The following is a 72,089-nucleotide window of genomic DNA, read 5'->3' on the forward strand; positions in this document are numbered from 1 at the left end:
AGTGTACAGGGATATAATAACAGATTACTTCGCTGGTCGTTAGATCTTCAAGCTTATGATTTCGAAGTACAACACATTAAAGGGGTAGATAATGGACCCGTAGATACCTTATCACGTCTGTTTCCTGGAGAAGAACAACATATCTTGTCCATCAATGAATTTAAGATCTTACAGAATGAAATAGCTACCATTTCAATAGAAGATTTACGAGAACATCAAATGAAGTATCATGAATATAAACAAATCATGGAACATTTATCTTCATGCGGTGAGGGATGTAATTGTCCCAAACAATGGAATTCCCGATTTAAATTATCTAATGGAATTTTACTTATTAAAGATTTTAAATTCAAATCTAGGAACAAAATTTGCATTCCACCTACGTTAACAGCACGCATATTAAAGGCCTACCATGACGATTTCGGACATTTTGGGTATGTAAAGGTATGTGCCTTGGTTAATAAATCCTTTTACTGGAAGGGAATGAGAGCTCAAATCAAAAATTATATCAATGACTGCATTGAGTGCATGCGGATTAAACATAATTACCAAGCTATACAAAAACCAATGCTCTCAATAACGCCTGAGAGACCACATTCATTTCTGTCGATCGATTTATATGGACCTTTACCAAGAGCAGCTACTGGAGAAACTTATTTGTTAACAACCATGGATATCTTTTCACGATATGTAGTAGCCTATCCCTTGCGTAGAGCAACTTCCGCTGCTATCGTAAATAAAATTCTGAATGTATATATTCCACATTGTGGCCCTATCGAACATATATTATGCGATAACGGTTCACAATTCAAAAGTGATGTGTTCCTCAAAGCCATGAAGAAGGCTAACATTAAAATTCATTTTGTAACTCCGTACCATCCTAGTAGTTCTGTGGTAGAAAATGTACATCGCAATTTTGGTATGTTGTTTCGACACTTTTGTAAAGATAAACATGCCGAATGGATTAAGCATGTCAACCAAATTACGTACCTTTTGAATCATTCTATATCAGACACTTTAGGTGTGTGCCCTGCTAATGTGCATAATGGTTCTGATTTGATTTTCCCTGTGGAACAACATTTTGATGTCAAATTAGAAGATTCGACAATTATAGATTCTTCCAGTTTAGTGAATATGGTAAAAATTCGAAGACATAACAAATTTTTGAAACATAATTCACAAGTAGAGTCCTTGCAAGAAGGAAAATATCGGATCAAGGTCAATGACTTAGTTTTTGTTAAACAACATCCACAAAGTAATATGTTGTTAAAGAAGATTTATAAATTTTGCGAAATTTTCTCAGGTCCTTATTTATGTTTTAAGGAAATAAATCCTAAAGTTTTCGAATTGTTGAACGCTAAAACGGGTACGTCAATTGGACTTCGTAATATAGATGAGTTAAAGGTTTGGAAACCCACTCAGTATACAAAGGAAAAATGGATGCATCTAGTGAAAGAGTTAGTTGCGCCTGACATTCTTGCTCAAATAAATAGGAATGAAGAAGACTGAAAAAAAATATATATATATAATACCAAAAGGGTATCTTCTGTTTATGTAAAAATAGACTTATTTTCTTCCTTTTTGGTTATTCAAACGTAGGTTATGTTTAAATTTTGATTTTTGTTCACTTTAATTTTCTTTGATTTTCATTAACTAACGATAAGTTTTCAATGATTTGAATTCTTTCTTATTAACGTGAAGGATTATAATTTAATTCATGATTGATGAAGCATAAGATTTGTTATAAATGTATCTATATATATATATATATATATATATATATATATATATGAGAAATGTAATGAAGATATATACGAGGTGTGATCAAAATATAAAGAACATATGTAAGTTAAGAACACTATTGTAAACGGACCAGTGGTTCTTGAAGATAAAAGCCAAGCTCACTCATGACTTTTATATTCAGTCCATTTGTCGGGCGACATTTTTATATAACAAAATACTTGGATAGAGTAATAATTACCTGTACCGTGAGCAGAAAGTGCTCATACATGTGCACTATACTTAATAGAATGTTAATTTAATAATAACAAAAGAAGAATGTTTTTAAGATATGTAAAATTATTATTATGGGATAGTGGTTGCTATGTAAATGTTTATGGATACCTAGTCAGCAAGTTTGTGTGCTTGACAGTTTGAAGGAAAATATATTATAAAATATATCAACTAATAAACCATTTTAGCAACGTTCATCGACGTTATTATTCTGATAGAAAAGGTGAGAATGATAGTATATAATTATTGTAGATAATTTCTACGTGCAAACAAATACTACCACTTAAGATTTGTATATCTTACTTAGACGAACCAGGTTGACGACTACCCTTGGTGAGTCGTTATACATTTTAAATGAAGAACCTCATGGAAGAAATCTAAAACGTTCTAGAATTGAAGACGACGCAAAACTCATCTTTATTCAACAGTGCACTAGTGAATTTTATTCCGTATGTTCGCCGGAATTGTCGTGCGCGTGTACATATCGTCCCGAAATCTTTTACAAGGGCCAGTTTATTGTCGAGTGAAATGCTAATCATAATGTGCAAATATTAGCATTGTTTTAAATCATATGTATTTCATCTAACGAAAGTGAATATTAATACAGTGTTAATTTACAATTCTTGTTATTTTTCCTAGAAGCGTAAATAATGATAACAAGATGTGTTTGATAAGTTATGCTTTTCAATTAGTGGTGGAAATGTGTACAAGTTGAAACGTATGTCACCAGGTAAGGTACTTCTAAGCAGTGGAGGGTAAACATTACTTTCGTCTGTCACTATTCATCTGGCACAACGCCCGAATCCTAGGACCGTGGGGGGTGAAGACACTTGTTTTGTTGTCAGTTCCTTATTGGATCTATCAGTCTTTTATAAATGAATGATGTTTTGAGGAAGACTCCAAAACAGATCCAAGGTTCGAATCCCAATATTATCATTAGTTGGTCTCGAACTGGAACAAACGAGTATCGAACCTCAATACCCTTATAAGGCAAAAATGTCAGAAGTAGTGTAAAGTGATAACTTTTCCACATATCTCAAACCGTCTCAATTAATTGTATCTAATTTTCTCCTTGTAATCATAGAATATCGGATTTGATTCCCGATTGGGACATTTTTTTTAGAGTGAAAACGGTTCGGATGTTTCTTTAAGCAGTAGTTCCCGTTATTGATAACGTTGCTTTTACGTAAGGACGTTAAGCCTAAACAAACCAAATAAAACCAAGTTATCTGCTTCCCTAAATGACTGTTGTTTCATAAAGAAGCCAGAAGTACTTTGGTTTAGATGTAGTGATAGAAGTTGCGAAACCTTATTGGCTACATCCACATCTTATCAATTGGACTTTTCAGTTTTAATTTTAAAGTTCCAGCCTTTTTTAAGAAATAAACGTCGCTTTTAGCGAACTGGCTATTATACAGTGACAATAAAATAAATTTTAACACCATGTGCGTTTATTTCCTCGGGGTTTTCCCATTTCCTTACATTTCTTTCATTTCACCATTTCACTTATTATTATCATCAGTCTCCTTTAGCCTAGGGCATAACCCTAGGAAAATTAGTATGCAAAATATCTGCTTATGAAAAATCACACCGGCACGATTAAAGCGGGAGCTTTTCGATGTAAAAAATATATATATACCGCTCAGCTCTGTACTGAAACTGGACAATCCCGATTCACAGAATACTATCCGTATTAGAATAAAGTGAAGTGGGCGAAGCCCAAATTCTGTTGTTCCCTAGTAAAAAATCAGATTGTAATTATGCTAAGGTACTGATTGCACCAAACCAAACAAGGTGCTTTTTACGAAAACTTGTATTTTAAGCGCATGACTTATCTTCATTACCGTCATTTTTATCGACGTCTACTTTCGGAACAGCCTTTTATGTTGTGAAAGGGCTCATCAACCTCTTGTTGCATAAGGATGTTAAGGCTACACAAACTTAGTTATATGTAACCTAAATAAATAAAGAAATCAATTTGAACAAAAAGTAACAATGTGAAAACAATATGGTTTAATCAACTTCTTTTCTTTCGACAAAACATGGTTTCTGCCAACCTTGGCAATAACAAGGATTTATGAACAGTAAACACAATACGTTGTAGCTTTCCATTACTTTTAAATCCAAGACCGCCTTCCATCACTCACTGGCGGGTTTAGGACAAAAGCTCACTAGACCTTTTGTCTAAGCTGACTAAACATATAAATAAAAGAAACACAAGACTGGGATAGTCATCCTGATTTTTCGATTATATTTGCGAATTACCACTTTTACGTAAATAACACGGTGCAGATTAAGAATAAGGTAACCTTTTCCATCCAATATTACTCTTCACAGATATTGTTTTTCTCTTTTCCTCCTCTTTTCAGAATACAACCCTCGCTCAGCTTTTACAATTTGAGTTACTGCAATACTTTTATCTTTTCTTATATTACAAATCGTTGTCATAAAAAAATCTAAACCAGTATACGAGGGTTGAGGCAAAAGTCATGGCAACTATTTTTTTTCTTGAAGATACCAGTCCGGTTGGAAAATCTGACATATACATACGAAAGGACAAGGTGTTACCTACATGTGTGGACAATGAATACCACTGAAATATCGTAACACACTAATTTATTACGGTAGTATACAGGGCTATATGGCCTTCACGGTGCAAAAGAATGACAACACAGTACGCATACAGTTGACATGACAAACCTGAGCATAGAGACCCTCAAAGTAGTCCCCTGCTACTTGCACCACGCGCTACCAATGATGTGGGAGGCGTTGAATACCATCCGCCTCAGCATTTGCCACACCATGTGTGAATCGGGTCACCTGTTCGCGCACAGCATTAGCAATGTCTTCGCGTGTTGTAAACCGCCTACCACATAGTGATTCCTTAATCTTTCGAATGAGATCAAAGTCACGGGACGATATGTCAGGAGAGTGCGGTGGGTGGATGACGACACGTGCCATGTCGGTCCGCACACTGACAGATCGTTCCAAACGTTGTTCATCACTGATTGATACACGTCCTTGCTGAAACTTTCCTACCCACTGTGGTACTGTCCGGTATGGTAGGGCATTATTACCAAGCGCTTCCACTAATTCACTGTGACATTCCATCGCATTTCACCCTCGGAGAACGGCTATTTTGATGTAAGCGCGATGCTCAACACGGGTTACTTCCATCTCGCACGACACTCACCAACTGACTGATTTCACAGGCCTCGCTGTGCTACTACCAGCTATCACAGAGCTATCTGTTGTTCTGCATACACACTATGCCTGCAGAACTTCCACACGACACATAGAAGTTTGTGATCCGCTCACATATCTGCAAGGAAAAAAATGGTTGCCATGACTTTTGCCCCAACCCTCGTATTTTAATATATTAGCATTAAATTAGGTTTGCGTATTTTGCGAATAAAATACAATAAAGTTGGTGAAGAGTGCAGTTGCCTAACTGGGATGGCATTTAGTATTTCCCCCAACTCGATCAATGACTCCGGAACTGGTACTGCAGCTCAGTGAACCATTATGCTAATGAAAGAAAAAAAACTTTCATTAGCTCGCTCAGCTATATTTCGTAACGCAACTAAATCACTTTTCTTTTTAAATCAAAATCACTACCGTCAAAGACTGGAGGAGAAACAAAAAGCAACCCTCTAATTGAATTTCATTAAGACTTTAGTTCTTCGCATAAAACCTTTCGTCACTGGTGCCTGATAGTTCGTATCACGCTTCACAGTCTCGATATTTGGAAACTCTAACCTTTCAACCTCCGTTGCGTTTTGAAGGGGTTCGGCTATTATTTGTAGTTTTAATTCGCCAATCGAAAAATACGGATGACTATCCCAAATCGTTTGTCTCTTTCATTTGCATTATTTATGAGCTGACACGAGAGCTGTAGCGGGTTTTGCACAGGACCCCTACTGACAAACATAGTCAACTACAACAGCACACGCATGGGTACTAGTGCAATTCTGTTCAGAATATTATGCTCCACATATTTAACTCTTCCAATAGAATGCTCCTCTTTGACTTTAATTAGTTTAAACTCGCTCCCTCAATTTTGCAGATTTCTAATGCGGACAATTGTTAAAACAATAGACAGTACAAAAGTTCTAATTTAGTCCTTCTGATTAACAGTCGGCTGCCTTGATTAACTACCAGCAAAATCCCAGTACCTACTACTGATTTTTAAGTTTTAAGGAATAATCAAACTTTTGATGATTTCAGGTTTGTAATCGTTTTAGCATCAAAAGAATATTTTGTTTTTAATAAATTTGATTAGGCTTGATTTTTTATATACAAGTAATTTTTAGATATTTCAACATTTTTTTAAAGGGCCTTCCAAATTGTAAAAACTGATTTTACCAATTTCATGAAATACAGACATAATACCGATTTTCCTCAAAATACAGTAATTTTCAGATATTTCAACATTTTTTAAAGGGCCTCCCAAATTGTAAAAACTGATTTTACTCACCAATTTCATGAAATACAGACCTAATACCGATTTTCCTCAAAATACAAACTTTTATTGGCTTTACTGACTAGTTTGCAGTCTGTACTTGAAGCATTGCATATAATATTTTTATTTATTTATTTAATTTTCCGCCGTAAGAGATTAGCGTTCATGGCTTTCTCAAGAAATACAGTTAGTATTACAATTAATAATAATAATAATTACAAGAGAAACGCTATAAGTAATAATACAATTATTAAAAACATTATATATAATCATGCAATATATATAATAATAATACAAAATATATACGTAACAATAAAACTAAAAGTGTATTTTTAGAGGAAATATAAATTGTACCATATTTTATATATTTGAAAATTCAAATAAATCGTAATATTTACATTACAAAGAAAGATCACACTGAAGGTATTCATCTAAACCATAGAAAAGTTGTTTAAGTAACAGTAACTTGAGGTGTCTTTTAAACTGCAAGCCTGGCATTCGTTTGACACGATCTGGTAATTTATTATAGTTTTATTCCTATGTGGTGTAACGAATTTTGAGTTCTTGTTAGACGGAAATTTTGTATATGAATATGATTGGTTGTTCTTGTGTTGTATTTGTGTAGGTCCGAATTGAGTTGAAAGTTTCTTTTATTCATATGAATGAATGATGTTGCTTCGAGAATGTATATACATGGCAATGGTAATATTTTAAGTTTCTGGAACAGTGGTCTACATGGTGTATGAAACGGAACTGATAACATTATTCGTAACATTTTCTGCTGCATTGTGAATACTTTCTTCGCATAAAAGGTATTACCCCAGAAAATGATTCCATACGATAGAATTGACTGGATCAAACCGAAATAAATTGTTTTCAATGTTTGTGTAGTGAGAATCTTACTAACTTTACGTATAAGATATATTTTCGAACTTAGTTTTCTCAACAAATATTTCACGTGATCATTCCATGTTAACTTAGAGTCTAATTTTAACCCTAAAAATTTACAAGTGTCAGATATCTGCATGAGTTCCCCGTCTATACGTATTTGATGCATATTTAGAAAGTTCAGTTTTCCTTCATTGAAACTCATTATTTTTGTTTTCGCTGTATTTAAGTTGGTTTGCTTTTATCCATTCTGCAATTTTATCTGTCGTGTTCTTAAATATGAATTCCTCGGAGCAAATGTTATTTGGAATTGCAACTAAAATGTTTGTATCATCCGCAAAAAGAAGGTTTTCTTTGGAACTATATAATCGGGAAAATCGTTAATATATATAAGGAAAAGTATAGGACCTAATATTGATCCTTGTGGAACTCCGTGCCTAATGAGTCTTACCTCTGACTTGGTTGGACCTATTTCTACATATTGCATGCGGTTAGTCAAATAGGATTGGAACCATAAATTAGCATGACCTCTAATACCATAACTACGCAATTTATTCAATAAAATTTTGTGATTAACAAGGTCAAAGGCTTTTGTGAGATCCAGAAAAATTCCATATATTTTAGTTCTCTCTCTCGCTTTATATATATCACTTAGAAAAGCAACTACAGCATTGCTAATTGATTTGCACTTCCTAAACCCGAATTGGCTCTTGGTGAAGATATTATTCTTTTCTAAAAAGGGCACCAATCTGTTATACATAACTTTTACTAAAGTTTTGGAGAAAACAGATAGAATAGAGATAGGACGATAATTTCCTAGTAGTTGATTCTTTTTTGTGTACAGGTCTTATATTTGCAACTTTAAGATCTTCTGGAAATGTTCCCGTTTCAAGTGAGGAATTGCATATATCAGTCAACGGTATAAGAAAATATTCGGCACACATTTTAAGCAAATAATAAGGAATATCGTCGGGCCCAGAAGATCTTTTCGTCTTCTTTTTTTAATAATCGATCTTATTTCTAACTCTGTGGTAGGCACTAAGTATATATATACAGAATTACTAGATAATTTTACGTTGTATGTCTTTTCAGACTCAGAATTTGAGTGTCTTCGCAACGTTGGCAAAAAAATCATTAAGTAGGTTTGCAATATGGTGTTTATTTGTTATTTCTTGGCCACGGTGTATTATTTTTCTAATTCCTATTTCTTGCCGTTTTGATGCGGTTGATGTTCGTTTACTACTTGCCATAGTGCATTGTGCTTGTTATCAGATTTAGATATTCTATTTGATGTGTGCATTTTCTTTGCTTTTTTTATTACTCCTTTAAGAATACTTCTATATTTATTAAAATATTCTTTTAGTTTCCTATTATTCGTCCTTTTCACAACTGTATGTAGTTGTTTCTTTCTCATGCAAGAATTAATTATGCCTCGTGTTATCCAGTTGCATCTAGTTTTTTGAGAATATACCTTTATCTTCTTAAGTGGAAATGTTATTTCGAAATAGTGCCTAACGGTATAAATGAACTGTCTGTATTTATTGTTTACGTCATTTTCTAGTAATGTGTCCGTCCAGTCTTCCTTGCTAAGAAGATATTGAAAGTACTTAACGTTCGTTTCATGAAAGTTTCTTGCCCACTAACATTCTTTTCTATCAATTTTCCGATCTTGGGGTTGAAGTGTTAAGTTTATTTGAACTGCATTATGGTCGGAGAATGATGTGTTAAGATTATATGCTTTAAAGGATGTAGTTTCATTATCTATTATAATTTGATCTATACAAGATTCTGAGTTTTCTGTAATGCGGGTTGGGGTGTTTATAGTGTGTTGTAGGCCGAAGGATTGCAAAGTGTTTGATAATAATGTTAGATGATTTGATGGTGTCAGGAAATCAATGTTTAGGTCGCCACATAATACGATTGGTTTACTTTCTTTCTTAACTAGAGTTAACAGTTGTTCTAATTTTTAAATAAAACGGGGAAAAGAGCAGTCAGGTGTTCTATACATGACTATTATAATGAACCTATATCCTGATTTTTCGATTTCTATTACCGCATGCTCAAATGTCTGTTCTTCATTTAGATACATACTGTTGTTTTTTACTTTATACTTTAATATTTTTCTCACAAACATTAAAGCACCACCGCATCTATGAAGGTCCGGCAAAATCCACCAACACATATATAATTTGGTAAGACTGAATACTCTATTTCACCTTCTCTCAACCAGTGTTTGGTAATACAAATTACATCTGGGTTCGTCAGCTCACTGTCGTTTCTAATTAGTATGTCTAGTTCATCTATTTTATTTTTAATGGATTGTATATTCTGATGTAGTACCTTTAGTTCAACTGTATTACATTGGTTTGATTAATAACATACTGACCTAGAAGAGGTATCTATGTCGATGAGTGGATCATTTGTAATCTCTTTGATGCTTCGATTTTCGTCTAACTTAAATGCATGTTCCCCATTAACTACTATAGAAGTGATATTATAGTCTCGTCACATAAAAATCATTATTTCGGAGTTTTTCGGGTAATCGCCTTCATCGATTGGTCACACGCATACTACTACTCGGGACGCCTACCGTTGAATGTGTATGTTTTTTTTTTTTTTTTTTTTTTTTTGTGGTGTCATGCATTGAGAAATTGGGAGAATTTCGGCGTTTCTTTTGTTGTTTTCTGAAACGTTTTCATTGCCTTCTACGTTACCATTAAAGAAAGCAGCCATGGATTGCGATGTAGATGTATCTGTACTCCTTTTTTTAAAGTTACATGCTTGGTTGGGTACTGCCTTTCCATTATTAAGATTTACTAGTGTTACTGATGTACGCCCCAAATTGTGTACTACTAGTAATATTTGGCTATCCTCACTGTGCATTTCAAGCAATCCATTCCCCATAGCTAAACTAAAATTTACGTTGGAGAACTGAAATGTGTTCAAAGCTCTAGAGGCATCTTTTACAACTGTGCATTTAGACGTTACCTTTGTATTATTAGTAACCGGTTTGCAGTCTAAAGATTTTGTTTGCCCGTTTCTGTACTGTACTATACTATATGATTTTGCACTGGACTTATTACTTATTAATTGATTTACCTTGTATACAATGAAAAGCTTACCTCTGTGGTTTAAATGTAGACCATGCTATATTATTATTATACGTAACGTATTGCAAAAGAGAACTTAAATTGAAAACATCATTAATAGAAAAGAGTAAGTTAGTGAACATTTCATAATTTTTCCAGTATGTGGATCAAATTTCCAATATATTTCGAGTATCAAAATTAAATTCTAGTATATCCAGTATCAATAGACACTTGTTTCCTTGCCTTTAGTTAGAATAGCTGGCCAAGGCAGATACTGTTCCCATGCTAGACATACCCAAATCCCGCCTGGCACGCAGACACGCTTCCCCTACATTACCCAGGACTAGTCGCAGCAATGGCAAAAACGCTAGCAATTGCTCAACTCTGTCCCACTTCAAGAACATCTAATTAACGAGCGGCTGGCTCTGCCAACATATGGCAATACAAACTCCATCTCTTTTCCTCACGAATTTTACACAAATGCATACGTATCTCTCATACATTTCCAACAAAGCACTTCATTATGCTTTGAAGGGCTAACTTTTATCTAAACTCTTCCGTTCTTGATAAAACAATATGCAAAATTTACAGGAGAAACGAGATAAGAAATGGTAATTTTAAGTTGTTATGTGATCCTTCAGTGCAGAGTTGGCAAAAACCATGGTTTTTATTGAAAAAAAAACAAAAAAAATTGTTGTTTAAACCCGACTTTTTTGTTTTAAACCAGGGTTTTTTGGTTTAAACCAGGTTTTTTGCTTTAAAGTCATTAACACTTTAGATAAGAATGCCATTAAAGTCGCTTTAAAATCGAAGACGTTAACAACTGGAGTGAAATGATGTTCACTATTATTAATAAGTCTTCTTTGGACACATACAACATTAATAAGATTTTTGCGTGAAGTTCGTCTGATCAGTTTAACCCTTGTGGAAGGGAGGAGTTGACTGATCGCTTCTTTTCTTTAATTTGACAAAGTTTTCGTCAATGAGCATGAAAATATATATTGGGAAATATAAATATATGCGGTCAAAACGGACCTGCGCTACCATGTATCGGCCAGCAAGATGCAGCCAAATCGCAGATGGTCCAGAAATCCCTAGTGTTGGAATAGACATGGAACATGTTTGTTCCGCTGGATCTACACTTGTAGCTGATGAGGATGTTGCCGCTCATTATCGATGTCGCTTAAACTTGTTACCTTTAACTCCATTACATATATGAAGACTCAAGAAGGGGTATATATGTAGTCATTATTTTCAGATAAACATTTACTTGAGAAATCGTCATAAGAATCTTCCTCAGCGTCAGCCACTTTTTCACTATGCTACAATCCCTGTCACGGCAAGGCAGAAGCGCAGCTCGTAGAGGAGATGCACCAATTTGCCGTAATATATGCCCCAAAATTACGAACTTAAACGTCTTCCAAAACACATTCCGTTACAAAGGGGAGGTATGTCATTTGAAGGACTTAATGTTTCCTTTAATATTATTGTAAACCTCTTTTGTAGGCAATTTATCGTGAACTTAACGTTTTTTTCAGAACTTGACTTACAATCTTGTTAGTGTGTCAAATCTTTTTATATATCCTACGTATAGTTACATGACTTGCCAAAGCTGATTCCAAAATAAATAATATTCAACACCATTTTCATGTTTGGTTATTGAACTGCTTTAATATTGCCATTCGCTAAATGTGAACTGCCTGTAAATGTTTTTCTACTCTCCGTACATGTGGGTATTGTCCTGTGTGAATTAACGTGATTTCTACGTGTTAACCTTAAGTAAATGCGTCTACGCTCTTTGCATTCTGTGGTTTTTTACTTTGTTATTGAAATGTCTTCTAAATTTGAGTGTAGACTATTCTTTTCCACATTTGTTCACGTATGACGTTTTCTTTCTGTGGGTCAAAACGTATGAACGTTGAATAAATACCTTTCCAGTGTCTTGACACGTGTGAGATTTTGCTCCTGTGTGGATTAACATGTGTATAACCAAATCTGAACGTCGAGTAAATGACTTACCACACTCTTGGCATGTGTGATGCTTTTCTCCTGTGTGGATTAACATGTGTCTAGCCAAATGTGTACGTTTAGTGAATGCCTTACCACACTCTTCGCACGTGTGATGTTTTTCTCCTGTGTGCATTTTCATGTGTGTGGCCAAATTTGAAAGCTGATTAAATGACTTACCACACTCTTCGCAAGTGTGAGGTTCTTCTCCTGTGTGGATTAACATGTGTCTAATTAAATTTGAACGTCGATTAAATCCCTTACCACACTGTTGGCACGTGCAAAGTCTTACTCCTGTGTGGATTGACATATGTCTAGCCAAATATGAACGTTGTTAAAATGACTTACCACACTCTTCGCAAGTGTGATTTTTTTCTCCTGTGTGGATTAACATGTGTGTAACCAAATGTGAACGTCGTTTGAATCCCAGACCACAATCTTGGCATGTGTGATTCTTTTCTCCTGTGTGGATTAACATGTGTGTAAACAAACCTGAACGCTGAGTAAATGCCTTACCACACTCTTCGCACGTGTGATGTTTTTCTCCTGTGTGCATTTTCATGTGTGGCCAAATTTGAACGTTGTTTAAATGACTTACCACACTCTTCGCAAGTGTTCTTTTTTTCTCCTGTGTGGATTAACATGTGTCTAACCAAACTTGAACGTCGATTAAATGACTTACCACACTCTTGGCATATGTGAGCTTTTTCTCCTGTGTGGGTTAACATGTGTGTAACCAAACTTGAACGATGTTTAAATCTACAACCACACTCTTGGCATGTGTGATATATTTCTCCTGTATGGATTAACATGTGATTAGACAACCTTGAACTTGCAGTGAATTCCTTTCCACATACTCCGCACATATGGGATTTCTCACCTTGATGCAGTAACTTACCGCTTGACAAAGTCTTTCTTTGACTAAAGCGTTTATCACTGATTTTGTACGTATGACGCTTTTCACTTTCCTCTGTCAGCATATGTCTTGACAAACGTGATCGATGAAATCCTTTGCCAAACTGCATCGAAGTATGGGATTCCACATCTGAATGAGAAATGGCTTTCTTTAATATAATAAACGTATTCTCTTCTCCATGGGAATCAAATACGTTATGGAGCCTGTAACATATTCAACAAACAACGAAATGTGACTGGACATAATGATTAAGTAGCAACAAAAAAAGTATCATCATTGGGTATATTTCATGATAAAATTACGCTCAATTTGTTTTATTACATGAAATATTGTAGAAATATGAAATGTAGTACCAGTGAGAAGTCTCCATATCTTTCTGCTTTCAAAATAAGAGGCTGTAGTTTTTTCTCTATATATCAAATTGAACAATCATTTGTATCGTGGCGGTCATAGGTCATTGACCATGTAATGGTGACTGCTTTGAAACAAATGGAGAGTATGAGAAGTAAATGTCATATCTGTAGCTTCGTGTGGAGAAAAAACAAATTTTTGATCCAAGGGTTTAAGAACAACTCAACTTATTAATAAAAACTCTACCGAAGATTATTCACTTATATTATCATAAAAGGAACACGCAAGTCGTTTTGAAAAAAACAAAAAAGTAACATATAACTTTCCAAGCTGAGGCAGAGAAACTTAACGTAACCAGACTAAAGATGAATCGTTTACAGCGTAGTGATGGTGGTTCAGTGGTCTAGACGTTTGACCAGTAATCTGGAGGTTCTTGCACCGAATACACGTGGAGCAACTTTTTTTCTCTACTTTAGGAATTTAGATTGCGATTGATCGGCAGACAGACTTTTATTACATTCAAATATTTGAATATTCGTTTGTTTCAGTACTTGAATTATCAAATTTTCAGGAATAATACTAGTAATGATAATAATTATGTTGTGAGATATTTAAACAATAAAAACTTACTATCGCACAGATCATACGATTATAAGTAGGAACGTGATATTAGGCAAATATATATATATATATATATATATATATATATATATATATATATATATCGGTTTTGCGTAATGTTGCCAATTAAAAGGGGAACATCTCATCTCGATTCTAAAACAAACCGAACAAAATCAGGATGAGGCTTAACATTTTAATTCGAGATGGAACAAGGCTAACTCACAATATCGTCACGCTTTAAAGATGACAATCGAGACGAGACGAAAAGTATCGTATACATTGCTCGTCTCATCTCGATTCTCAAAAGAGTATATGCCACTCTTTAGGTAACAATTGCCCTGTAGACTGAATTTTATGTATTATTTTCTTACTTTGTATTTCAGAGCTCACTGAATTATGGTATGTGAATATATATATATATATATATATATATATATATATATATATATATATATATTAGCAAAGCTTATATAATTACATCTGCAAACTCCACATGTTAGTTTATTATAACCCTTAGAGTTCAATGATATTCAGTTGTTTTTATTACAGTTATTTTCCTGAAAACGTACAATACAATATTCTTTACAGGAAATTTTAGCAGAAAGCTTTCGATTGAATTTGAGTAGCTGCAGAAATGTCTCAGGACGGTACGGAACCCCTTCTCCGAAACCTACGTTTAAGTAAGTTTTGCCAAATTCTAGGTCAACTTAAAACTTTTAGTACCAATATTATTATTATTATTATTATTATTATTATTATTATTACTGAAGTGTTGTAAATTTAATGGTTCAACCTGTTTCACCCAATTCCCGTTTGTGAGTATTGTACTGAACAAACACAGTGTGTATAGATTTTCTCCGTGTTCCGCTTCCTTCCACTTTCATTATTCCAATATTTCTTTCTTTTTATCATCATCGGCACCTTCTGTAGCTTAGCCGGCATAATCATTACTTAAAATAAATTTACTTACGGCTCTTGTAAATTCAGAATCCCTACATTATACACGAAATTTGTCTCGAAACTTCCCGTTATAACATTTAACTAATTGTAGGAACGTATGGAGAGGGTATGTCCTGATGGTACTGACACTTCTCTCCAATCCCGACTATTTTGTAACTACTGGCTAACGTTACGGGCGTTTTTATAGGCTTTAATACGATGTGTCCCCGTACGAAAATTCTTATCTACATTATAATTTATTGTATTTATATTATCCACCAATTCGTCCATCATAATTCACTTGCTTTAATCATACTCTTCCGTAACCTAACAGGCATAATCACTGCATATTAAAGGATTTCATTTTCAAGCTGTTAACCCAAACCAACCCGAATCGAAAAAGTTGAATCTTCTATTGGTCATTAACGTTTTGTGATGAAAAAATATATAGAAGAAGTCACGGCGAATCGTAATTGCATTCAAAAATGAAACTGCAGACTAGTAATACCTTTACATAAAATGTAACCATTACATATCTTTGGAACTTTTTCAAAATCTGTACGGATATTCCGGAAAGTGCACAGTTGGAGTTTTTCGTTGAATCGGTGGGTCACTTGGTCGTGGGTCAACAGCATATAACCCACTGCGACCCACCGCGACCACCGTGACACACTACGACAAACCACTCACCATGAGCCATTGCAATCATGACCCAGAAGTATAATTCTACTTCACAGGAAACTACAGATATGAAAGATTTAATTCTCATAAGCTGCATTTGTTTCAAACAGTGGCCATTACCTGGTCCAAGACTTAAGTCCGTCACGATATATACGATATCAGAGTTAACCTGGTACATACAAAAGTACTTATTTTGTGCTATGTGGAATAAATATTTCATTATTATAAGTGAAAACACAGACCCGTTGTCAGTAACATTAATTATATATCATTACTTTTGTGTCAGAAAATTTAAAAATAGGAAAAATTGTTGCAATTCGAGCTACAAAAAACTGTCACTATGATTACAAAGAAACAAAGGGGCGATATAACAACTTTAAAATTTTGCAAAAGATATGTGATTTCCTTATGTATACCAATTTCAAGTTGCGATTTTATATAGTCTGATACCTCGAGATAGTAAAATTTTGCGTATATTGATATGTAGCTACGTAGTTACATCTGATCATTCTTATTAAATAAATACTTTCGAGAAGCATAATGTTTTCAATTTCTTGTAATTTTAATCTACTTACTTGAAATACATGATATAACGATTCCAGAATTCCACGTTAAAGTAATGTGGACAACCATCAAAACCTTCGTTACTCTTTGATTATTACTAGTGCTTTTATGTTTGTGCTCTAAACATAGAATTTAAATTTATCATAACCCGGTGTAATGTCTTTCGCAGAAATCGAAATATATATACTGGGTTTGGAATCCTGCTATTACACGGTTTTTGCAAACAATACCCCTAGAGAGTTATTAGCATCGTGAAACACTTTAGTCATTATTGTTTTTTACGTTAAAAGTAAATAGGGCGTGCGAAGATAAATGCTGCACTATGAATACCGAAATATTGAAAAAATATGTTATGTATCACATTATAAAATACAGGCAGCTGAACTATTTGAAATAAATAATTGAATATGCAGAGCGTCTACAATTAAATGGCATTTTATTACGTTACGTTAATTCAAATGGGGATTAAATTTGTACGTCAACACTCATAATATAAGTGGTCTCTCCTGTTAGAGAAAGGACAGTTGGCACAATAGCTTTTTCACTTTTAAAAAAGTGTCACGTGCAGCAGTGTTTTCGGAATTACAGCATTCAAGAGTGAGAAGAGGAACAATCTGTTATTATACCTTAGTACAAAAAATTTGACATCAACCTAATCTGATATTAACTACAGATATGGCTGAATCGATTGAAATTAAATTTTTCATGTCTGCAAAGAGCCAGACATGTATGATGTATCTCATTTAGAAAACTGGTTATCCTTTTACGTTACTGTCTCCAGAATGAAGATCCCACGAGTAAGAGAAAATCTATAAATGCTACACTAAAAGCAGAGTATCTGATGAGTGGATTATGCTTGGGAGGTGAAAACTGTCATGAAAAGTCTTTACTCTATAGCAGTGAGCAAGTTATTTACGACTTAGGAGATGAAAACGGACAATTTTGCGCAGATTTCATAATACACAAATTTACCATATGATATAAAATGAATATGCAATTACAAAACTTCATCACGCATTGTCTGATGCACTCAAGTGATTACAATGTTGATAGCATAAAAAATGTAGAAAAACTACGTTTTCAAGGGGATATTGTGACATTAAGCTGTAAACTTCAAATCAACTTATAGACTTCTTTAGATGCTTTAACAAGAGTAAGGTCAAAAACCGCAAAAAGGCTTGTAGTATACGACTTACAAAAATTTACTGCGAAAAAAGTATTTTCATTGTTTCTCTTTCAAACAACGCGTTTATCATTTCCGGGTGTTCTTCTTTAACGTAGTACATCTACCTACTTCTTGGGAAAAATATCGAAGAATCACTACTTCTCCCTCGATAATTCACATTAGTATTTCCTGTTTCATTCCCGCGTTACTACAATACAATACTCAAGGAAGAACACTTACGGACATTGTTCACTAAGTATATCTACGTACCTATAACGGCATCATGCATAAATATACCTTCTTTAAACACACACTTGGAGGAAAAGAATTACGTAATACTATATGACTAATGTTTTAACGAACATTGAACATTCATAAACACTTACAATGTAAAAACTACAAAATAATAATAATAATTAACATTTGAAATACATTTTCAAGAAAATCTTTTCCCAACTTTGCCATCGCATTTCGAAGAAAGTATACATTTTATTTATAATATTCCAGTCAAAATATGTTTTCTTCGCATAAATGCGTCTTGAAACTAGTACACATCTCATTAAAGTACGAGTTAGGATCAAGTTTCTGCACAAATCCTGAACCAGGGACAATAAGCAAAAGCTTGGTCCCGGTTGTATTTACTGTACTATCCGTAAAATTTCAAAGTAGAAGTTACGCACTGGTTTTCTGCACACTTTGTTACAGAGGTAGCACCCTTGTGATCAGGTGTTTGTTTCGCTGGTTACAATAAAGTACAACATACTGAACATACGTTCACGAAATTGTGAACGAAGGCCGAAATAGTAACTTAATTGCAGAAAACGTGAACTTCATTTGAAGTTTTCATAATAATTTTCAATGTGTAATTTTAGCAGCAATAGCTTAAAAGGTAAAATATATATTTCACTTTAAATTTTAGTATACATTCAAGAATATACTCGTTCACCCAGTGATTAACCAAACCCAAAGTCCCACACCACATAAATTTAACTTCTCGACTGGCTATTATCCTACACTAAACTATACCAACTTGGATCATTATAGCTCACTCTTAGAATATCGTATCCTATAATATTATCTTTTAGTTTTTCACACACCAAAGTGTCACAAAAGTTTTACAGTTCACAGACATAGCGACGCAAGCGACGTGACCCGCCTATCGTAGATATATCAATTTCATTATTTGTGTAAAAATGTGATGTCTTCTTATTGTAAATGTAAACTAAATATATAGCACATAAAATTTCTTTTCGTTCATCTCACGCGAAGTAAGTTATTCAAAATTTAACGTCTTTTTCCTGGTTTTTAATAACAATCTGTCACCCTTTCAGCCCTGACCTATACAATTGTGCAGGTAGGTAGAATCACCAATATACACAATACCGGCCGAACATTATGTTTACACTAAGGTAACTATAATGAACAAGTTCAAAAAGTCACATAATTCGTAAAATATCTGCGTTTATGAACAAATGATGCGGTGTTAGCGGAATGTGTGAATAACCAACGTAAATGTCGGAACGGTAAAATCTTGTGGTGGTTAAAACATACATCATTCGCTAGAAAACGAACAAATAACAGCATTGCCTAGTACTAAAAAAATATTTCAAATCAGGATAAAGGTTAAAATTCATGGCAGTAAAAAAGATCTGGCAGCAAAAATTCATGGCAGTCATGGCGGAACATTTTTTATTAACCATTCACATAACTTTTGCCAAATATCTGTTACATAGCTACAACTTTTTTATGCATGGCTAAAAGTATCGACCTGGTGGGGTTTATTAAACACTTTATACAATACCCAAATAACAAGTGAATATCGCTTCACAGTCGACTTTCAACCTATGCCAATTCAATATTCAAACATGAATTAGTACATCTGTAACAATTTGTTCCCATATATTAACAAGATCGAAGAAGGAATCTGTTCCTTGGACGCTGGATCTATCTCAAATATCTATTACTAGTTATCCGTTACTCTTTCACTTCTATAAAGATAAATGTTGAAAAAACTTGTTAATTTGAGCACTTCTAATTTGAATAGAAAGTTAAGGAAAAAGACAGAACATATTATTCGGACGCGGACCCGATCGCAGAAGAGCTGCTCGACAGCTTATACAGTTTTTCTCTATGAAAATCAGATAACAGGATTACTAATCACTTACAAAACAACAGCTGCTACATACCTGTTACCATTATCGTTTTATAGCGATAAATGTTGAAACCGGAGACGGATAATTTTAACCACGTCCAGTTTGAATTGAATTTCAACGGAAAAAATAAACATACTATTTGAATGCAGAATCGATTAGAAGAAACTGCAACGTGATAGATTTTTAGCACTCTTCCTCTAAGAAAATAAGTAATGAAATTGGATATGATAGTGAATTTAAATTATATCCATATTTGATATGTATACAGTTAAAAAAAATTAGCCGTGATATTACGCCACATCCGACGCCAGTTTTGAAATGGCTGTTCTACAATAGTGTTAAAATGTGTTCGGGTCTAAATAAAACGATTATAGTTTTAACACTGATACTTTCTATATTTTATCAGAATAATAATCCATAGGTCATTTTTGAAGAGAAAAGCTGATTTCAGTGTGTTTACGTGCACAAAACTGATGCCACCGCACTAACAGTGAGTAGAAGGTTTGGCTGCATAGCACACACTGGCAGTAACTTTCGGAATAAAAAAAAATAATGCATTGCTGTGTCAAAAAAAAATGTGCTTTGGCATCGTTCTATATTTTCTGCTAATATATCCTTACTTGTTAAATTATTATTAACTTCTTAACTTATTAAATAAATATTAACAAATGTGAACATATAGAAATCCATTTTGAAGGAAAGGTAGGAAACTATAAGTATATATAACGAAACCTGGTTTAAATTACCTAATCCATGAACACATGGTCGAAGATAATATATGTGAAGTGCAAGAAAAGAAATATTAATAATATATGTGAACATATAGAGACATATTTAGAATGAAAATGTTTCAACTTCCGAGACTTGAACCCACGACCATTTATTCCAGACAGCAACGCGTTAACCATCTGACCACCGAATCAACCTACGAAGTTTTGGTTTGTCCGTTTTATTTACTGTGCAAAAATCAAAAATTAAATCAAGATGTAAATTGTTTCGTACAAAAATTTAGTACTATACATAGCATAAGATCATAAAGACAAAGTTTCGGCTATCACGACATGAGGCTCATTCTTTGGAATTTAAAAGAAATAGGACAATGTTAAGTTTAAACTTTATTAACCAAGCCTCGTATTTGGAGGAGCAATCTTGAAACATTTTTCATCAGTTTGGTATTTGGTCCACTTGTGTTAGTAAGACCATCTCCGGTCTTATGGCCACATATGCTCAAGAAACAGGGACACTGATCACGTGAGTGCTGCATTTCTGGTGACAGTTTCCTTATATCTGAATTTCGGGACGATTATCCTGCACCTACGCACTGTCATAACTAAAAGACAATAGGACGAAAATTTCGGTCCCGATGCTAGGAGTGAAAATCGAGATTTTCCTCGCTGACCATATACAAGCTTTGGTTTGATAAAATAACCTTCAATGTTTTGCACGACGCCTAGTCGTCGCTCGGAAAGGCACCCACGAAGGCGAGTGGGGTGCATTGTTCTAAAGTAAACACACGTTATACTCTTATGAGTTCTCCACTTGTACGGATTCAGCTTCGCAAGCTAAACCGCCGTTTGCATACACGAGAGCCATTTTTTTAGTTTATCATCAGCGATTGTACGATATTTGCATACACCTTCGTGTAAAATATTTTTTCCAATATTGTGCAGAAACCAGCAGTGAAATGACTAGTAGAAATGTGTTAGCATCTTAACATTCGTTTGTAAGTTCAATTTTGTGTAACAAACTCTGGCTCCAAATCATTGAAAAGGACGGAATAATTGTGCCGGCTTGGACGAACGCTTATTACTATGAGCAGAGGACTCCGGAGGGCACTTGGGATTATCCGACGTGGAACGTCTGAGATCATAATAACTGCAACGCCCCTGAAGGAGTTGACCGGTCGAAGATTATTGTGAGTAAGTGAAATCTTAATTTATCAATTGTGCGACACAGCCACCTTTATTAAAAGAAAAAAAATCAGATTAAGGTGGAAATAAAGATGTCGAAACGGCCGTAAACATATACAGTAAAAGCTACTTGTTCATTTGTAACCTTTTGATGTTCTTTTAATTTGTATGAATTACATTTAGTATTATTAGATTTTCTATACAGTTTAACCAGGTTTTGTGATTTGTACTGCAAGATAATTTTAGTTTTTTAATATCTAAGCTTAATTTCATCACTTGCTCACTTTTCCATTTTTACGATATCTACGCTTTGTCTACCGTTCTGCCCAGCCTCGGTTTATGACAAAACGTAGGTACGGAAGAAATCTTGATTTGCCGTAGCAAAGCAGGGATAAACGGGAAAAAATAGTGACAGGGAGAGAGAGGGATGTGTAAACTTTTGGGAAAAAGGTGAAAATCAATATGAACGTTACGACTATATTTACAAGATTCCAACAACGACAAAAAACACGATTTCACGGCCACAGGTCTCCGTTTTCCTGGTATTCCTATTGCATTTCCCGCTATCAGCATGGTGATACAATCGAAGTGCGGAATAAGATGGCCAAGCATGCTTTTTCTTTTTTTTCGTATTATTTTCATGATCTGTTGTCCTTCACTAGCGTCCCTTAGTCTTTGTTTATTTTTTTCCGTTCATGTTATACGCAACATTGTGAGCCAATACCAAATTTGAAGTGCTTCTATCTACGATATTTTAGGATTTCTCAATGCAAATCTTCGACTAATCCTACATATATGTAGACGCAACAGAAAGTTCTGAAGATTGTGGATTAACTTTTGCCTGACCTTGACCTACAAATCCAAGGTTTTTGCTGGAGCCACACGTTTAGTCATAGACATCTAAAAACCGTAAATAAAATTAAAAATTGAAATGGAACCGGCGGCAATTATATGGCAGTGTGCAGTTATTTGGCTGTTTTGAACATACGCCTTAGATTGTGCCCCTACTTGGATAGCGTGTCAGACTCATTCTAAATTCTCCGTCTGATTCGCCTATAGTTTGTTTTTCAATGAACTAAGCATTGCAAATTATGTTGGCCATTGATACCAAAAGCGATTTATTCCATAAGGGAAAAGAAAAACCCAAACAGAAAGATGGGGCAGGAGGGAAATCCAGACTGTTCATGCTTAAGTTAAAATTTTGTTGTTCTCTCCATCTTTCTCTGTCTCAGCATGATTCACATTATTATATTCATTTTGTTTGCATTAATTTTCATCCCTTAGAACTCAACGTGAATGTAATTTATCCTATCTATCTACTACTTCCCAAAGTGATGCCGAAATATGCATTCTTTCTTGCTCCAATTGGAGAAATATCCTGGCGTGTCATGTTCGGTGTCCAGTTATAAGACATACACTGAAACAATTCACCTGGATGAAGGAGCTACTATTTCTTAGAACGCCAGCCTTCTTAATGTTAGTGGTTAGCTGACTAGGACAAGTAATAAAAAATTGGATTAAAAAGAAATAAGTGAACATTTAAGAAATCATTGTAAAAATTCCGATTAGTAATGTAGCTAAACGCGGTATTAAAAAAAATGCATAACATGGTGAAAATTGACCATAAAAGGAAAAATTGCAATAATACATTCCAAAAATTAGGAAAGGGGAAAGAGAATCACATAAAGAAACGATGGAAATTGTTACAGGTCATGGTTTCTGTAATGTTTATACTAGAAAATTAAATATCAAATATGATTAAACATGTTACTGAATGGTAGACCAATCGTCGGAAAACCTATCGGCCATGGGTTTACGCTCCCTACAAGTAAGGGCTTTTGTGTCAAATATAGCGAAATGCCACATGATCGTTATTCTGCTTTCATCCCTCAGATATAAAACAATCAATCTATGTGACTACTCTATCTTTGAATAATACTATATTCAACTTTTCAATTTGGAATTTATGCTAAAATTTGTACATGTTTAAATATTTGATTCTGTAGCTATATTTTGCACATTTCAAGTTGGTAGCATTGTTGTCCTGAATCTGTATGCCTGAATCAGAAATATTCGATTGAAATTTTCTATGCAAACGTAAAAGTTATAAAAGTGTCTTCTGCAAAATTTGATCACTCACTACGGTACCTGTGATTCGATCAGGTGTGTTTCCAAACCTAGTAACTAATTGTGAAATAGCTATTATTTCGCTGCGGTTTTCTTCTTTTTCTTTTTTTTTGGGGGGGGAAAGAAGAAAGTAAGATGAATATTGTGTAGAAGCTGTACCGCATCATGTATGAATAGTGTATAGAAGTTATACCGTATAAAAGATGTAAAGAGTAGATACCAACCTTATCTCTCAGGATTTGTGTGCTTTTAAGATTCCTGAAGGCCTCGGTTTCATGGTAAATTTAAGGACCAAACATAATAGAGTGACGTCACATCCTTCTCGTTGCCATGGTGATCGCCATTTTATTTTCTAAACAATAAGTAGCCTAAATATCTAAAGAATCTATGTGCAAAACGAAAACAGTGATGAAATGTTTCGGAACTGCAAACATTAGAGTGCAACAAATACTTATGTTTCTTTTTAAATATTTCGAATGATTGAAACTGAAAAAAAAGTGTAGAAAAAAATCATTTAGAAAACAAATATGTCAAATAAAGTTACGTGCATGACAAGCATTAAAATCTTGGAAACCTGCGAGTTTACATGTCTTGTGAAATTTGTTCTTTCGTAACGTATATTTTGAGAATTTCTATATTTTCAGGTTAAATTAAACCTTAAAGTGTACTCACCCTGTTCATAATCAGGTATTGACTAAAATAATTCCGGAAAATTTTTGATTCAATAATATGAGTATGATATAATATTGCAAATTTGAACAGGATTATTGCTTAACATTTGTTTAAAATATATATTGAACCATTCATAATTGGATGTGTAATTGTTGCATCTTTTCTAAATGCTTTAAAAAAAAGTCGATAGAGAATATAAGAAAAATGTTACCTATATCCACTGATTGTCTGAATTGAATTTTTCTAAAGGCTAGACTTTTCTTTCTTTTGTAATGTATACTTAGAAATAATATTGTGCACTCCCATTATAAAGAGTAGCCATTAGAGGTGTAAATGTCCCACATTATTCTAAGACATTTTTCTTTTTTTAAAAATCATATATTTTTACAGCTTTCTCTGTGCCAACAGTTTGTCAATCTACACGTAAGGGAGTTTATATTGCGTATAATTGCTTCTTCTGGTGGATTGCATGATAACTGTGCTTACATTAACTATTCGATTTCTACCTTATTACTTAGGGATGTGGAGCTTTTAGAAATAAACTCTTTAGCCGCATTAATTTCACGCGTTTGTATAGAAAAAAAGCCATGATCACCATGGTAACGGAAAGGAAATGACGACATCACTATTCCAGTCTACAGCGTCTGGAGGAAGGTAAGATCATTATGTCGTTTCATTAAGATTCTGGTTTCAAGTTTTTTAAAGTGCAGTTCTGCGCTTAAATGCAATTACCAGTGATGCAAATACAGTTACTATTTCTCTGGACATTTTTACTGGGTATATACTATTCATTTCACTCCGTTTGCTTGTTTGGAAATAGTTCCGCAGGTGTGCTAATGATAACACTAGGAAAGTAGACCAAATTATGTGCTTTCATATCATGATATTATTGCCACCTCCCATACAGTTTGAAATTTCATTTATTTATTTATTGTAACAACAACACAACAGGCGTTTTGCCCATTTACAGTGTTTGTTTACATATATGGTAAAATATCATTATTTTTACAGAAGAAAAACATACAGAAGTTTTTATTGTTTCATTAATTAATTCAGCTTATCATACTACAAATTGTGTTCCTAAACATTTTTTCAGACATATTGAATATGTCTATCATTTCACACTTTTCTTCAATATTATTGTAGTGAGAGCTCATTCTCCATAAAGGGGAATTATACAGGATGTCAGTGCGTGCTTTCTTACAGTACATGGTACTACTATTGCTTAACCTCGTTCTAGACGTCGGAACATGCAGAAATATATTAGAACTTAGTACTATGCAATCAATTTTATTATTTACTATTTTATGTAGAAAAACTAAATCATTCACTTACCTACGTTGCTCTAATGTCGGTATATTGAAATTGTTTGTTAGTTCTGGGTATGATATGTATGCTAGGTACATTCCAGTTTTTTTTTATACATTAGTAATCTCAAAAACTTACACTGCACTCTTTCAATCATTTGGATATATTTTCCATTATGAGGAGTCCATATAAAAGAAGCGTATTCCAGTTGGGATCTCATATACGAATAATATAGTTTCAAAATTGTCATGTGGCTACGGAAGTCTCTACTAACACGACAAACAAATCCAAGACTTATAAGCATTGTTTGCAATAGTTTCAATGTGATTTGCGAAAGTCAGTTTTGGGTCGAAGGTAACACCAAGGTCTTTAACAGTTTCCGGCCTACAAATATTTATACCGTCAATAGTATAATCATAATTTATGTATTTTCCTTTTCTAGTAAATGTAATAGCTTTACATTTAGTTATGTTTAGGCTAAATTTATTCACGTGGCACCGGTGTTTTACATTTTTCAAGTCTTCCTGGAGGTTTTTACAGTCTTCAAGTGATTTGAGTACATAATTTTAAGTCATTTGCAAAGAGTAAAGTATGCGATTTCTTGATGTGCTTAGTTATGTCATTGATAGTGATGAGAAATAATAAAGGTCCAAGGTTTGATCCTTGCGGTACTCCCGATGTAGCATTAAAATTGTTGGAGATATGACCTTTGTAAGCTACAGATTATTTACGATCACGTAAGTATGATGTGAAAAGTACTAATGCTTGCTTAGAAAGATTCATAAGAGCTAGTTTTTCAAGCAAAATGTCGTGGTTAACTAAATCGAACGGCTTCTGAAAGTCTGTATAGATTACATCCACCTGCCCTCCTTTGTCTAGTTCTGAAGCTATAAAGGTTGTTATAATTGTCAAATCAGTTGAAGTGGATCTATTCTTGAGAAATCCGTGTTGGTATACAGAGATACTGGATCTAACATGATTAAGTAAGCGATTGTGTATTATATATTCATAAATTTTTGCAAATGGGGATAGAATTGCAATTGGTCTAAAGCTTTCTATATTCTTAGCATTACTAGTTTTTGGAATAGGACATACCAAGCTTTCTTTCCATCGGTCTGGAAAAAACATTATATTTTGCGGACATGTTTAATAGTATATGTATAGGATGTTTTATGATATCAATAGTTCCCTTCATTATGTAAGGTGGGATACAATCAGGGCCACACGCTCTTCTAGATTTCAACCTTTTAATGGCATGTTCTATTTCTGATATTGTTATTTCAGTGATTTGGAAAATATCGAGTGATATACTTCTAGGTTCGTGTGACATTAGAGCATCCGTGTTATAACTCACAGGTTCATGATTGTAAACAGACCTAAAATAATGTGCAAAAGCCTCCGCAATATCCCTGTTACACTGTAGACTTACACCATTATACATAAGGGGGCAATTAGTCAAATGCCTTGTTTTATTTTTGATAAAATTCCAAAAGTTTGTTGGATCATCTGCTATGCAATTTTCGGAGTTAGCTACGAATTCTTTGTATGCTTTCGCAATTTTTGTCTTTACCTCCGTCCTTAAACTACAGAATTTATCACGGTAATATGTATTATTGTCTATTGTGTTCTTCCACTTTTTGTGATAGTACGATTTTTGTTTGATTTTTCGAATTATTTCTGAGTTAAACCAGACAGGAAAGATTTTATTACAGGGATTCTTTTTAGTTGGAATGCATTGTTTAAATACGTCGTAAATTAATTGATAAATGTTTTTACAGCTTTATTTACGTCATTTTAATATGAAAGGTAATTCCAACTAACTTTTGGAAGTTCTAAATACAATTTATGATAATCGGCTTTTCTGAAATTAAAACCAGATGATCTATTGTTTACTTTTTGCTTCGGAAAACGTTTAACTGAAAGCGCTATAATTAAGGAGGGACTTTCGTGACTTTTCACGTCACACTCAGTTAAAATATAAGTTAGTTTTTTAAAAAATTGTTCATTACCATAAACAAGTAATAAAAATATCATTTAAATTAAATTGACGACTCTCATACTACTTGGATACAAAATAGAAAACATCTATGTTCCAAGTGCTATGTTGCTACTTGCCAGTATCCTATAAGCTTTGAGTACTCTGCAAGTGCTAATCGAACAAATGTCAAGCATGGAATATTTTGCTGGTAAATTATCAGTATTTTGAGAATCTGTAATTTCAAAAGTGACTTCCCAAAAATCTCAGCCTTCCACTTTTTTTCGCCAACTGGTATGTATTACTTGTTATGAAAAATTTAACTCTAATTTTTGAGGCTTCACTCGTGAAGTTCTTGATTTTATATGGAATAGCTCAGCGTTTACATCTTCAAGTACAAAAATTTGGAACTGCCCAAAAAGGCAGTATGAAATATGATAAAAGCTATCAATACATACAAGCACTGCCCAATGGTAGAAAACTCATATCTTGGTGGAATTCAATCGAAAATAGTGTGAAAAAACTCTTAAAAATTGAGAAAAGGTACAAATTAAAGAAAGGGAAATGTACGTGGAAACACAATATATATATATATATATATATATATATATATATATATATAACCTGATACACAAGTAAACTATAAACCATTAGCTCCATAACCTTCTCGTCAGTCTTGGTTCCTTGTACTCTCACGTTCCTGCAATTTCAATTGGATCATCGAATATATTGCCCCATGTAGAAAATAGTTTTTCTTAAACCAGTTTATATCTTTCACTCATAAAACCTTGGATTCATAGCCATCATCGTGCTTTCCTAATGTAAACCTGCAATCCAGAATGAAATTCAGCTTAGACAGTGTAGTTTTCTATGCAACTAAAATATTTTCTACGAAAGACGGGATGTACTTAATAATTTCGTATTTCCGATTATATTCCTAATCTGGACTGTACAGGGGTAATTTATAAATAAATAAATGACGCTTCGCTGGCATTTTATGAGTACATCTCATTAACCCACAATGAAATTTGACTTAACATCGTTGGGAACGAATTTAAATAATAATGATGATGTCAGGCTACAGGAGTTTTATATAGGACGAAAAGTTGATTATAAAATACTTTTTTCAAATGTACTACGAGAACATTATCAGATAAAATGCTGCTGCCCCTTAGCAAAAATTTAAACTAACGTTACTTACAAATCGATTAGTAGTCATAATGACCACCTCTCGTTAAACGAAAACTAAAAAGAAGAAGCCGACGTTGGGCACATTTATAAAGGTATTAAGATTCTATTTTGTCAAAAAACATACTTTGCATAGCTATTTTGTATTGATAAATTTATTCTTAATCATCTATTTCAAAGCTTTTCTTAAATAAAAATACAAAATCCTGCAGGAATTGTATCTAGGGCCATTCTCGCTTGTCTAAAATCTAAAAGCAGAGTAACAAAATTTATTTCACTCACCTAATAAGAAATCTCCTGATCGTAAATTACATTTTCTGTAATTAGAAGCAAAATAACTGGCAACAGCTGTTAAATTTCGCAAGATGTTTCAAATAGAATGGTTGGGAAATTTTTCAAAGTTTGTACCTGGGATATTCTTACATTCGTCTATATTCTCAAATAAGATGCCAATTATATTTCACTCGCCTAAAAGAAATGGTCTCAAATTATACCATCCGCAGAGTAGGAGCCGTTCTGATCACCAAGTTTGAAACAAGTTTAATGCTGCGATCAAAATTTCTTTCATTGTTTATCAGTACAGACATTAATACTTCCTTCCTCATTTTTAAAAAAAAAAAAAAAAACCTCACGAGTTACTTGCCTCTTATACTAGGAATAGGAGTATGTCAAATATATACCTCTACGATAGGCTCAGAGCACCGAAAAAAAAATTCGAATTGGAAATCGCTTGAAATAGAACGAATTGAATCTTTCTTTGTTGTTTCCACCTAAAGATATTCTTACAAATTTCTAAATTGTAGAACGCACAAACTGTTCATTTGTTAGACTTAACTACTTAAAATTAAAATAAATAAATTATTTATTCCGTAAAGTTGGCTGTAGAATAGCTATAAGTAAAAGGTACAAATCCGAAACAAGGAAATCCGAAGTCAGTAAAATATTCCCAATACTTGTTCTTGAAATATTATCAAACTTGCGGTTGGTAATAATAGTTTTTCCGCTCCTCAACACAAAGGATATAATTTGAAATTGTCTTATCCGTAATAACTGAGGGAAATACTTTTGTTACTATAAGGTACAATATAAAACCTACAATTATGTCCGTAGATAACAGAAACTAAAATTATCCATTTCTTCTGTTTTTTTACCTACTCTAAATTTTGAACTCTCATTTACGCGCTCTGAGGAACTAAGGTGGAGGTGTTTCACTTCAAATCACGTTATCGCTACCGGATGAGTGAAATAATTAGTTATCATTTTCTAAAATCTAGGAAGTGATAATAATATCCTCGGTAAGAGCTATAAAATTATATTCAATCGTTTTATTTGTAACAGGTTTAGAATTCGGATAAATCGCTTTATTAGTGGCGTGCATTCTGCTTTTCACCATAGGGGTTATAATATGAAATCACACCATTTAAAAGCCAAGTAAAACGGCTAAAATTTTCGAGGGTCTTACAGAAAGAATGGGCCTAGATATGAACCACAAACAATTTCTTATTTTTTATTTATTTGAGACACGGAATATTCCCGGGTTTTCTCCCTGGCCTATTGAATCCCGGTAAGGAATTTATTTCCATTTTTTAACTTCATCTCCCAAATTATAAGAACAATATGACTAATTATTTTACTTTAATATATTATGCCACACTTCTAGGTTTTAAAGAATTTGGAAGTTAGAAAATTTAAAATTATTTGACTGTTCTTTATATAACTAATAATATGATTTTCTTAAGTTCCATTTCCATTTGAACTAAAAAGTAGGGCAATTGTTTAGTATAGGGGCCAAAAAATAGTAAAACGTAGGATAATTTACGGAACAAATGAGTTGATAGTGGTGTTCAAGTACTCAAGAAAGTATCGAACACAAATTTTTAGGGCAGTAGGGGATTTGCACAAACCACAAATGCAAGTGGAAGTGATTTATGTGGGAAAAGAAAGTGAATTGCTGGTAACGCAGATAGAAAACAACGTGCCTTGCGAGGCTCTATCCCACCTTCACTCGCAAATGCTCGCTCGGCAATGCTGTTTGAGTTTAATCTTGGTAACGTAATTTAACTTATGAAACCATAAAATTGCATCAGAATAGAATATCGCAATAAGAAGGCTCATATGCTGGTCTACCGAAGATAAACAGGAGCAAAAAGTAGCAAAGTACTAATTTACAAATGATGAAAAGGAACCATTTTTAAAGTAATTTAGAATTACGTAGAAATAGAGATGTAGCACTATTAATAAACCCTGAAACACCGTTAGTAATAGCCGTCGGTCTGTCTTCTGCCTCTGGCTAGATTTTTTGAAGAGGTACTCGGGCTTGACATGTGAATTAAAGCACGACATTTCGAGAAATGGGCAGGAAGAAAGGTCGTGTGGCAATAGTACATGGAAAATTATAAAGATAAGAATTTATCTTACAAATATTGTGAACATACATATTTATGCCCAAATGTTGACAAAATGGTGGGACATGTGTCTTCTGACAGTTACCCAACCTAATTTTGTTTATAACATTTAAAAATATAATAGGTTTATAACATGAGTAGTAGAGTCAAGTTTACAAAATCCACTTGCATGTAAATTTAAATTGTTTAGCGGTTGAAAACTATGTAGACTTACTTTATTATTTTTGAAACATATTTTCTTTCCTAGAACATATTGTAAATAAATAACCATCTATGCGTACTCCCTAAATATAATAAAAGAACATAACATCGTTCAGAATATAGATTTTAAAGAATCCTATGGGAACAACTGTAATAATATACTGTGATATAAAAACAAATTTAACTTTGAAATGATAATATAATAATAGAATGCATTTTTATTTCTGATTGTTCATAAATTCCCGGAAAATTTCCATTTTTGGGAATCTTCCCGAGAATTTACCCATTACCAGTCTTGTCATGTTCTCGCCATAGGACAGTTTGTGCATGTGGATAGAGCCTTTGCCGTTGTTAAAATTGCTAGCACGGGCCATTTGTGCACGTGGTCCCGAGTTCGATTCCCGACGTAAAAGTGCTAAAAATTTAGTTTACAATGAGTTACTTTCATTAATTATCCGTCATCGGTGCAGAAGTTACAGGGAAAAAAGAGACAAAATCTATTATGCCAAGATTTTCGAGTAGCATGTTCTTAATTAAACCATATTTTAGTTAAATTATGAATTACAAAATAAATTAATATCAGTATATAATATGTATTGTAGGAGAGCTGTAAAGTGGTACTATTTTATTTTTATTGGAGACACGGTGGCCGAGTGGTAAAGTTCTGCTAGTTCGTTTAGCTTCCGTCAGGCGGGTTTTGTAGTTGAAGAATAAAAACCTGTACGGGGGATTTCGTGGTATTCTTTTGTTTCCTCCCACGTTTTTCACTCTACCGTTCATTCATTGCTGTCATCACCGTCTGCCTTGGTGCATAATAAAGTAACATTAAAGTAAAAGAAATAATATCCAGAACCCCTCTTCTTAATATATAAAATGACAGACGAAGTAGAGGCCTGCACGAGCTCAGACTGAGCCCGCGGGCCGGATTCGGGCTTACAAAGCATAAATCACATCGGGCCTGAGTAGTAAACTTTTAAATATACAACCATGTTTCTCGGGCCTAACTTTATAAATATGCTCTACAACGATATTTATTGGACCGTTTTTTCTGGAGAACTTTCAGCACAGTGGATAATCAAACCTCCAATTGCTGTAAATAAAAATACAACAAAATACACTACAATACAATTCAAAATATACAATTTTCTTTGTAGTTTTCAGCTAAAGATATTCTTACAAATTTTTAAATTGTAGTTAGCACAAACTCCTAATTTGTTACACTTAACTACTAAAAATGAAAATAAATAAATTATTTATTCCGTAAAGTTGGTTGTAAAATTGCTGCAAGTAAAAGGTACAAATCCGAAATAAGTCAGGAAAAATTTCCAATCCATATTCTTGAAGTATTATTAAACTTGTGGTTGGTAATAGTTTTTCCGCTTTTCATACCAAAGGATATAATTTGAAATTGTGTTTTCCGTAATAACTGAGGGAAACACATTTGTTGCTATATGATACAATATAAAGCATACAATTATGTCCGTAGATAACAGAAACTAAAATTATCCATTTCTTCTATTTTATTACCTACTCTAAATTTTGGCCTCTCATTTACGCTCTCTGAGGAACTAAGGTGGAGGTGTTCCACTTCAAATCACGTTATCGCTACCGGATGAGTGAAATAATTAGTTACCATTTTCTACAATCTAGGAAGGGATAATAGTATCCTAGGTAAAAGCTATACAAATATACCTAATCGTTTTATTTGTAACATGTTTAGAACTTGGATCTATGAATGGCGTGCGTTCTGCTTTTCACAATACGGGTTATAATTTGAAATCACACCATTAAAAGACAAGTGAAATGGCTAAAATTTTCGAGGGTCTTACAGAAACAATGTTCATAATAATAATCACAAATAATTTCTTACTTTTTTATTTATTTCAGACGTGTTTCCAAACTGTAGTGATTACTGATGCCAGTTTAGATTTCGAGCGTTGAATGTTTTAAAGATTATCATAAATATTAAAGATTATTATAAAGACTATAATAAATCGTGGACAATACTGGAATCATTATGTATTGTCTACGATTACTCAATATGTTATGATTATTAATATATACTTTCGCTATATCTTTTTATGTTATGTTAAACAAATGATACAAATTACGAACTCTTTCCCCAGTATTAGGTAAAAATTCATATGATAGTACTGCAGAAACTTGTATTTTACCATGCGCCTGGCGAAATAGCACTAGCTTTAGGGAAAAATGTGTATACAAAAGTTTAGAAATAAGAAACTGATAAGAATAACAAAGAAGAAGAGCAACAATCTTGTGATTTTAATGTCTTTTCCGGTACACTTGCAATTCCTTATCATAATTACAATAATAATTATTATTATAAAATTTAAAGAAAATAAATACCAATGAGGAACAATTACTGCGCTCGAAAATTATGGATTCGATAGTGATAGCGACCCTATTTGATCATTTTCCCATTCCTACTCTTCCTAATATTTTGGGGTCTCTCACATCTAGAGTACCCTACTCCATAATGTTAGATATAAGTGTATATTAACTAGCTGTTATAAATTAGTACACGAATCGAGCTTCATCCTCCTAACGTGATGACAGAGAAAGTTAATAAAATCATCATTAATAATTCCTTTTTTCCACTTAAGGTAAACCAAATAATGATATATAACTTACCGTTTAATCAAAACTATGATATCTTGCATAAAACTACTTTGAAGTACCATAAGACGGGGTTACTCGGCACAAAATTTGAAAAGAGTTTCACGGTACTCTTTCGGTAAAAACGTGATCAGTAGAGAGAAAGTTTCAAGTGCCACCCTAAGATAGAACATCTTACTGTATTTTGGCCATAATGTCTGCGGTAAATTCAGTTCAAATTACCGGGAAAGCACTCACTGTAAAGGCTGATAAAATTTAACAAATATCATCTATAAGAATTTCCGTCGAAGTTAAATTAGTTTCGTAGAATACTACTTTGATGCAGTAGTTGAAATTGAAATGTTTCAAAGCCATAAAAAATGTAAAACTGGGAGAAGGCGTTTAAGCCTGTATTAGGGGTTAATTTGCACCGGTACAAAATATCGCTTAGATAGAAAATTATTACCACTGGACCCTCCTGTGTTTTAAATTTAGGTAGAAGCTGCAACGGATTTCTTGTTAGAAAACAAATTATGAACACTGGCAGATCCAGAAAAGTTGTTTGAGACGAACTTCATTTAAAAGGACTTTTTTTTTTTTTGAAATCGCTAGATTTTGGGAACTGGGCTTGCAGCTTATACACGTAGGGATCACTAGCAACAGATTTTTAGGCAAATCTTTACTTCGGTTCAAACAGTGACTGCAACGATTTATCTAATCCGGTGTCGGGAGCAGTTTAGGAATGATTCCTAAACTGCTCCGGTGTGCTCCCGGAACCGAATCAGTTAAATCGGTTATAGTTACTGTCCGAATCAAAATAATGTACAATGTTACGAATTATACTATAAAGACAACGGCCAAGAAGTTACTAAACACCATTCTTAATCAATCCAGGTGAAGTGGTGACTATCAATATTGATATCTAAATGGGGGCTACCACCCCACCCACACCTATTAAAGTACCATAAAAACATCCAAAGAAAATAATATTTAATCAAAACACTACTATAAAGCTAACGTAAGAAGGAAAAAAATAAAAAAAAAACACTCATTACTAATTATAAATCAGTGCAGCATGATGAGGAAATATAAATTACATTTCACCAAGATAATGGAACAACCAGCAGCAAAACAAATACTTTGCCAAATATTCAAATGCAAAGCAAATCAAGAATAAAATTAATATCAATTAAAAACGAAAGCACACACCGTTTCGCCATACCAGAACACTCATGAATAATGAACTCATAATTGCTGATTCACGAAAAAATAAGATAGCAAGAACACATGCGCAATACTCAAGTTAACATTACTGAAAAGTGTTCCTTTCCGCACAGACGTCGATTTATTAAAGCGAGCACACTTGTTATTATTACAAACAAGAATAACCAATAAACGCCCACTTTTACCATACGTCGGGAATATCTTCAGCTTTCGAACACAATCATCACAGGTTTTTTTCTAACTCAATTAAACCACACAGTGCTGGAAACCGATATGAATTAATATCCGAATCTAATACAAACATATTAAACAACGGCAAGTTCAAATTCTTTGTATTAAATTCATGTTATGGTTTCTAAATCGCATCTGCTAACTCGATTGCCGCCATGGAACGAAAATTCAATTACCCGCACACTGCATAACACCAGCAATAGCACACACATACAAGCAGACAGAACATTTGACGTCACAGTAACAAACTACCATATGACTGTACAGAGACACTTAGTGGGAAAAATATGAACTACCACCAATCTCTGAACTAAGACGTCACACCAAAGGCACGAACAGTTCAAACAAGTGACTCACGCAGAAACAGTTACAGGAAGTGTCTAAACCTGTAAGAACCGATTAAAGTCACTGTTTTTGAGTCTAATCACAGACTTGCCGTTAAAAAAAAAAATGTATTTTTGGGTAGGTTTCAGCCTGAAAGTTACAAACCCGTAAATCTTGAATTGATTAGTTTCCGGATCATATTCTTGGACAAAGGGAATTACCAAATTAAATCAGTTTAAGAAAATGATTTTTTCTTTTCGTCAGTTGGCACTTTTGTGGAACATATGTTAAACTATTAGAATGTGGTTCCAGAGTCGGTACCAGAAAATACATAATTTCCTTTACAGATATCGATAATTCAAACTAAGTACTGATACCGGTACCAACAACATATCAATGTTACTAAAATGCATGCAGTTTTGTGTAGAATGTAAAATGTTGAAATAATGAATTAAAACATTGCACAGAAACGTATGTCAACATACTTTTTTGTATGTTGTGAAAAGTAACCCCACCTACGAAACGTTTCACATTTCAATTTCAACAATTGCATCAAAGTCCAATTATACACACTAGTATTCTCCGAAACTGACTTTGACGGAAATTCTTTGAAATTTAGGCAGTTTTTACAATAACTGCTTTCCATACCACTACAACAAATCCTCCCGGTAATTAGAACTGATTCTAACCCCCCACATTATAGCCAAATTACAGTTACATGTTCTATCTTACAGCTTATTTGAAACTAGCTGTTTACAGTTCATGGTTGTACCGACAGAGGACTATGAAACTCTTTTCAATTTTGGTGCAAAGTAACGACCGATCTGCAAAGTAACCCCGTGTTACGGTATCTAGTAACCACTGTAAACGAAATGGAGTATCAAAATTGAATGTGTCAAATCATGACACGGAACTAGAAAAATTTTTGGGAATGAAGGAATCCATATAATTAAGAAATTACGTCCCTAATGTATTGCTGTACTTCTGAACACAAATATGCAAGCAAAGTAAGCGTTTCAGAATGTTACCTATAAAGTACTTAGGAACGTTCAAGTACACATTAAACACGCAAGACATGTAAGTTTATCCTAAATGAAGTATTTTGCGCTATCCTCGTTTAGCAACATTCTGCGTAATGGTCTAATCTGCATAGCAATCTTCTTTTTACTGGCCATCTAGCGCATGCTTGTTAGAGTTGTTTGAACAATAATTTATATATCATGTACGTTTATTAAGGCATTAAAGTGATCCTATATTGAGAAATGTAGTTCCATACCCTAGAAATGATTGCTGGGAATATAAAAGGTCGACTTCATTGAAAGAAATGAGTGCAAATTTGAAATGGATTTGTGTATGGACCTCTACAATTAATGAGGAATCCATTGTTGATAAAAAAATATGCTTTATCTTGTATTTTGCTAATGTCTTTCTAAGCCCTCCGGAGAAATGAAGCTAGAACCATTTGAGCTAAATCCTGAGTAAAATTACAAACGTCCCTAGTTTTTTTTAATATAATACATTCCACATTTAATTTGGAAAATTTTAGGATGAATATTATTCTAGTGATTTGTTATTTTACAAAAGTCTCTATATAAATAAAACAATATTGTCGAGCACCTATATTTTAAATATGTGCAACAGTTAGTGAGTAATGTGTAATCAGTAATAAACGAATGTTTTTTTATCAAAAAATAAATTGCATAAGATTTGTATGAGTAGCAATTTAAATCTTGAAAAAAAGGATTCCTTTATATCTTGACAAAAAATCGATTCCTTGTTATTATTTGGTATACAGCTAGTGTATGTGTGCCACGCCATTTCGAAATTGTAGATTGCTAACTCACGTTCGAAATATCTCCCATAACTAAATAGTTCTTGTGAAGCATTTCTTTTAACCAACAATTTTCCGAACCGATGTAACCGTATTATCAATCTAAGCCAATTAGTATATGAAAATTGACCATTACCTTTCTGGCCGAACTAAATTTAAATTTTTTGTGGTTAATTGTTGGGAGTCATTAGAGTACGACGCGCAAGTCTCCCGAACCACTATTTTTTTTAGCGTTTCTATATTACTTTCTAATGCAGGATCTGATTCTGCAAATTCTGATTTCAACATATCAACGGTCAGTTTCACATCCAAAGAATACATAGCTGTACCCTTGTCCATTGTTTGTTCTCCTTCCGTTGAAGATAATATTAACTCTTTGTTGTCAGTCATCAGTTCGTATGTCCACCCTTTCCCTTCGAGTGGATCTTCCTGAGGTAAGTCACACAAAATTTCTTCTTTGCACATCAATTCCTACTTAACAGACGCCAGACGCCTCTCCAGCCATTGTGAATTCAAATATTATCAGAATTTAACACTGTTCTTATACTTCTTTTATATATATATATATTTTTTTTTTGACAGTGTTAATGAAATGATTTACGAGAACTTTCAGAAAAGTAACTTTATTTTCTTAATCTTCTTCCTCTGCGGTTGCGTTTTCTTTCTTTCTTTCTTGCACACTAATATCAGTAACAGGAGTGGTGGTGCCTCAGGCGGGAGCCTAAATAGACCACAAGTGTTGTATTGGTCAAATAGTGAAAGTGAAAAGTCCGATAGCGAAAGTGAATGAAAGTTAATTGTTGCGAGTCCAATATGGAGAACGTATTATTTCGGGCGGCAGGTAATTGTGCGTTTTCTTTCGTAGAGTGATTATTATAAGAGGCACCACTTCTTATACAACCAATGGATTTTTTTTTCAGAATGCTACAAAACTGACTCGCTTGTATCGTCTGCTTCTAGCGTTGTCTACTACCAGCAGCAGGGAGTACACCCCCCAACACCCCTCCAAATTTCTTTACACACACACCTGAATGGAAAAGGAATACTTCCCCAAATCCAATTGTATCAATCGGTATCATATAGGTTATTTATTACATCAAGTTAAAAAAGGTTTAGCGTTAAGGAAAGAAGGCAATATTCTTATTTATTTATTTCACTTCAAAATACGAAGCGACCTCGTTCTGATGTACGGCTTCGAGAACCACATGAAATCATTGTTTCGGGCGATATTTCGATCGAAACAATTGACAAACCAGACCGCTCATATCTACCCTCCTGGTCTCCGCGGTCCTTTCCGAGAAAAGAGATTGATGGACAGATGCATATGACTGAAATTGGCAACGTCTTCAGCGGTCACTAACCTACTTCCTTCTCAATAAAGAAAAATGTGACAATATAGTAATAAGTCTATACCAGATTCAGTTGGTAAGTACTACTCTGCTACAGGCTCGCAACCAGAGGGGGGGCTAAGGAGGGACTGGCCCACCCCAAATTTTTCATGTCCCCTCCAGACTTCAATACAAAATGCAATATGTGGATATTTGTAAGAGAATTTTTAATGACTTTGTCCCTCCTAACATATTCATGGCCCGCCAAAGCTCTGTGGCTTGTTTCGAGCCTGCTCTGCAAATCGTGTATTAGCGGACGAACGTTAGAAGGATGTAGTCAAAACGTTCTTCAGAAATGAAGAGATCGGTCGAAGTAAGAATTATATATATTTTTACACTGAGTCTAGTGTTGTGCGGGAATACATTTGGCGCTAGCTTAATTTTTTGTAAAGTATAGTTTTATTCATGTAAATTCATTGAATGAAACAGGATCATAGCGAGTCACTTTTTAAACTAAAGTTTACTTGTTTTCAAGTTGGTCAGTAGAAGTTACTTTTTTTTTCAAATTTGTCACTAAAAGTTACTTTTTTTGGAGGTAAAGTGACTTTTTCGTGTGATTTATGTTTTGGATTGGCAGTTTTCTAAGAAAAGTAAAAAGGAAATGGAAAAAGGCAGGAACTTGTTACTCGTTACTCATTCTGAAAGCTTCAGTAGTTGCTGCCATATGTGAAACAGTCAGTTTTATTCTCACTTCAGCTTTTATTCTTTCTAAAGCACAGTGGACGGTTGATGGATGCTTAAGCTCTCAAGATGTTGAGAACCCTCTGTGTCTATTTTTTCTTCTATCATAATAATCTTTTAGTACGCTCCGTTCAACGTTGTGTGAGTGTGTTTGTGTGGTTCATCATATTCGTTTTGTGTTATGATTTTTGTATGTTCTTCTTAAGAGTAGCTGATGAATTTGAATATTTCACGTTTTTGAGAACTCTTAATGCTAAGTTAAACATAATGTCTATGATGAAAAAATTCGGAAATACGCCAGAACTTGTTCAACTTAATCAGAAGCTTTTTACTTCTGCTTAGCGTAACTACAAAGCATACTTAGAAAACCTAAGAAAGGAGGAAGTTCAAAAAGAAAGAAAAAAAAGTACAGAAGAAACAAAACAACAAACAACGGGAGAGGTGATGAAAAAATTGAAAAAGGAAAAAAGGAGCATGATGAGATTTTGGTCACTTTTTCGTGTGCTTTTGGCCATTTTTGATCACTTTTCAACTATTTACAAGAGACCAGACAACTATGAGCCCTGGGATTATTAAAATTAGGGTACTATAAAAAAGACAAAACAGAAAGATACAAAATATATTTAAATTGAAAAACTGGATTTCTGGAAAGAACTAAATCAATGAATAATTTTCTTATAAAAGATATTCAGAGCCAATAACGTAGCCAGGAGCGGAGATTAAGAGATTAAATAATATTCTACAATTAACGTTAATAACAGGGTTAGAATATTAAAGTAATGAAATTGTAACTATGTACAGTATTAATTGCTAAACGAATGTGATTTCAGCATGGGACGAGGGAATTTTTTCCAAATTAATATTTTGAAAAAAAATCACCCACTAAAACTTGCTAGAGGTGAATGAATTGAATAATAGCCGAATTTTGCAAAATAATTACAATAATTCGTATGTAATCTATTCAAATGTAATTACTGGATAAAATAGTGGAGGTTAGTTCCTAATACAGTGATACTTCTCTTAACGGCCATGTCTCAATAATGGACACCTTCATAAGAGGACAAACTTTCTTATTCTTCCATGCCATGTATATGTGTGGTGTGGTGTTATGAGAGAGAATCCTCCTTTTAGGGACATCTCTTCATTTACGGACAAATAATCGGTTCTACCGATGTCCGTTTTGAGAGGTTTCACTGTATTACTTAGTTTAATAATAATAATAAAAGCTCAAATGTGTGAACTTACTTCACTGAACCTACCACTACGAGGAGCTAACATAATATAATAATAATAATAATAGTATTGCAATAGTTGCGTAAGAAAATATACTTGTTTTCTTTGAGTTTGTTTAAAAATGTATATCACTATTCTGAGAGCACCCCCACTTTTATTTTGAACACCCCCCTAAGTAAAAATTTCTGTAGCACTTACTGACCAGCAGAGATTCTTGTCTAGTGATGGGCAGTGGAAATATTCTCGGTGGGAAAGAATTTTCAAAAACGGGAATATTCCCGGGTTTTTTCCCTGGCCTATAAAATCCAGAAAAGAAATTTATTTCCATTTCTTTACTTTATCTTCCAAATTATAAGAACAATATGACTAATTACTTTATTTTAAGATAAGAATTTAAATATTGTGAACATACACTTTTATGCCCAAATCTTGACAAAATGGTGGGCATGTGTCTTCTGGTAGTTACCCAACCTAATTTTTTATAACATATAAAAATGTTTTATCTTTATATCAGTAGTTGAGTCAAGTTTAGGAAATCTACTTACATGAAAATTTAAACTTTTTAGCGGTATAAAAGTATGTGGACTTACTATACCATTTTTGAAACATATTTTCTTTCCTAAAACATGTTGTAAATAAATATCCATTTATGTGTACCCTCTAAATATAATAAAATATTAATAAAAATAACATAATATCGTTCAAAATATACATTTTAAAGAATCCTCTGGGGGACAACTGTAATCATATACTGTGATATAAAAACTAATTTAACTTTGAAATGATAAAAAAGTAATAGAATGCATTTTTTAATTGTAATTGTTCATAAATTACCGGAAAATTCCCACTTTTAGGAATATTCCCGAAAAATATCTTCCCGGGAATTTACCCATCACTAGTCTTGTCCTTTTCTCGTCGTAGGGCAGTTTCTGCATGTGGATAAAGCCTTCGCCGGTGTTCAAATTGCTTGCGCGTGCCATTGGTGCACGTGGTCCCGAGTTCGATTCCCGACGTAAAAGTGCTAAAAAATTAAGTTTACAATCAGTTACTTTAATTAATTATCCGTTATCAGCGCAGAAGTTAGAGGAGAAAAAACAGACAAAATGTATTATGCATATAGTTTCGAGTAGCATATTCTTAATTATATCATATTTTACTTAAATTCTGAATTGCAAAATAAATTAATATCAGTATACCATATATATTGTAGGAAAACTGTAAAGTGGTACTATTTTATTTTATTGGAGACACAGTGACATTTCTGTCATCACCGTCTGCCTTGGCGCATAATTAAGTAACATTGAAGTAAAAGTAATAATAACTAGAACCCCTCCTTGTTAATATCAGGGGCAGATCCAGATGGCAATCGCCCCCCCCCCAAAAGAGGAAACTTTCTTATTTTATATACATAAATAAACCCATCCCAAAGTTTCGAGCCCTTAAAAGTAGCAGTATGACAACCAACCGCCCCCCCCCAAAAAAAGTCGGTCCTGGATCCGCCCCTGGTAAATATATAAAATGATGGACGAAGTAGAGGTCTGCACGAGCTCAGACTGAGCCCGCGGGCCGGATTCGGGCTTACAAAGCATAAATAACATCGGGCCTGAGTAGTAAATTATTAAATATAAAACAATATTTTTCTGGCCTAACTTTGTAAATATGCTCTCCAACGATATTTATTGGACCATTCTTTCTGGGGAACTTTCAGAGCACAACTGCATAATTAAACTTCCAATTGCTGTAAATAAAAATACAATTTTACGTTAATTATTAAGTTTTTGTAATTCGGGCTTATTTCGGACTCATCTGATTATCACACGAGCACAGGTCTAAATGTTAAAACATATTTCGGACTTGGGTCGGGTCTCACATTACAAATTCGCTAAAAATTCTGGTCCCTGCAGACATCCGAGATGAAGTCACGGCAGTACCCCCCCCCCACGCACACAAAAAAATTATATTTATAAACACAAGAAAGTTACTACACACACAAAAATTATGGGATTACTCTAGCAGACGGTTCTGCTAAATTTTGGCACTTTTACATTTTCAGGTTAGGTTAGAGCTTTGTATTTCTTTTAGCCGATCATGCACTAAATGAGATACTCCGTTACTAGTTGCAGATTGACGGCTCAATATAAATAGTGTGGACGTATGGCATAAAAACTGCGTACAGTGCATGAAATAAGAATCAACTTATGATAGGTGGCCACTAGAAAGCACGAATGCTATCTAACTGAGTCAGATCAGGAGAGCAGCAGGAAGACCTGAGCGGCGACGAGGGCTGCGTCCGTAGGGAGCACACGCATAAACGAAGATAGTGGAAAGCACTCTTATACATATAATACTTTCACTATCACTCAAAATTCACTTCAACTACTTATATTCACACTCTTATTTCTTCACGAAAAATGTTTCACATCGTATTTTACCGATAAATATGCTACTTAATAGAACCGTCTGCTTGAGTGAACCTAAAAGATTTTGCTATTTATTTATAGATCTACTTTCGGTGAGTCCTATCCTACTTTAATACTCTAGTCCACCACTCGCCTGGGACGAGTGGTTCATCTGTACGGGCGAGTATTTAACACAGGGTGTCTATTGACCTGGGAAACTTGGAAAAACCTGGAAGTTATCAACAAACCTGGATTTTTTCTTAATTATACATTTTCACAGCATATAATAGAAAAATCCTAATATAATAGAATAGTCCTAATAAAAAATAGCAACCAGGAGGATATCTGATCTGAGTTCTGTCAATGCTTCTTCATGCTTGTAACAGATTTTTTTGTACGCTTCCCGTGGCTGAGTTTCCATAGACCTCTTAAAAGTCTTCAGGTGGAATTTCTAACCATATTTTGTGGCAGTTCGAAAACTTTTTTGCTACATTACAAATTTAGAAATCAGGGAAATATTGGAAACTTCTCCTTTACGAAATTTTACGAAAAAGTAAGGGACAAATCAGGAAAAATGGTATTTAAACTAGAAATCAAGGAAAATTGTGAAGTTTTACTCAGAAAGTGAAACGTTCTTTTAGGTTTTGTCTATTTGTTAAGAAAACCCGATAACTGAAACACGAGAGGGATATAATTAAGATATATGAATGACACGTTAGTTAAAGGTGAGAACTCTATTTGCTATTTTTCAGTTACAGCACATTTTTCTCAATTGGACTTGTGGAGGGGATATTAGCAGTAACAACTTCTTTGTTTAAAAAAAAAATGGAAATTAATACAAATTACTACAATAATTAATAAAAAAACGATACACAAGTAAAGTATAAACTATTAGCTCCATAACCTTTTCGTCTGTCTTGGTTCGTTGTACTCTCACGTTCCTGCACATTCGATTGGATCATAGAATATATTGCCCCGTGTAAGAAATATAATAAAAGTTGAAAATAATTTTTCTTAAAGCAGTTTAAATCTTTGTCTCATAAAAACTTGGACTCAACCATCATCGTGCTTTACTAATGTAAACCTACATTCAAGAATGAAATGCAGCTTAAATGATATAGTTTTCTATCATACTAAGAAATTTTCTTCGAAAGGCGGGATGTACTTAAAAATATCGTATTTATGATATTCTTAATCTGTACTGTACACGGCTAATTTATAAATAAACAAATAACGCTTCGCTGGCATTTTATGAGTACATCTCATTAACCCACAATGAAATTTGATTTAACATCGCTCTGAAATGAATTTAAATAATAATGATGATCTATATAGAAGTTCTACATTTCTATGTAGAAGAACGGAAAGTCGTTTATAAGATACCCTTTTCAACAGTACAACGAGAACATTATCAGATAAAATGCTGCTGCCCCATAACCAAAATTGAAACTAACGTTACTTAGAAATCGATTAGTAGTCATAATGACCACCCACCTTTAAAAAGAACCCAAAAAGAAGAAACCGGCGTCGGGCACATTTTTAAAACACATTAAGATTCCATTTTGTCAAAAAACATACTTTGCATAGTTATTTTGTATTGATAAATCTATTCTTAATCTTCTATTCCAAAACTGTTCTTAAATAAAAAACACAAAATCCTGCGGGACTTGTATCTATGGCCATTCTCACTTCTATCTAAAATCGAAAAGCAGAGTAACAAAATTTATTTAACTCACCGAATAAGAAAGACGTTATCTCAAATTACATTCACTGCAGTTAGAAGCGAAATAACTGGCAATAGCTGTTAAAGTTTAAAAGATGTTAAAAATATAATTTTTGGGAAATTTTTCATGGTTTGTATCTGAGATATTCTTACTTTTCTTTATATATTCAAATAAGATCTCAATTCATTTCACTCGCCTAAAAGAAATGAAACGATCTCAAATTATATCATCCGCAGAGTAGGAGCCGTTCTGATCACTAAGTTTGAAACAAGTTTAATGCTAGGATCAAAATTTCTTTCATTGTTTGTCAGTACGGACATTAATACTTCCTTCTTCATTAAAAAAAAATACTCGAGAGCTACTTTCCTCTTCTACTAGGAATAGCTGGATGTCAAATACATATTCTACAATAGACTCAGAGCAGCGCAAAAAAAAAAAAAAAAAAAAAAAAAATTGGAAAGCGCTTTAAATAGAACGAATTGAAACTTTCTTTGTAGTCTCCACCTAGGGATGTTCTTATAAATTTCTAAGTTGTAAAATGCACAAATCTAAATTTGTTGAACTTAACTACTAAAAATGAAAAGAACTACGTTATTTATTCAGTAAGGTTGGTTGTAGAATAGTTGCCACGATCGTCGCCATGAAGGAAAAATTCAATTACCCGCTCACCGCATTCCACACATACAAGCAGACAGAATATGTGACGCCAGAGTAACAATGTACCATATGACTGGCAAGAGACACCCAGTGAGAAAAATATGAACTACCACCAATCTGTTTACAGTTCATGGTTTTACTAACAGATGACTGAATCTCTTTTCATATTTTGTGGGAGTAATGCCCGTTGTGCAAAGTAACCCCGTGTTAAGGTAGCTAGTTACAACTCTAAGAGAAATGAAATATCAAAATTGAATGTGGCAAATCATGACACGAAACTAGAAAAATGTTTGGGAAGGAAGGAATTCATATAATTAAGAAATTACGTCCCTAATATATTCTGTTAATTTGGAACACAAATATACAAACAAAGAAAGCATTTCAGAATGTTACCTATACAATACTTAGATACGTACAAGAACACATTCAACACGTAAGAATGTAAGTTTATCCTAAATACAGAATTTTGCGCTATCCTCGTTTACCAACATTCAGCGTAATGCCGTAATCAGCATAGCAATCTTATCTTTACCGGACATCTAGCACATGCTGGTTAGGGTTGTTTGTACAACAATTCACATATCATGTACGTTCACTAAGCCCCTAAAGTAAATATATGTTGAGTAATTTAGGTCCATACTCGAGAAATGATTCCCGGGAATGTAAATAGTCGACTTCCTTGGAAGAAATGAGTGCAGCTATGAAATGGTTTGATGTCTGGAGCTCTACAATTAATGAACATCTATTGGTGGTTAAAATATTCTTTATCTTGTATTTTACTAATGTCTTTCGAAGCCCTCCGGAAAAATGAGGCTAGAGACATTTGAGTTAAATTCTAAGTAAAAACACAAACGTCCATAGTTTTTGTTCCAATATAATACAATCCACGTTTAAATTTGGAAAATTTTAGGATAAATACCATTCTCACGATTTCTTATTTTACATAAGTCCCTATATTTTAAATATATGCAACAATTAGTGAGAAGTCTGTAATCAATAATAAAAAAATAATTAGATTATCAAGATCTGAACTACATAAGATTTGTATGAGTCGAATCGATCTTATTTTTATTTGGTATACAGCTTGTCTATCGGTGTCATGCAATTTCCAAATTGTAGGTTACTAACTTACGTTCGAGATATCTCCCATACCTAAATATCTCTCGTGAAGTATTCCTTTTAGCCAACAAAGTTTCCGAACGCATGTATCGGTATTATCAATCTGAGCCAATTAGTATATGAAAAATTGAACATTACCTTTCTGGGCGAAATGAATTTAAATTTTTTGTTGTTAATTGTTGGGAGTCATTAGAGTACGACGCGCAAGTCTCCTTAACCACTATTTTTCTAGGCGTTTCTATATTCCTTTCAAATTCAGGATCTTCTTCTACTGCTAATTCTGATTTCACCCTATCAACGTCTAGTTTAATATCCAAAGAACACATAGCTGTATCCTTGTCCGTTGTTTCCTCTCCTTCCGTTGTGGATAATATTAACTCTTTCTTGTCAGTCATCAGTTCGTATGTCCACCCTTTCCCTTCGAGAGGATCTTCGTGAGGTAAGTCAAAAGCAATTTCTTCTTTGCACAAGAATTCCAACTTAACAGACGCCTCACCAGCCATTGTGAATTGAAATATAATAAGAATTTAACACTGTTCTTATACTTCCCGTATATTTTATGTTGCCAGTGTTGTTGAAATGATTTACAAGAACGTTCACAAAAGCAACTTTATATTTAAAATCATCTTCTTCTGCATTTTCTTATTTCCTTAGCCACGATCGCTCACTCGGCAATTGTTTGTTTGTTTGTAGCTGCCGGAGGAAAGTGAAATGGAACCCGGATGTATACAGTTTTAGTTCAGATTTCTATCAAGTGAGATCTTTTGTCGCTAGTGTCGCTCTATATCACATACCGCTATTCTCTTGTTTCAGAAGGTATCCATCCATCTTTATCATTTTAGCGGGAATAGATAATCCTGTATTTCTGTATGCCATACCGGTTTGATTGACTGTCGAACTCCCGTATACTAATTTTATTTAATATACGTGCTATTATTGCTTCAAGTGCTACTTTTGATTGTGGCTTGTGCCGCGACTTAAGATACTTAGTGCGTACAATTTAATATTTTAACACAATTTTTCCACTTGAGAACAATAACTGGTCGCGGCTTTTGTGTGTATGTGTAAGCGTCTCGTGGAATATGACATTGATTTTCGGTGCCACTTGATAACAGTCACTAACATCACTCACGCATCTACTGTAACTACTGGAGACAAACTTAGACATATCTTGCCCCAAGGACTACACATTCCCCACCCGCAAACACTACACAATTCAAGGCAGATCTTAAGCAGCACGTGCGCTGTCATTCTCTTCAATGTTGCCGTACTTCCGTAACCTTTCATAAACAACAAAATTCAGCATTAAAAAAAACAATGAATGGAAGATAAAAGAAAGGGAAAATAGAGGGAAGTAGCAACGTTCATTTTCAGGTAACGGGGTCATAAATCTAACAAATATCTCAAAGAACATAAGGGAAAGTTTTGAGGACTTTCCAGATTCCATGATAAAAGCATCTTTAACTGTATCTGCTAGTATTCCAGGTCAGACAAACACTGCCCTTGTAAGGAGACTATAAGTCCAGTATGATATGCCAGTTGGCAGCACCGAATCGAAAATGGGTGGGTATAAAGCGAATAACCTTCTGTAATTTCTAGCAAGTACCTAGGTATATAGTACTACGCAAGCGCGCCCATTTCTCTGTATATTTGGAGGTGGGCACTCACACGCAGAAGATATATATATATATATATACATAGTTACGACAAATTTCATTTAAATTATGCCAAATATTACATATTCATAAATACACTAGGGGGCCGTCGGATTCGAATCCTTCACTTTGATAATGTGAGCCGTGGTACTCACGATCGAACTGATTCTCTTTACGTGGTGACGTACGTGTATCAATATGCAATTGTCGCAATTTATCAATATTTCCTGTCGTACTAATAATTCACGGTTTACTCTCTGTAATATATGCATTTCCTCAGTAATATTTTGATCATGTTCGGATTTTACGATAACAGCGGGCAATTTCTCAAAATGCTCCATTATCATTTCAACAGTAGCTTTATGGTGTTCACTGAAACTTTCTAAGGTTTGTTTGGTTCCGTCTGACCGTTCACTGTTAAGTTTTAGAATTTGCCGTTGCGCTTGTACTTTTTCACCTATCTTACCTGTCTTTTCCGCGAGTTCCTTTACATATCCGTTTAATTCGCGTACGGCACTTTCCTGTATATTCATACAAAAACTAACAACCTCGCATTTTCTGTCTGTGAGCAACTGGTGTTCTTCTATTTTCTCTACTTGGCCTTTTACCCCTTGCACTTCCTCTTTAAAAGTATCAATATCACGCTGTTGGGCCTCGGTGGTCTGCCTACCCTCTATCTCTACCGCTTGAATGGATGCCTGTAATAGCCCAACACTTTTCCTATATTCTTCGCTAACTGACTCAACGCGTTTGGTTAGGCTAGCTAATTCCAAACGTATTTCAATAATCGTATTATTGAATTCAGTAATCAGTAATCGTACTACTCAGACCATCAAGTCTACTTTCTAATTCAACTCAATTCTACGTCCACTCTTTCGCTAATTTGGTTATGCACTGTTTACATTCATTTGCTGATTCTGTTATTGACTGTTTGCATTCGCCTATTAATTCATCTACTCATTCTCTATTGCTTTCAATTTTATGTTCTAAACGTTCACTGTTATTTTCTAGTTTCTGCTCTAATTTAGCAGACTGTTTCTCTAACAATGCTTGAATTTGATCTAATGTAATTCTACTCTCTATATTTATTTAAGATACAAACAACTAATTCACAATATAAAAGTGAAAAATACGAACGACTAACTTCAACAACAAAGTGTAAAGAAACAACTTTCTGAAACTAATGTGTCATTATTTCAATTGCACAAAACCTTCTCTTTTTTGACACTTCTCAAAACTTATTAATTTATTTTAACATATCTTAACACGTATTCTATAATTATTTTCTCACAATATTGTATTGTATTGTATTGTATTTATTTTCATCCTTTTTCATACAAATTGTTCACAACGTGAACGTATGAGTTGGACACGTCATAAGAACACTGAATGTGTACATAAGTATACATTTAGATCTACATGCAATATTAAAATAGTGTGAATTTATGTACAAAAAAGGTACAATTTTTCATTATTCTAATTTACATACATCGATATAAAATAACATAACAGTTAATAAAACCTTACATTATAGATATACAAAATATATATACTTTAAACCTTATTTACTACAGGCGAGATATTCTTCTACAGAATAGAAACAGTACTCGAGTAGGTAGGACTTGACTGCTTTATTGAAACCAGATGTTTTGTTTTTTAAAGTGGAAGGAAGCTTGTTATAAATATTCACTGTCATAGGAAATGTACTAACTATTCTTATGTACTTTTAAACGTGAGGACTCTACATGAAGATCAGACGCTTGTCTTGTATTATGCATATGAATATCTAAGTTCAACCGGAAGCTGCTTGTATCTGTCTGTATATCTTTTATTACAAATTTTAGAAGTTCATATATATATAAACATGGAAGAGGTAAGATTTCAAGAAATTTAAAAAGAGGTTTACAAGAAGTTCGAGGTTTACTTCCGGTCATAAACCTTAAAGCTCTCTTTTGTAAAACAAATATGGAATTTAGCAGTGCAGTAGATCCCCAGAATATAATACCATATTTCAATTTAGAATGAAAAAGTCCAAAATAAGTTGTGAGCAGAACATGCTGACTGACACTATTTCGTAAAAGCTTTAACATGTAACAGGTTTGAGCCAATTTACTAGATAATTTTTGAATGTGAATTTTCCAATCTAATGTATCTGACACCCAAAGACCAAGAAATTTTATATCCGAGACGTAATTCAACGTTTTGCCGTTAATTGTTACACAAGGGCGTTTTCTTATCTCGGTTTTTACTACGTGAAAGCACATGCACGAAGACTTTGTTGTGTTTAGTATTAGTTTATTTCTATCCATCCAGTCACTGACGGCAGACATGGTGGAATCTACTTACTGCATTACATAACTCAACGTAAGTTTCTCCAGTTACTAATATATTTGTATCGTCAGCATACAGAACAATTTTAGCAGAGTCTAAACATTGTGGCAAATAATTTATATTCTTAGCATAAGTATAAATAAAGGTGCAAACAGAAGGTTATGCCAATATTGGTGTGTGTTCGGCTGTGATCAGCTGATTGGTGTTTATTCCTCTTTGCGTAATATTGGAAGTTGACGGGAGAAAAATTTTGCGAACAAAGATAAAAATGTTATATTTTAATGTCTTACGAAAAACTTATACTAGTAATCTTCCTATACTAATTAAATTTACTTTATGTTATTTAAAGCCTGCTTATTATTTTCTCTTTCCTTTTTCACGAGTTTGAACAATTTCCAAGGAAATTAAATTTAACTAGTCTGCTACATATACTACGTGACTCAAACTCTGGATTCTATACGCAAACACTACAATACCTGGGGCCCGTTCCACCATTTAACTTTGCAACTTTTCACTTTGCACTTTGCAGTAAGCTTTCTGTTCCACGAAAATTTAATTCTGCAAAGTGCAAAGTGAAAAGTGATAAATGATAAGTTACGAAGACTTTGCAGAATTTTTTAGGTTATGTTCCACCATCTTATTGAAATTGAAAAGTGCAAAGCGAAATGTTGCAAAGTTTTGCCGTTTTCTGCAAGGTGAAATTTGACTTTGCATAAACGGTGTAGTTGTCTTTTAGTGTTAAAAATGATTCGGTTTGAACGGTTGTATTCGTCTAGTGATGAAAGTAGCGATGAGGATATGCCGCACAAAACGTATAAAGATAGAATTAACTTTTGTGGTATGAACTTGTTCCAATTTAAAGAATGTTTTCGTTTAACAAGTGAGCAAGTGGAATTTGTTTTGCAATACATTGGACCGGCTTTAGATAAAGGGACGATGAAAAGTAAAGCACTTCGCGACAGCAAGTCCTTCTCTGTCTTCACTGGCTTGGTAATGGTGCCCAAATGCATGGTGTAGGACAAATGCATAATGTGGGAAAAGCTACTGTTAGTAGAACTGTAGATAGCGTAGTGAATACCATTATTGACATTATGTTCCCAAATATTGTGAAGTGGCCAGAGGATACAGGGGATATAGCTAGGAAGTTTCTGAGAAGTGGTGGGTTTCCATCAGTTTGTGGCTGCGTGGATGGAACTCTAATTAATATAGACGCTCCTCCTCAGCGTGAAGAAATATATGTGGACAGGCACGGGAAGCACTCAATAAATGTTATGATGATATGTGGTCCAAATTTTGTGTTTTATAGTGCAAGTGCAAATTGGCCAGGGAGTGTGCACGATTCCAGAGTGCTGCGTAACTCTGCGATAAGTCGTCTTTTTGAAGAAGGTTGGAGGTCATTTCCTGGAGCGGTGTTACTTGGCGATAGTGCATATGGATTGAAAGAATGGCTTATTCCTCCCTTACACAGAAATCCAGACAATTTGATTGAACAGCGTTTTAACAGGGCCCACAAAAGAACACGGCGGATCATTGAGAATAGTTATGGGATTTTGAAGGAACGGTTCCCTTGTCTAAATCATTTGAGAATGACATTACAAAAGGCTGCCAAAGTGGTTCTGGCGTGTGCAACATTTCATAATATTGCTTGTACCATTGGAAGAGAAGATGTATTGATTGAAGACAACGTGCAAGAGAATGACGATGAAATTGCCGAGGTCGAGGAAGAGGATTTGCCCCAACAAGCAGCAATTGATCGTTTGAATAGCCTACTGCGCTATTTTTCCTGAACTGTGACTACAAAAAAAAATTTAAGCTAGGTTTGGTTTCAGAAGAAGATACGAGAACCTTTTGCTTATTAGTTTTTTTTGGGGGGGGGGGGGAATACTTTTGAGCTGAGATTTCTGGCGGTTCTGTGATGAAGCTGAGATTTGGTAAACACGTTGGTATATCGTTAAAAATTTTGTAAAAATTATAAATAGTTATTAAACACGAAGTATTTATGCTGTAATTCTATTTTCGTTTCATTTTAATGTTTATTTTACTGGTACATAATTGACACTCAGGTAGCTTCGGGTTAAGTATGGAATCTGAGAGTCCTAATTTGCATTGTTTACAAGGAATGAAGGGTTTGAAATTTTATTTTTAAGAAAACGCAATAAAGGTTAATGTAGTTAATGAAAGCATGTTAGAATGAGGTTCTAGAAGAATCTCTGTAAGCATTTTTCGTTATAAAGGAGCTTTCGCTGTGGTTAGTTATAGGGTATTAAATATTCAATAAAAGCAAGAAATTTAATTTCAATAATATCAACAAAAGTGTTTGGCAGCAATTGGATTGTTTAAGGGTGAAAGACGCAGACCTACACTGCCATAATTTTGTTATTCTCAGTTTCAGTAAGCAAATATACAAAGCTATTCCTAAATGAAACTGGAGGAATACAATTGGGATATGCAGTGGGAATTTTCCAGTCAACATACTGGAGTATATACAAGATGTGAATAAGTACCCTACAACACAAATCCAGGACAATTAAAAAAAAAACTGCAATACCCAACATGTGAATGCAGATTAATAAGTTTCTTTACATCACAACTGAACACTATTTTTTTTACAATCTCGTTTGACTTTCAGTAATTCTGGATTGATATTGCGGAACAAATTTACGTCAATGAAAATATATATGTAGAGCAAGCGTAATAATTCTTTGTAGGCATTTGAGTAGAAACTAAAATGCGAACGATACAAAGAAAGCTGGCATCACATCCACTTCTTCCTCATTTACATGTATTAATAAAATGTTGTTTAGATTGTTAAAATGCGGATCTATTTAAACCAAGAACACTGGTTTAAACAAAAAACTTGTTTGAACCGTAATATTCAGTTTTTTTTTTTTTTTTGTTTATTTTCAATAAAAAACATGGTTTTTGCCAACTCTGTTCACACCTGGCAACAGAACACCACTTTTTTTCTTTATGGCTTTTAGTCAGGGTTTGAAAAAACCCGTTTTTTTAAAAAAAAAGAAGGCCAAACGGCCCGGGCCCATGTGGGTTTTTCGGGTTTAATTGTTTTTTTTCGAAACATTTCAATGTTTTTGGGGTAAAAGTGTTAAAATGTGATTTATATTTCAAGATTATCATTGTCACAACTTGTCACAAAAATTTTCTATTCACTGCAGTTTTGAAAAAACGGCCGCCATTTTGAAATTTTACGTTGGATCGCTGCCAAAGTATATACAACTAATTTAGAGTGTCTCGTGCTTCTACTCTGAACATGTCAACTTAAAAGACCAAAAATTGCACTTTATAGCGTAGATATCCGCTATTTTGAAAAAAAGAATGGCCGCCATTTTGACATTTTACGTTGGTATGCCGCCAAAATCTATACAGGAAATTTAGTGTGGTTCGTGCTTGTGCCCTGAAAATGTAAACTTTAAAGTGGTACCCTGTAGTATTGTAGTATATGTGGTACAGGCAGACGAACGAACAAATGTAGATCGAATCATCCCAGGAGTCTAAGTGACATTGGCCAAATATATTAATTTAAAACAAAGATATATAATTCGTGTTTTATAAAATAAATGTTTCAAAATGTCTTACACGACATGAATATTTTTCAATGTAAAATAAATAGTTTTATTGTTGGAGTCATGGGCGGTGATTAGGGGGTGGACAAAATGGGGCAGTTGGCCCCCCACTTTTTTGAAATTACCCATTAATGTATATACTTTCATCTGGAAATATAAAGTTTTGTATGTATTATTGGTTCATAGAATAAAATTAGTGCCATAAAATATTTGTCGTTCCATGAGTACATATTGGTTGTCTTCCCGTGGAATTAAGAAAACTACAGGGATTACGTTTAAACTGCCACTAAAAATGGCCCAAAAATTAAGCTATTGGAGTGCCACAATTCGAGCGTACTTTAATTTCTTCTTACAAGGGGTCGATATGTTAATCAGCCGCTCTGGAACTAATTGAGATAACATTTCGCAAGAAAAGAAGTCCTTCAGAAGTTATTCTTTAATTGCACAAAAATCAACAGTTCCTAATATGTATTTTCTTCTTTCTAATAATACGGAACAGGTTGGGGGAAAATCATGATTTAAAAAAATTGTTGATATTTTGGATTTAAATTGATTTTTTTTAATTCAAATCAAATCTTTCCCTCGTATAATACAAGTCACGAACTGAAGAAAAAGCATTAGGAATTAGTATTAAATGCTAATTATGCCATTTCAGTGAAATTATTGGAGTTGAATTTTGAATCATTCCCAATCGTTAACCTATATCAATCCCAAACAATGTTTCTTAACCCTTTTAAATTATGGCTCTTTTTAAAGGTAAATTATAGACTCAGTCAAGCAGCTACAGCACCATCCCTATTTATCCTAGGATCATGGTACATACATCACTCTCTTTAGAATAGAACAGCTTTTGAAACGGTAACATTCACTTATCATGTCCCTGAAGCGGAAAATTTTGAGAGTAATTGGCATTTTCCTTTACCTTTTTTTTTTTTTTTTTTTTTAATTTTGATCCCCTCTAGATTCCCCTGTGTTACCTCACAAATCTCAAAATCAACTGTGAAATACTGAGGGATGTACTAAATGTGTGTACAAAGTTTCAAGCTTCTATCTTGAGTAGTATGGATGAGGAAACTATTTAACAATAAGCTAAGAACATTCCCACAATGCCCCAGATGACCCAGATGTAATATAAAAATTTCCTCAGAAATCCCTATTTATCCTAGGATCATGATTTGTACATTATTCTCTTCAGAATAAAACAAATTTTCAAACGATATCCTTCAAATGTCTCCATCATGTATGTGGGGCGGGTAAATCACGAAAAAAGGAATTGTCTGTTTTATATATATATATATATATATATATATATATATATATATATATATATATATATATATATATATATATATATATATATATATTACCTCTGTGGACCCCTCCGCCTGTTCTAAGGCAGGGATATGAAACAAATTTGAAAAATACTGAGGGGTGCACTGAGTAAATGTGCAAAATTTCAATCTTGTAGATGCAAAAGTAAGCTCGCGAAAAATAATATTCCCCAAATACCCCAGATTCCCATATAAAACAGGATCTCAGGTAACAGTTTCCTGAGATATCCCTATTTATCATATGAGCATAGTACGTACATCATTTTCTTCAGAATAGAACAGCCTTTCAAACGGTACCATTCATATGTCTCCATCTGAGGCGGGAGTATTTTTTTTTTTTTGTGTGTGTGTGTGTTAAAAATATCTTTTAACATTTTTGCCCTTCTGGACCCCGCTGTTTCCACGCAGAGATCTGAAAACATCTGAAAATTAAGGGATGCACTGAACGAGTGTGCAAAATTTCAGTCTTCTGAATGCAAAATGTAACCCGCCAAAAAATAATAATAATACGCATAACAAAAAATATCTTTTTAAATTTATGACGTCATCACACACTATGCCTCAACGCAGAAAGGCGTGAAAGCATATGTAGCGTGTTCTAAAATGCCTCCAGTCTTGAAGAAAACGAAGTAAAAAGCTTTATTGGTACTCTTTTAATTGAATAATGAAGATTCTACCCTATCACCTAAAACTAGGTGATATAATTTAAAAGGTAAGCATTAAGGAAGAAGTACAGCAACGTTTATCAAAAAGACACTTTTTTTCACAAAAGTTTCTGATATTTGGCAGGGGTCTATTTTTAAAAACTCGGAACTAGCTTGTGGCATGAAATACATAAATTTCGCCCAAAGTTATAAAATTAACGGATAAAAATGGAGAGAGGATAGGACCCCTCTAAATACGCCCTATTATCTGGGAACAAACAAACAGACACGCACAAAAAAGAATTTTCGTCTTAAATGTCGATGGTGATTTCCCCGTTGGAATAATTAACGATTTTAAACCCGAAACCCAATGTTACGAAAAGAAGAAAGTAGGATTGCTCCGTTACCTGTTCAAAACGGGATTTTCCCTAATCATCCTCTGCATGACACTTGTTTTCATACTATATCGTACCTTTAAGTCTCATTGTATTATGATTATTAACTTCCATAATCGAAATAACAGAACAGAAACAGGATTTTACTTATTTTCACTTTAAATTAATTTATTTAGGAACTCAATTTAAATCAACTATTTTTATTTTAAAAAATCAAATGATTTAAGTCTTGATTTAAATCAATCCACCCTGATAAGGAATATTTTGATTTGATTGTTTTCAGTTTAACATCCTGTTCTGCAGCGAAGTTATATGAGACCTCGACTTAATGATCAACGTGGAGTCCGAACCACGTGAGCTCCCCCCGGGAATCGAGCCCGGGTCTCATGTCAAAGGCGTGTACGCTAACCGAACGCTTTTTTTTCTTTCTTTCTTTCTTCGAAAATGCAGCTTTTTTGGGAATGCGGCGTAGGATCGACACTGCGTAGCATCGAAACTGCGTACGATCGAAAAATTCAGCTCAAAACGTGTTTCGATTCTACGCAGTTTCGATCGTACGCAGCTTCGATCCTACGCAGTTTCGACGCTACGCAGTTTCGACCGTACGCAGTTTCAATCCTACGCAGTTGCCCTGAAATAATTTAAGTTTTAATCATGCGCTCAAAAAATATATATTTTTTTCTCTCTCTCTTTATTTTGATTAACCTGTGCAGCTATAAATTAGGATTATATTCATGGACTCCACACGACCTAAACTGCGTAGGATCGAAACTGCGTACGGTCGAAACTGCGTAGCGTCGGAACTGCGTGCGGTCGAAACTGCGTAGGATCGAAACTGCGTACGATCGAAACTGCGTGCGGTCGAAACTGCGTAGCGTCGAAACTGCGTACGATCGAAACTGTGTAGAATCGAAACTGCGTAGGATCCACACTGGAGGTAGGATGGACAAGTTACAGGCGTATGGATTGAGAATCAATTATGATTTGTAATGATAACTATGTCAGAAGTGTAATACTAACTTTGAAACAGCTTCGACGGAATATAATGTAAAATAGTTATGTAATATGAAGAATTTAAAGTAATGAAGAATATGATATATGATGAATATTGAAGGATAAGAATAATAATAATGTTTAACGAATATTTCGATTGTAAAGATATTATTTCGTAGAGATGCAAAAAAGCCGGCTTTTTTGAATCGATGGTTTTTTCACATAAAAGACAGGCTTTTTGGAAAAAAACGAGAATTTTGGAAATTTTGGCTTTTTTCATTTTCATGATTTTTCTATCTAAATAGCTTTCTTATAGTATATTCTATACTTAGATAAGAATTCCATGACCTAAATGCCATATTTCGCTCTAAAATTCACCATCAAGATGGATGGAGCACGTTTTACGAATTAAAGCTAACATGAAGAATGTAGTATTTGAGGGCAATTTTAGTGGCTATTTAACTTTATTTTAACTTTTGAGTTATCGATATTTTTTCTTCTCGATATCATTTCAGTTTGTCGTCTGTTTCATTTCTAAGAGCTTAGTACTCTAGCTTCTAACGCAGAAGTTAAACATACGTTTTTCTATATATCCGTCAAAGCGTACGTTTTTCAATATATCCGTCTAACCGTACTTCCACATTTCTGTTATACTGTAGCTGTGCAACGATTTAGCAATAATTTTCCGGATACAACCTTGAATACTAATTTATACAAATAATCAGTAGCGGATTTAGAAACGTACTTTGGGACGGGTTTCTCTGATTGTTTCATTTTCTAAAATCTCCTAATTTTATTTGGGAGGAGCTTGAAGTTTATGAGTACAGGCATAACTAATACTGTATTTCGTTTCGTTTATATATTTAGCGATAATCTTCCGGATACAACCTTGAAGATCATTTTATACTGAGAATCAGTGGCGGATTTAGAAAAGAATTTTGGGAGGGTTTTTTTCTTACTAATGTTTAGTTTTTCTAAACATTCGTAAGTTTTATTTGACGCCAGCTTAAAGTTTATGAGTAAAGGCATAACTAATAGATATTTCGTTTGTTTTAGACATTCCGTAATTTTGGGGAACAGGCTTCAGTCCGAAAGACCAACCCCCCTAACCCTCGCAAAACCGTCACTGCTGGTAATTAGTAATAATAACGATTTAAAAACAATAAGAAATGAAGTCAGCCAACTCACAGTACGCGCACTATTTCTACTTCATAGATGGAATGAAGAAAAGCTTTGTCAGAATGGTCGAATGCTGAGTTGAATTCCGGACTTCTCGATAGAAGCGCAAAAGCTCCAGTCAATCATGTTTGTTATGCAGTTGTATTTATCTTAACTTAAATATATTCCGTAGTCCTTTTTTTGTGTGTGTGTTGGTGGGTTGGGGAGAGTTCCATAATGATATGAAGGGTGTGAGCCAAGAACATGGGAACTAAAAATTTTAAATTCCTGAGTTACGCAGCATCAGATAGGCAGCAACGCATACCGCTTCGTTTAATCCCTCAAGTAGAGACTTATGTGAAAAATCAGCTTTCCGACTTTCAAAATGGATTGTGCAGCAGAAAATTTCTAATTTCCTAAAATAGTAAAATTATGGGTTACCATGTTCTTATCTCATACCCTTCATGTTCAATCCCTCTTGTTAAAAATACAGAAAACTTGAGGACTGAATAAACCGTGATGGTGCTTATATAAAACTGTAGAATTTCAAGAATATACAAAACCAAAAGCTCTAGGTGTGCAGCCTTTAAGTGTATCATATAAATCTAAGTATTTTTCTTATGTTTTATTTTAATTTTATTTTGTTCCAAAAAGAGGGTATGGAATATTTTGAAGTAAAAATACTACATAGAATTTTGCTACTTATTTGAGTATTTTTTTAAAAGAAGTATTTACTTTTAGGGTTGGCTGGTTTACACCAGCTGTTTTTCTTCTTTTTTTAAATAAACAACTGGTTTAAACCGAAAAAAATAAAAGGTACGAAAAATGCGAATTGTGTAAACTTCATGGTGACGTTTCCATACATCAAACCATCTGCATTAGTTTTATTTCCTTTTCACCTTTTAATCAAGGTGTCCCATGTTCAATTCTCGGTCGAAACACAACCCTTCTTTCATGCGTAAACAAAGTAGCGGTTCGGATGTCACTTTAAGCGAAAGTCTTCTCCTTGATAACCTCGGTATTACATAAGGATGTTAAGCCTGAACATACGAAACGAAACTAAATTGTATATTTATGCTTGCCTGAATACCTGTTGTTTTATAAAGAAGCCAAGGTTGCTTAAATATACTGATATAAATTGACAAAATTTATCGATTGCCTACGTAGCTTCCAACATTAGCTTGGATTGTACTTTCAATGATATGTACGCACTAAATTTGTAATTTAATACCTCAGTTTTAGCGTACTGATTATGTTACGTTGACCTTTAAATCTTACATGCAAAGCAATAACAGGATGTTTTCCGTTATTGTTTTACATTTAGATTAATGACTGGATTTTCCCGATGGCTAGGGCGGGAGTTTCTCAATTTAAGAAATTTACTGACCGGACTTCTTTAAGCTTATGTGACCTCTTCCAGCATAACCCCGTTGTTGCATAATAACACCAAGGCGAAACAAACTTATTTCTGTCAATATGTAATATAAATACATAAAGCAAAATATCTTAACTCCAAAAAACCTGGTTTAAGCCAAAAAAGCCTAGTTTAAACTCCCCCCAAAAAAACGGGTTTTTGGCATTTTCAAAAACAACCATGGCTCTTGCCAACCCTGTTTACTTTTGTATGTAGGAGGTTAAAAAAAATCTTATTATATACATTGGTTAATCCTTTGGAATTCATAATGTAAATATGTTGAAAAGTAAAACTGTTTGAAATATCTTTTCGAAATTCATGGTTTATTTTCGAGGTTTTATATTATTATCGGCATCAACCACTAATTAAATGACTTTTTCTGTTGTAGAGAAGCGAAACAAAATCTGGTTTATCAATTTAAAGCAGAATTTTCTAAAAAGCCCAAAATTTCCCAAGGAAAAAAGCGAAGCAGAAAAAACCGAGTTTTTTTTCAAAAAAGCCGGTTTTTTTTCCGAGCCCTTGCATCTCTATTATTTCGTAAAGGCTGTCAGAAAGTTAGAGAAACAAAAGTCAGATAAAGATTCATATGCTGTTCTGTGTGTACTTGTCTGCGTAATATGAATGAAAATTTATATGATTTTATGTACAGCTTAACGACCTAATCACTAGTTATTCATATGTATGTCAACAACGTTACAATATTGTACTTTGCTTTGGGAGTTTCTCATTTGTACACTGAATCTCAAATCGATTTATAATTGGAACACGTATCCGTGGGAGTAGGAGCATTTCAATGTATTCCGTTACATTTCACAAAAATATTTTTAACCGTAAAAGATTCGAAATTAAACTACTATTCAAATAGAGAATAAAATTACGAAAGTTTACAATTATTACTGGAAATCAATGCTGTCACCCATTTTGAACATTTTAAAAGAACATAGTTTCTAATGTATTGAAATTTCATTTCTTATGAATAGTTTGAAACGTTGTAAATAGTTGTAAAGAACCTGGAGAAAATTCATCAAAATCCTCCTACAATGGGGAAGCCGTGTTAGACATGGAGTTAGTGGATGCAGATGGTGGCATTGGAAAAGACCGGGTCTCCCGAGCACAGTGGTGATATCAGAAACCGGGCCCCAGCCATGAGGCTCCAGAAAATGGGGTCCCGAAGTTTTGGGCGCGGGTTTTTTCTATACGCCTATTAAACATGGAATTGTATGTGGGTGGTGAAGTTGGAAATGTTCGGGTCGTCTGAGCACAGTGTTAACGTCAGAAATTGGGCCCTTGTCTCAAAGGTCCAAAAATGGTGTCCGGAAATTTTGAGCTTGGCTTCATTATATTTTTCTTTTAAGCATGGAGTTATTGGATACATACTGTGGTGTTGGAAAGCTCCGGGACCTGAGACTCCAGAAATGAGATCCCAAAAGTTTGGGTTCAGGTCTCTTTTAGTTGCCTATTTTACATGGTGGTGTACTATAGTGTTAGCGTTTGAAAGGTCGGGGTCTATTAACGAAGGCGGTAATGTCAGAAATTGGGCCCTGGCCTCGAAGCTCCAGAAAATGTGGTTCCGAAATGTTGGGCTTGAGTCCACTCTATTTCTCGTTTAAGCATGGAGTTGTTGCATACAGATGGTGACGTTGGAAAGATCCGATTCCCCTCAGCACAGTGGTGGTCAGAAACCGGGTCCCCACCATGGGGTCCCAGAAATGGAGTCCCAATGTTTTGGGCATGAGCCCCTTCTATACGCCTATTAAATATGAATTGTACGAAGGTGAAAAACTTGTATCTTCCTTTAAAAAAAAAAAAAAAAAAAACTTGTATCTTCCTTATAATTATTAGATAATAATCTCAGCTCCTAAACAAGTATAAAAGATACCGAAGTTATATTTCAGCAAAAAACAATTACCATAAAATATCTATTTGCATGTGTAATGACTGATATGTGTTATACTTTGCTTCCCTCCCAAATAAATTCATTTCACCATTCCATTTATTCTCATCATCTGCGTCTCCTTTAGTCTACCCAGGATGACAGTCAGACATAAAACTTAAAGATTGCATTTTCATTTTCACATTTTGGAGACCCTGTATCTGTGTTCCTTGAGTGCCCCAAATGCTAAATAATAATGGGTTGGAAGGCCCATGAAGTTTAGTACCTGGTACACCCATTATCTCAACTTGCCCAAAAAGTTAAGGGCTCACGTTAAGTTAACGCCCCAAAACTTTGGTTTTCACACCTTATTAACTATATTGGCCCAAAAGATGAAATTTGTTAACCCGTCAATCTTTATTTCGACTAGCCCAGAAAGTTGGGAGGCTCTGGTGAAGTTAGCCTCCAAATTTTCGGCGCCTATATCTCATTAACTATGGGAGAACGAAAGCTGAAATTTGGTAGCCCATCCAGCCCGTAGACAGTACTATGTAGGCCATTCATTCTATGGACCAGCCCAGAAACTTGAAGGGGGGGGGGCTCACGTTAAATTAGAGCCCGAAATCTTTGGCGCGCATATCTCATTAACCCTTTAGGGACAAAATCGATTTTGGGGTTTTCGTAGACTTTCAGTTAATGATTTATTGCAAAAACACTGTTAGCCCGATTGATATCGTTTTCGTCTTGTATTTTAGAAGAGGGACATGGCTATTTTTTGGTGTAAGTTAGATTGCAGTGTTGCTAACGGGAGGGATTATTGAAAAAATGTAGGAGTGAAATTTTTTTTAAAAAATCCCTAGCCGAATTTCATGATTTTTTCTAGCTGGCAACATCGAAGCCACATGGGTTCAAGTCACCTAAAAAGAATTTTCTGGTATGTTGACAAGGTACAGTAAAAACCTGAAGTCGCTGGCTGCCATACAAAGAGAGAAAGAAAAAAAACTCTCTCATAATACACATGAAATTTTGGCACTTCTTACGCGTCAGAAGCAAAAATCAGCATACATGGTGGTTCACCGGCTTCCCTAATTATCCAATCGTGCTTCTCTATGGTGCGTTTTGTAGGCCAAGAATGATTCCAGACAGTTGTACGTTGGTTTGAATATAGCCAAGGACACTGAAATAATAGGGGGGAAAGGATAAATTTCCCAATTTTTTCACAAACAATTACAATTAACATTAAATTACAATTAAAAAAGTTTTAATCATTTGTTTTAAATATTTTGTTTTAAACAAAACAACCCTGGAAGTTAGTAAATTTGGGACGAAGCCCAAACTAGCAAAAACTTGAACTAATTACATGAACCTTCGATTGTGCCACCTGCAAAGTCTATAAAAGAAGTGACAATTCACAGCAACTAGGTAACTAAGAAAATGTTAAGCTAAGTCAATTGAACTTAACGGCAATCTTCTGAACAAGGAATTTGCCAACTTGATCAGAAGTAGTGGCTTTTGGGGGGGAGGCTTCTCCTTTCTCCCTGCTGAGACAAGACTTAGCTTTTTTGGTCCTCCTGAATAAGTCATAGTCCCCCAAGAAAAACTTCCTGGGTACACCCCTGTATGATTATTTAATTATATTTGTCACTATTTTATTTGTCAGTTTCGTTTCTATGCAGTTTCGATCGTACGCAGTTTCGACCGTACGCAGTTTCGATCGTACGCAGTTTCGACGCTACGCAGTTTCGACCGTACGCAGTTTCGATCGTACGCAGTTTCGATCGTACGCAGTTTCGACGCTACGCAGTTTCGGTCGTATACAGTTTTGATCCTACTCCAGTTTTTCCCTATATAACTTCAAAAAAAATACTATTACTTAATATTCTGTGATTATAAAATAATTGTTTTTTTATTGTTCGATCATATGACCTTATCTGTTTTCGATCCTACGCCGGTTTTAGTTTCGATCGTACGCAGTTTCGACGCTACGCAGTTTCGATCGTACGCAGTTTCGACGCTACGCAGTTTCGATCGTACGCAGTGTCGATGCTACGCAGTGTCGATCCTACGCATGTAACCCGCTTTCTCTTGGTGTACATCGAAACTTCCACTAGTAAGGAAGTTTGAATTCAGCATTTGAAATAGTAAGAGTTACGTAATCTTCGGAACTCCGAGCACTACATATTTACTGGTAGTACCAGCACCTATGGCCTTAAACCCGATGAGGGACAACGCCCCTCGGCGTCACCGAGTCAGAGAGCACACTTTTCACGAAAAGTATTTTCTAAAAGATAAAATTGCATATCTTACTTCAAACAAGCTATAAGCATAATCTATACATTAATTTGTTCTATAAGTACCTCAAGCTAAGGTTTTTTTCTTTTAAAATTATTTTTTTAATTCATTCAGGGCATTCAGAAGTTTATAAATGTCTTATGTTGTTGTATACCTTAACGTGAAAGCATCTAATTCGCCCAGGAAAGGCCAAAATCTGATAAAAAATCACTTTCAATGTAATTATTTTAGTTGTACCAACAATATATTAACAAAAACCTCAAAAACCCAGGTGGTTTTTTTCAGGTGGGTCCAACCAGAAAAAAACCGGTGTTTTTTTGGGCTGGGCCCACTTGGGCAAACCCTGCTTTTAGTACCTAACATGTGTGCGAATAGGAAGGAGATTGGATACATCTTTGATGTATTTTGCCCGTAACAGTGTACCTGAATGCGATATTATCCTTCACAAACTCTTTTTGTCTTGAACCAATAAGGAGCAATTGTGCAAAGTTTCTTCTACTTCTGGCAACTTGAGTGGTACCATAAAAAAAAACATATTTTCAAAATAGTGTCCCGTAGAGATGACAAGTCATTTTTTTTACAGGCATGGTACCTTCTTTGACCGAATTAGCCTGCGGTATGACTTGCATTTACGAGCAAGCACGATTAAATTCTACCGTGACCTATATCAACTTACCTATCTACCTACGAGCTTTGACACCAAATCCAGAGGCAATGGATTTGGTATAAAAAAGTCAAAAACCATATTCAAAAAACGTTTTAGTTTACAAAAAACGGGGGCCGATAAATGAAATGCTGTGGAAATCAGTTATTAAATACTTGAAGAAAAGCATACAAAATGTTCCATAGCTTCGTCCGCGATTCGAACCACGGATCTGCTGATTACGTGTCAAGCGCTCTAGCAACTCGGTTAGCTAGACCGTACATATTTCTATGCTTATTTGGTGATTCCTCTTGACTCAATCTAACCAACTCTTTTGTATTGAAAATTCAAGATAATCTTTTTATCTGCATGAATTTGCAGCTAGAAACACTTGATATTGTTGATTAATTGCTTGATTGATCCTAAAAGAAAAATCACTACATCAACATAGAAATGCTCATGCTCTTGACAGCTCAATTGGTAGAGCGTCTGGCGTGTATCAAGAGGTCCGTGAATTCTGACCAAGGTTGTGAGAGTTTTCTATGCTTTTTTAAACTTTTTCAGCCTTCAGAGAGCTTTTATCTGAAAAACTACGAAGATTTTTTCTGGTTTTTGTATCGTACTTTTACTGGTAAAAACGCAAAATATGGTGGCCAAAATTGAAGGGGTGTAACAATTCATGACTGTGATCGGTAAGGCGAAGTGGACAAAATTAACTATTAAATTTGAATGGATATTAAGATCCAAGCATAAAACTGGAAGATATGCTTATAAATAACAACAGTATTTCATCTCCTGTGTACCTTGGAGAATCTTACCCAGATATCAGTGTTATTATTCTAATCTTTGAACAGCCAATTTTCATTTAAAAAAATCTTAATTTTCCATTATTTTTACCCAAGCTGCACCTAAACTGGAAATTATGTATTTTGTAACTGTTTTTTCAGCACCTTATTGACGTGCCAGCTGGACATATCTTCTGCGTAATCTCTTCTATTTGAACTTTTTATTCTACGTCCTGAAGAAGCTCCAGTAGCGAAAACTTGAAAATATATACATGTCCAAGTGTACGTAAATGTATCTTTAAAAAAAAAAAAGAAAGAAAGAAAAACAAGACCGATCCATAGAAACAGAAACTTACGGAAAGCTACGAAAAAAAATCCTTCTGTGCCTATAGTTACACAAAACTGATAATTTCTAATTGATTTGCATTCCTTAGTATGTCTATTACAATATTATTACCAGTTGTGTAATTATAAGTACAAAAAAGGTTTTGTTGCTTCCTTAAAGGTCCTGTTTCTGCGGATCGCCCTTTCTACAAAATCCGGTTCAATTATATTACACCCTCGATTGTGGGAATGCAGCATGACCATTAGCCGATCCACCAATGTTTGCCTAATCCTACTGGTAACATTTGGAAATGGTATGCACGGTTAGAGTCTGCTACAAAAATCTATTATGGCTATGCCAAGCTCGTACAACCTAACTATTACTCATCATCATCAAAATAATAACAATAACAAATTCTGAAAGTTGTTTTTAATAGTATCCTTAACTACATTCCAGTTGAAATTTCCGGTACGTTAAGTTCTATAGAACAATAAGTACTTTGATCAGCAAGATCTTTTGTAAATTCAGAGGGTGGTATACCCAGTTCCTTCTCCTGTCTTAAGGCTTTTAATATTTGGTTATAAATTTCCAGTCTGAGAAGTTCACACTTTAAACGTTCCTTTTCTGACGCAGAACTTTTTGTTGTTCTAACAAAACTTCTCTTCCTTTTTAACACGTTCTTGCGAGTAGCTGAACGCGGAACGCTGGGTTCCGCTTCAGAGACAAGGGATTCGCTCTGAACGCTTTCCCCAGTGTCGGCGTTAACCGTTGCCTCAATTTCCAGCAGACTTTGAGGTTCAGTTGACTGAAGTTCCGCATACGATTCGGGTACCCCCAGACCATCGATCAGTTCATTGTCTTTCTCCAAGATGTGGAAGATATATTCATCCACAGGATCTAATTTGGCACTCCTCCCCCTTGCTGGCCAGTTGTTCTTGCGTTGTCCCGTTTTGCCTGGAAAAGAAGTTATGAAATATAGACATCTAGTATGTCAATACACTGCAAAACAATTTAATACAAAATGTTGATGAATTTGTGAGAAAGACTTACTAGTGTCCACAGAAGAACTTATAAAGAGGAAATAAAAATGAATACTAATTCAAGAAAAAGGAATACTAGTACATCCAACCAAAGGGTTAACCATTCGTTTCACAACCTTAGGCATTTATAAATCTCGATTTTAATATATTTGAAATTTGATTAACAGTTCTATAAAAACATCTCTTTATGTGCACTATACAACAATATTCTACATTCATTTTTTTTAAAATCCGAGAGTATTGAATGCCGTGGTAATAGCCTTTTTTGTAGTTTTGTCTCAACTCACTTAGCCTCCTACAGCTGAAATTTGACAAGTGTCATATAGATTATTAGGTCGGTATTTTTTTATTTTACAAATAGTTATAAATAGTTAATTACAAATATATTCAAACATGCACTGCATAGGTGGCGCCATTTTTTAAAGGATACGATAATCATGCCCGCCCTGTTAATTAATGTTCTACTTTTTAAAAAAGGAGATAAGTAAATTTTGACTTAACAGGGTTTCTGTATGAAAGAGAAAAGCCTCATCAATTGATTTAGGAAATTAAATTATATCAATATCTATACGTCAAATGACCCCCATTCATATTAATGCCATTAAAAATGTTGGTTTTCGAGATAACGAATATGAATATCAAGCAGCTTCAGCTTGATCCAGTTTTGAACTCAATTTGTGAGCGTGAAATTGAGTAAGGTCTACGGGAAATAAACATCTTTGTTGTTCTAGAATAAAACTTTGAACTATCTCACAAAAAAATGTAGTTTCAGTTCTATACATAGTATAACTAATGCAGAAGTCTCGCTCCTACATACAGGATAGGCTAGCAGTTAGAAATGTCTATTAGACATTAAATTTGATCGGTAGAATGGCAAGATTGAATATAGCTACTTAAAATATACAGGAATACACATTGTTTGAAACTTGGATCTAACACTTACACCTGACAATGAATTATTTAGAAAGGGCCAAGTTCCGAAGTTGGTGGGTGAAAAGGTTGATACGAAAATCTAACTGAATCTAACCTTAAGCTATCTTAATCTAACTTTACCTAACTGAATCTAACGTTTTACATTATTTAATCTAGGATTTTCATTTTTTTAAACTTTTTAAGTATATATTTTTCGTGCAAAAGAAGGCAACCCACCAACATGGGAATAAATGCCTTTAGCAACGTAAATAATAGCGGGTTGTAATCATAATATTACAACTTAGCTTCAAGATAATTTTAGAAATTAGTTAGCTTCAGGATAAAATTATTGCTTCTACTCTAATTAGGCATAGAAATAGACAGGGCCGGCGGAAGGGGAAAATATCACCCGGGCAAAGAATCCATATGGCGCCCCCTAAAACCCATTGGTATTATTGAATTTTAATTTGCTATGCCACCTTACAGATAGCAGCTTTAAAGGATAACTCCTTGAACTCTATAACTATAACTATAAGAATCAATTATCAAACTGAGTAAGATCTTAACTTTTGTGAGTTAAATACACAGAGTAAGTTTTGGTTAATGATATACGAAACAATTATTTACACATGAGTATGCAAAATATTCTACGCCACTGATTAGAAATTTACAGAACGATTCAAGAAACAACGATTTATGTAAAATTAAGATTGATGATGCGATACAGCATTTATTTACACATACACATAAACAACCTTGTTAACTGCGAAAGAGAACACATATATGAACAAAAGAACATACAAATATATTTTGTAACAGCATTGTACAAAGATTTCGTAATACAAATAATACAACCAGTAATATAATTTTATATCTTTATATAGTTTTAATGCAAATTGTCCTTTGACTTGTTTACAATGCTAAGTAAAGTTAACTTTTCGTGTCTTTTTCTCTGCCAAGTCTTTAATTAAAGTATCAGTGTCAAGCTCACACAGAACATCACATTCAATAGACATCATAGAAAGGCCTACAAGACGCTCTTGCGTCATCGTTGATCATAGGTAGTTCTTTATAAGTTTCAACTTGGAGAAACTTCTTTCTGCTGAAGCTAAACTTACAGGAATAGTTAGTAAAATTCTTACAGCAATAGTTGCATTTGGAAATAACCCAATAAGCTAGTTCTTGCAAATATATGTAAGTACTTGCAACGGTTTGCTCCCACTTTCAGAACCGAGAAATGAAGGTAAAAGTAAGAGCTCTTGATATAACTGAAATCCGTCAATATCACAGTGATCTTTGTCTGTTAAAGATAGTTGTAAGTCCTTGCAACACTTTAGTAAATACTCTTTGCCCGTTATTGGATGGATGTCATACAAAAACCCAAATATTTCGCTGTGCTGCTTCAGTTGTTGAAATCTTTCATTCAGGGAACAGATAATTGTGTCTAATGTGCAAAAATAGAAGTTACATTTAAACGCACTGTATGCATCATTAATCGGTTCGTCTTCAGATTCATACAAAAATTGTCGTTTGACTTTTCTAGGTCGGAGTTTTGGTTCATTCTCAAATTGTGGTTGAATGTCGAGCTCTTCAGCAATTACTTTGGCATCAAACAAAATATTCTGGAAACCTTCATCACTTAGCATGTTCTCAAGGCGACACTTGGTTTTCTTAAGCAAATCAACTGCTTGCTGAATGTCCACTGATTCTTGTTGGAAAACATGGCTAACCACATTAACACAAGAAATAACTTCATACCACAACACAATCGAACTTAAAATTCAGGGAACTAGCCTTATTTTTGCCCATAACGTCTATCTTTAAGTCCTTTTGATGCTTCGAAAAGAGCATCGTAAATTTCTCCTAACTGGTAGCGAAACGATTTGACAGCGTCAATACAACTCTTCCATCTAGTATCACTAAGAGGTTTCAAAGTGAAATTGGATATATGTTTTTTTTTTCAGAACAGACCAACGATATTTGGAACTAGAAAAATAATTGTATACTTCTTGCAATAAAACAAAAAAAAATTACAGCCTCACTACAGCACATTGCAGAATCATTCACAACCAAATTCAATGAATGGGAGCTACAAGGGACAAAAAATGCTCGACTATTTAGATCTAATATTCTTTTTTGAACGCCTGAGTGCTTTCCTTTCATATTGGCACCGTTATCATACCCTTGGCCACGCATGTTTGAGAGAGGAATTTTCAGTTCTTCTAATTCTTCCAAAATAATGGTAGTTAGTCCTTCTCCTGAAGAATCGTTTATGCACAAAAATCCCAAAAAATGTTCTTCAATGGATGGTTCCTTACCCAGTTCTACCTTCACGAAACGAACAATTAGTGTCGTTTGCTCTGTATGACTTACGTCTGGTGTACAATCTAATATTACGGAATAATATGTCGCTTTCATTAGATCAGTCAAAATGTTAGCCTTTACTTTTCACCCGAGGAGTTCAATTATTTCATTTTGAATGTCCTTGCTCAAATAATGTACATGTGTCTCTTTACATGTTATTCGTCGCAAATGCTCAGACATAGTAACATCAAACTGTGCAATACACTCAACTAGTTTGAGAAAGTTGCCGTTGTTTCTTGAGTAAATAGTGTCATTTTGACCACGAAATGCCAAGTTCTGGGAAACAAGAAACTGAATTATACACAACAGTCGTTTGAGAACCTCTTTCCAACGCTTAGTTTCATTACGAATAATTGCTTGGTTTTCAGCGTCAACTGTTTTACCTGACTGTAATCGGTTTGCAAGTTCAAACAACGATTGGAAAACCTTCATGTGAGTCAAAGATCTATCATTGTCTGATAACAGTCCGGACATATGCTTCCAATCCGAAAAACCTTCACGAGAAGAGAGTGACATTGTAGTACCACCGAAAAAACGGCAACAGAAACAAAATATTGCATCCTTAGTCACTGAATAAATAAGCCAACTACGAGCAACTTCTTCTCCATTGTGCAGACGTCTTTTGTAGTTACTTGTAGTAAATCGCCGACCCTCGCTGTTTACTGGGAACTATCGTTTGGAGACCTGAACTGGACCTCGTCTAACAAGTATCTGACGCATTCTGTCCGTAATATGTTCTGGCCAATTTCCTGGATCATCAAGATCGATTGATTGTAATTCCAATACCTGCAAAAAAAAAAAAAAAAAAAAAAAAGAGTGAGTAGAAAATAATGTTAAATTTATTTAAACATTGTCTTCTAACAAAGAATAAGTGACTAAAACTTGAATGGAATTTTTAAAATTGTGTTCATAATTTTTAAAGATGGTAGGCTTGCACCGAAGATGGGTGAGGTGGGGGTGGGGAATATTCAAGCAGCTAGATCATCCGGGAATAAACACAAAACTTAGAATAGCGCATGACCAATAAGCCTCCGATAGATGTGAGATATAAATAAATAAAGAGGGGGAGAGGAAAAGTTTAAGAATATTTGAAGTAAATAAATAAATACAGGTTTCGTGCGAATATAAGACGTCCACGTCACGTTCTTTTGTATACACAGGAAAATCTGTCCAGGATTTCTGAAGCCCTACCCAGGATTCTCGGTTTCAGCATTGAAGTGCTGTAATGTGGTTAAATGCCTTGACGCTGATTGGCTCCACAAATGCATCTTACGAAGTTGAATCAGTAATG

General features: G+C 34.3%; 2 protein-coding genes across 4 annotated transcripts; both read right to left on the bottom strand.

Annotated features, from left to right (window-relative positions):
• Positions 1–11,735: 11,735 nt before the first annotated feature.
• Positions 11,736–47,814, bottom strand: LOC145690898 (uncharacterized). 3 transcript variants are annotated; one of them, XM_081766313.1, is made up of 2 exons: positions 47,201–47,807; positions 11,736–13,578 (listed from the first exon to the last, which is right to left on the bottom strand). In XM_081766313.1, the coding sequence occupies exons 1-2, from the start codon at positions 47,563–47,565 to the stop codon at positions 12,972–12,974; spliced, it is 972 nt and encodes a 323-aa protein (XP_081622439.1). In that variant the 5' UTR covers positions 47,566–47,807; the 3' UTR covers positions 11,736–12,971. The 3 variants fall into 3 exon arrangements, with proteins under 3 accessions (XP_081622439.1, XP_081622440.1, XP_081622441.1); XM_081766314.1 differs by having other exon boundaries at positions 13,385–13,504; positions 47,201–47,814; XM_081766315.1 differs by lacking the exon at positions 11,736–13,578 and adding an exon at positions 25,472–28,668 and having other exon boundaries at positions 47,201–47,812.
• A 23,068-nt stretch (positions 47,815–70,882) lies between these two features.
• On the bottom strand, positions 70,883–71,314 carry LOC145689708 (uncharacterized). The gene has a single exon (XM_081763906.1). The coding sequence runs from the start codon at positions 71,312–71,314 to the stop codon at positions 70,883–70,885; it is 432 nt and encodes a 143-aa protein (XP_081620032.1).
• Positions 71,315–72,089: the final 775 nt, after the last annotated feature.

Source organism: Thermobia domestica, chromosome 7 (assembly GCF_964235325.1).
Source record: "Thermobia domestica chromosome 7, izTheDome1.hap1.1, whole genome shotgun sequence".
In the NCBI taxonomy this organism is placed as follows: Eukaryota; Metazoa; Arthropoda; class Insecta; order Zygentoma; family Lepismatidae; genus Thermobia; species Thermobia domestica.

Coding starts and splice junctions, on each gene's coding strand:
- LOC145690898 (XM_081766313.1), bottom strand. CDS start 47,565: ATGGCTGGTGAGGCGTCTGTTAAGTTGGAATTCTTGTGCAAAGAAGAA. Junction 13,579..47,200: donor AATTCATTTCGCCCAGAAAG/GTAATGTTCAAT, acceptor AATATGTTACAG/GCTCCATAACGTATTTGATT.
- LOC145689708 (XM_081763906.1), bottom strand. CDS start 71,314: ATGTCACTCTCTTCTCGTGAAGGTTTTTCGGATTGGAAGCATATGTCC.